Source organism: Arvicola amphibius, chromosome 10 (genome assembly GCF_903992535.2).
Source record: "Arvicola amphibius chromosome 10, mArvAmp1.2, whole genome shotgun sequence".
Lineage (NCBI taxonomy): Eukaryota > Metazoa > Chordata > Mammalia > Rodentia > Cricetidae > Arvicola > Arvicola amphibius.
Window position 1 is genome coordinate 92,705,624 of NC_052056.1, and position 69,705 is coordinate 92,775,328.

Sequence of the window (69,705 nt, forward strand, 5' to 3'; positions counted from 1 at the left end):
TTCTTTAGTCATTAGCCAATGAAAGCAACACATGAACAGAAGAACCTCCCACAGCAGGACCCAGCATCCTCTTCTGGTTTCCCAGAGCAGTGCGTGTTTGAAGAGCCTGGACATACATGTAGGCAAAATACACACATAAAATAAAAAGAAAAAGAAGTTGGGATATACTTAGTGGTAGAGGGCTGGCCTAGCACAAAGTCTGGGCCCCAATTCCTGGTATCACACACAGAGGAAAAGGTAGAATCAAAAACCAATTCCTGAACAGAAGTCTTCATGTTTCCAGTAACCTTTGAAATGGGCCAGGCAATAATTCTTGGTTAGCGGCTATGCTTGTTTAGCTTTAAGGCCAGCCATGACTGAATATGTTTGTGTTTTGTTGTTTTGGAAAACACCCCTCTGCTGAGCCCCTAGCTCCTCTCTGGGGGAGGCCAGGCAAGTGCTCTATCACAGAGCTAAATATCATTAGACTTTTTTTTTTATCATTAGACTTTTTCACCATGAATTTATTCCATTACATTTATTTATATGTATTTGTGCACACATGCACACACCAAAGCATGCCAGTGGGGTCACTTTTGCCCTTCCACCATGTGGGCCCCTGGGATCAAACTCTAGTCTTCAGGCTTAGTGGCAAGTGCCACTCACTGATCTGTTTTAGTTTTGAGATGGATCTGGCTGAGGTGACCCGGCTAGCTTTGAACTTGCCATATTCCTGTATTAGCCCCTTGAGTAGCTGGAACTTCAGTGTGGGTCACCACACTCTTGGCTGTAAGTCCTTTGTATTGTTATCCCTTTTTGAGCTCAGCCCTCAGCCTGTTTACTCCATCATGCACCCAATATGGTCACCTGAAACATAATCGGTTGTAGTGTAGCGATTCTGTGATAGATAGTATCACTCAGGAGACAGAGGCAGGAGGATCACAATTTTGAAGCCAACTTGGGCTACATAGTAAGACCTACTTGCAAAAACAAAAACAAACAAAAAACAGTAAGGCACTAAGATTGAAGTCTGGGATCTGTTTTATACATTTATACCCTGCACCTAACAAGCAAGGTATGAGGAAAACATTACTTCCTGTAAGAACAGCCTTCTTGGAATGCACACCCTCAGGGCAGCAAAAGGTGGTGAGCGTGTGTGCGTCCCTGTGTGCGCACACACACATGCCTCGGCAGGTCAGGATTCCTTGCCAAAGGCTCACTGTGGATTCTTCAGATAATGAAGCCCACACACAGAGATCTGAGATTAGGGAGTATACACAAGGTGTTGGTGGATCCCAGGGTTAGCCAAGGATATGTGACGCCCTGGGTTTGGTGCCCAGTGTGACTTTAAAAAGGGCTTGGAGGCTGTAGAGACAGCCTGGTGAGAAGAGGTATGTACCGCTCTTGCAGAGGTCTTGAGTTCTGTTGCCAACACATGTGTCAGCTCACAACCGTATGCAATTCCAGCTCCACGGATCCAATGCCTTTGGCCTCCACTGGCAACTGCATTCATATGCACATACCCTCTCTCTCTCTCTCTCTCACACACACACACACACACACACTCACACACGCACACTTTAAGATAACAATAAAATGAAAAAGAGAGAGCTGGAGAGCTGGTTCCGGGTTAAGGATACTTGCAGCTTTTGTAGAGGACCCTAGTTCAGTCTCAGACCCTGACTGTCTGCAACTCCAGCAGGATAGTATTTCCTCTTCTGGCATCTGAGGACACAGGTGCAAAGACCATATGCAGACATAGACATAAAAATAAATCTTAAAAGGGGTGTTACACACTTGTAATCCCAGCACGTGTGAGCAAAAGGCAAAAGGATCCAAAGTTCAAGGCTATCCTAAATTACATAGTGACTTTGAAAGCAGTCTGGAATTTTAGGCAAATGGTCTCCCCTTGAGCCACACCTCAGCCCCTCACTGGGGGATTCTAGGCAGGGTCTCTACCACTGAGCCACACCCCAGCCCCTCACTGGGGGATTCTAGGCAGGGGCTCTACCACTGAACCACACCCCAGCCCCTCACTGGGGGATTCTAGGCAGCGGCTCTACCACTGAGCCACACCCCAGCCCCTCACTGGGGGATTCTAGGCAGGTTCTGTAGCTCACAGCCACTCTCCTTGTCCCTCTGTGACTTTGTTTTTGGGAAGACACGGAGATCTTTCCCTGTCAGTACAGGTAGACAGACAAGTTCCAGTTTTTAGTGACTACGCATTACGAATATCTCATTGCTCTACTGATAGATGCTTATTTCATTTTCTTTTCCTCAGAAGGAAAGTCAACAGACCGAAAACAGAAGTGAAGACACTCAAGAGCTCAATGATCAGCCTGTGCAGCACAGGGGCCAACAGACCACCCACAGCTGAGGTCTTAAAGGTCACCCCACATCCTGGGACATAAAATCTGTCCTCTGCCCATCTGGGAAAGCTCTCTTTTTGCTTTCTTATTATTAAAGAGGAAGCAAGAAGGAAAAGCATAGCCAGGAGTGGTGGCTCAACCTTTAATCTCAGCACTCCAAAGGCAGGGGCAGGGGGAAGCTCTGTGAGTTCAAGTCCAGGCTGGTCTACATAGAGAGTCCAGGTCAGCCTGGTCTACATAGAGAGTCCAGGTCAGCCTGGTCTACATAGAGAATCCAGGTCAGCCTGGTCTACATAGAGAGTCCTGGTCTACATAGAGAGATTCTGTCTCAACAACAACAGAAAGCAAGGCAAGTAATTCAAAACTGTTAATGTTCAACTAAAGAGTTCAAATGAAAACCTTTGTGCTTACCAGAGGCGATTGGAGGAGGAGGGCGTCTAGACAGGCAGAGCAGTTCTTTAAACGAGCTCAATGCTGAGTTTGCTAACAATAGGGCAAGCCCACTTGGAAATCACCAGCTTCAATGCTCCAAAATGCCACCTTGGGGAAAAGGGCTTTTTATTTTTTTCTTTTTCTGTGACACTGGTGGTTGAACCCAGGGCTTGTGACTCGAGCCCTGTTATTTCTCTGTGTCTCTCAGGCTGGCCTCCATGGCCCAAGTGCTAAGGTGTGTGGTCTCCTGTCGGCTTTCGTTGTTTTCCTGAGGCAGAGTCCCCTGTGCAGTCTCAGGCTGCCCTAGAACGTACCATCCTCCTGCCTCCTCATTGTTAGGATGACAGGCTGCACCACCACGCCTAGCCAGGAAGGATCTTCAGTTTTCATTTTATTTTTCCGAATTTTTGTGATGGGATCTCACTATGTATGACACTGGCTGGCCTTGAACTCACAAAGACCAGCCCGGCGCCTCTGCCCCCGAGTGCTTTAACTAAAGGGCTGTGCCACCAAGAAGGTGTCTTTTTAAAAAATATATTTATAGCCGGGAGGTGGTGGTGCTACATGCCAAACTCAGGTCCTCTGCCAGAGCAGGGAGTGCTGCCAACCACTGAGCTGCTCTCCAGACCTGGAAAATATCTACTTGTTCAGTTTCTATTTATTTACTTAAAACTTAATTTGTATGTTATACGCACACACGTGTGCGCGGGTCCACTCACCTATGTAGGCTATTGTGGAAGCCAGAGGCTGATGTGAAGATGCATTCCTCAGTTTCTCTTCATTTTTTTAATTAAAAAAAATCATGGGGTTGGGCGGTGGTGGCGCACGCCTTTAATCCCAGCACTTGGGAGGCAGAGGCAGGCGGATCTCTATGAGTTTGAGGCCAGCCTGGTCTACATAAGCTGACCCTCTCTCAAAAAAATGAAAAAAATACGAGAAGGGGATGTGGTGGCTTTTCATTCTAGCATCAGGAGGCAGGACAATTGGATCAATGTGAGTTTACGGCCAGCTGGAGCTACACAGGTGAGCTCCTGGGCCCAAAATAAAAATTTATCATTATTGGGCTAAAGAGATGGCTCAGATGGCTCAGTGGTGAAGACGGTTGCTTTCCTTCCCGAGGACCTGAGCCCGGTCCCAGCACCTACACTGGCCAGCTCCCTGCTGCCTGGAACTCTAGCTGCAGGGCATCCAGTGCTCTCTTCTTGCCTCTGTGGACACCTGCACAGACACGTGCACATAAATAAAAGTTCTTTATTTAATATGAGTGTGAGTGTATGTTTACAAGGGTCTGGTTACCCACAGAGACAGAGGAACTAGTTCCAGGCAGTTGTTTTTGTTGTTTTTCGAGACAGGGTTTCTCTGTGTATCCTTGGCTGTCCTGGAACTAGCTCTGTAGACCAGGCTGGTCTCACAGAGATCTGCCTGTCTCTGCTTCCCAAGTACTGGGATTAAATGTGTGCCAGCACTGCCTGGCTCTTTTTTTTCTTTTAAATGATTTATTTATTTTTATTTTATGTGCATTGGTGTTCGGTCTGCATGTGTGTCTGTGTAAGGGTGTCGAATCCCCTGGAGCTGGAGCTACAGACAGTTGTGAGTTGCCATGTGGGTGCTGAGAATTGAACCCAGGTCCTTTGGAAGAGCAGCCAGTGCTTTTAACCATTGAGCCATCTCTCCAGCCATAAGCAATATATATTCTTAACCACTGATCCATCTCTGTAAGTAGCACAAATTCTAATTACTCTTAATAATAAGTAAGTCAGCTATCAGGGGCTGAAAGCTGAAGGATCAGAGAAGCAGAGCCACCAGTCACTAGAGTTCTTACCTCTACCAATGCTCAGACCAAAGGGGCGGTCCTGTCCTCAGACTGCGCTCTGCTTAGACTAGCCTGAGCTCCTGTCTCCTCCCGCCTTCTATTCCTCTCTCCGCCCAGCCATCACTCCTGTCTCCACCTCCTTAGTGCTGGGGTGAGAGGCATGTGATCCCAAGTGCTGGGATCACCTTTGTGTGAGCTCTGCTTCTCTTTTAGACTGGACCAATTTCGTGTTGCCCAGGGTGGCCTTGAAGTCACAGAGATCCATCTGCCTCTGTCTCCCGAGTCCTGGGATTAAAGGTGTGTGCCACCACTGCCTGGGCTCTCATGGCTTAGCTCTGTACTCTGATCTTTAGGCAAGCTTTATATGTTAAACGAAACAAAACATCGCTACATCTGTAGCTCCTCCACCTTATGTTTTATTTTGTTTGTTTGAGGCGGTGTAGCCTTGATTGGCTCTGAGCCTGCTGTGTGAACGAGGCTGACTCTGAGATCACAGAGTTCTACCCTCCCTTGCCACACCTGCCATCCACCTTACTCTTTGGAGAGAGGGTTTCTCACTGAACCTGGAGCTCACAAGTTCAGTCACACTGGCTGGCCAAGGAGCCTCATGAATCCCCCTGTCTCTGTTTCCTCAGCATTGGGGTTGAAGATGTGTACCACCATGCTTGGCTTTTACCTGCGGTGTGGGAAATCCTGAGTTGGGTCTGTGGTTGCATAGTGAGCACTTGAACCACTGAGCCATCTTCTAAGACCTTCAGTTCTTTTAATTTTTTGCTTTTTTCGAGACAGAGTTTCTCTGTATAACAGTCCTGGCTGTCCTAGAACTTGCTTCATAGACCAGGCTGGCCTCGAACTCACAGAGATCCACCTGCATCTGCCTCCTGAATGCTGGAATTAAAGGCATGTGCTACCACGGCCCGGCACAATTTTTCATTTTTTTTAAATTTACTTAGTGACAACAATGTCTTGAACCCAGGGCTTTGTGTGTACAGAGACAAGCACTCTGTAGCTTGAGCCCTAAGCCCTTCTGTTGTTTAGACATCTTATTTTATACCAGACTGGCCTGGCACTCGCCATCTAAAACCATTCTGCCCTCAAGCACCCATCCTCACTGCAGCCTTCTGAGTGAAGAATTCCAGGTGTGGGCCATCACGCCAGCCTCAGGCCTCTACGTGACTTTTATTTTGAAGCAGGCTTTTATGCACTACATTGACAATGCCAGTGTAGAGGCACAGGTCTTTAATCTCAGCACTGGGGAGGCTGAGGCAGGAGGATGGCTGAGAGTTCGAGGTCAGCCTGGACCACAGAGCAGACTTTTCCTCAGAAACCAAATAAATAAATAGGTGAATAAATAAAATATGTAATCTCGGCCCTGAGGAGGCCAGTCAAGGACAGTCCTGAACTATAGGACAAGAGCCTGTCTAGAAAACGCAAGAGAAATAAAATACAATGAAACATGCAATCCCATTCCCCCAAGAGAGGCAGTGCTAACGAGGTGACTGGCAGGCTATTAAAGGTTCTAGAAGCTCAACCCTGCAGGGGTGGAGCACGCCTTTAATCCCAGCACTGAGGAGACAGAGGCAGGTGGGGCTCTGAGAGTCCGAGGCCAGCCTGGTCTACCGGAGTACACAGAGAAACCGTGTATCAACAAAACAAAACAAAAAGAGAACTAGATTTTCTTGCAGTGGACCTGGATTTGATTCCCAGGACTTACATGACAACTCACAAGAGTCTAACTCCAGCTCCAGGGGACCCAACACCCTCCTCTGTACCCATACAAGGCATGCATGTGCTGCACATACGTGCATGCAAGCAAAACACTCGCATGTCTGAAATAATACTTAAAAAAGTAATCCTTCCACCAGGAGAGCTGAGGCAGGAGGAGGGCCGCTAATCAGATGTCAGGCTGGGCTGCAGAGCAATAATAATCAGTTTCAAAAAACCAAACAAGTGAAAATAAAGCGAAACAAAATGAAGTAGAATACAATTACATAAAATATGATAAGACGACACAAACGGCCTTTCCTAGAGACATCCCCCTTGATCTCGCCATTCTCTCCTTCCTCGCCCCTCAAACACGGTCTCCTGCAACCACAGCGGCCTCTAGCGGCCAGTGCGTGGCTACGCTGTACTCTGCGCAGGCGCGGGAAGAGACCGCCTCCCACGCCCACTTCCGCTCCCCTCCCAGTGTTGCCCGGAAACCGGGGCCGAGCCTTCCGTGAAAACGTCACGGGGCGGAGCCTCGGGTGGCGGGAAGAGCCGGCGTAGGAATGGAGGTGCAGGAGAGCTGTAGTGGTGCGGCCGAGAGTGGGGCGCCGGAGCCCTCGCCTGTCCCCAGCAAGACTGCGGGCGGCGCCGGCCACTACGAACTGCCGTGGTGAGCGCGCGGCCGTAGTAACGCACGCGGAGAGGTGATGGCGAGTGAGGGCGGGCCGAGCTCCCGGGACCCGGCTGCAGGCTGTGTTTGGGGGGGAACACCGAAGCTGCGACCCAGGGAGTCCAGATTTTCTTTTTCTTTCTCTTTTTGAAACTGGATTTCTTTCTTACTCTTTTTTTTCCCCCTTGTGTCAGGGTCTTGTGTGACTCAGGCTGTGCACTAACCTACTGTGTAGAGCGGGATGACTTTGAATTGCTGCTCCTTCTGCCCCCGTGGGATGACAGGCGTGCTGGGGATGGAACACAGGGCCTCGTGGATGCTAAACATGCACTCGGTCCCATTCTCAGCCCCGAGGTCCGCTGGCCTGCCTCAGTTTCCCAAGTGCTGGAATGACAGATGTGAGCTACCAGGCAAATGCAGAGGTTTTTAATTTATTGAAATTGAGGGATGTATGGCTCAGAGCTCACCTAAGTGATGAAGCTTGGACTTGACTAATAGCGCGCCATTGTGCAGTACTAATAATGGCCACGTATTTTTTTTATTGTTTGTTTAAAATATCACCTAAAAAATTTACCAACTCCACCTTATTTTTCTTAAGATAGGCCTCACTACCCTAAGCTAGTTTTGAATTTCATACATAGCCAAGAATGACCTTAAATTCTGAGCCGACCTTCTCTTCCACCTAAGTACCAAGGCTATAGGTGTGTGCTACCACCACTCCCAGTTTTTAGAGTTTGGTGTGTTTTTTTCTTGGATGAAAATTGATTGCAGACATTTGTACAAAAGCACATACTGTCATGGCCCCACCACTGCTACTTGCTTTTCTTTACCAAATGTAGGGTCTCTGGCACCAGACAGCAGAGTCATCCCTTAGCTCTCTGAAGTATCTGGACTATCTAGTGGTTCTTCACCTTCCCAATGCTGCGGCCTTTGAATACAGTCCCTCATGCTGTGGTGACCCCCCCCCCATCATAACATTATTTTCATTGCTACTTCATAACTGTAATTTTGCTGTTACGAATTGTAATGTAAATAATCTGTTTTCCAGTGGTCTTAGGTGGCCCCCGTGAAAGGGTCGTTTGACACTGCCCAAGAGGTCATGATCTACAGGTTGAGAACCATTGATCTAGAATAATACTAGGGAAAGTATTACAAAAGCTGAAAATGTGGCTTGGTGGCAGAATTCTTGCCTGGCATTCTCAGAGCCTAACGTTCTATCCCTAGCACTCAAAAGAAAAAGAAAAAAAAGGCGCACATTGCATGTAATTTAGCATTGTCTGGTCGCCACAGTAGTAAGTAAAAGGAAAATCGGTGTCCAAATGGAGTAGCATACACCTGTTAGGTCACTGTCAGCTACATGGTGAATATGAGGCCAGCCTGGGCTACAGGATAGTCCTTGTCTCCAGAAACAAGTCCTTATGAGATGGCTCGGGATGCGGGTGCTTGTAGCCAAGGCTGACAACCTGAGTTTAGTCCCTGGACTCTACAGGTTGGAAGGAGAGAACTGACTCCCAAGTTGCTCTCTGACCCCGACACCTGTGCTTTTGCACACACAACTTAAACATGTATGTATGTATGTGTGCTTAAAGAAAACAGAAAGCACTCGGGAGGCAGAAGTTGATGGATCTCTGAGTTCAAGGTCAGCCTGGTCTACAAAGGGAGTTCCAGTCTGGCAAGGACTACCTGGTGAAACCCTGTCTCTGAAAACAGAAACGAGATCAACAGAATATATTGAAGAGCACAGGAAATGTCGATGGTCAGATCATTGTAAATCTGCCATATCTGTGCCCAGAGCTGGAAAAGGTCATTTTTCTCTCTTAACATTGCTCATTTATTTAAAAGGCAGAACTTAGCGGTCAGGAGGCTGTGATAGGAGGGTCATGAGTTCCAGGCCATCTGGAGATGTGGCCCAGTTGATAGGATGCTTATCTGCAATTCGGAAAACCCACATTTCCATCCCCAGCACCTCATAAACTGGATGTGGTGAAGCCTGTAATCCTAGGACTAGGGAGGATTACAGTCAAGACTACAGGGAAGATTAAGGACTGAAGGATCAAGGTCATCCTTTGCTGTGTAGTGAGGTCCAGGCTAGCCTGGGCTTCATGAGACCCTGTCTATAAATAAAGAAATAGATTCCAAATGGGCACAAGTGGTTTTTGTTTCTTAATCTATTTTATGTCTGTGTGCGTATGCAGTGCTCTCAGAGGTTGAGGAGAGGGAGTTAGAACCCCGGGAACTGGAGTCACAGATGATTGTGAGCTGCATGTGGGGGCTAGGAATTGAACCTGGGTCCTCTGGAAGAGCAGCTGGTGCTTTAACCACTGAGCCATCTCCATCTCTAAAGGAACAATATTTTAATGAAGTGTCCAAGTGCCATTTCAGAATTGCTTAAGAACTGCTCACACATGGCCAGGCTGTGGTGGCGCACGCCTTTAATCCCAGTACTCCGGAAGCAGAGGCAGGTGGATCTCTGAGTTGGAGGCCAGCCTGGTCTACAGAGGGAGTTCCAGGACAGCCAAGGCTATGCAGAGAACAGAGAAACCCTATCTCGTGGGCGTGGGGGACAGACTAACTGCCCACTCAGACTTCCCAGTCACGGCCCTAAACCACCAGTGGCTGCTTGCGGGCCGCAAGAGTAGGCCGGCTGGGTCAGCACAGTCTGCCCGGGGCAGCAGGGACCTGGCATTGCAGTACTCACATCATTTGCTGTGACGGAAGTGGGTGTGCGTGGGTCCATCACAGTGCACTCGTAATGTCTGCAAATGGTGTGCAGCAGAGCTGGCTAGACGGAAACCACAGCTTACCGTGAGGTTCCACTGCTGTGTGGGGTGGACGGTCGAGGAGCCAGTTCATATCAGAGTTCTCTTGTTATCTTTGTTTTGTTTAAAGCTTTTTCTTATTGCATTTCTTTATTGAGAGGATGGGGGAGGAGTGGGGGCGGGTCTTGCACCTGCTATATCACCTGTGTGGAGGTCGGAGACCAACTTCTAGGATTCTCTTCTACTATGTGGGTCCCAGGGATTGAACTCAGGTGGTCAGATCCATCAGCAAGCACCTTTACCACTGAACCATCTTGTTGGCTTCTTTTTTGGTCTTGTTTTTGGGTTTTTTATTTTGTTTTGGTTTTTTGAGACAGGATTTCTCTGTATATCCCTGGCTCTCCTGAGCTCACTTTGTAAACCAGGCTGACCTCGAACTCACAGAGGTGTGCCACCATTGCCTGACTCCTCCCTCCCCTTTGGGATTCATTTTATTTTTTGTGTGTGAGTGTTGTCTGTGTGTCTGTCTGGGCATTGTGTGCATTGTGTGCGTGCAGTACGGGAAGACACCAGGAGAGGGCATTGCGTCCCTTATGATTACAGTTCCAGGAGGTTGTGAGCCACTGTGTGGATTCTAGAATTCAAACTTGGGTCTTCTGTGTCAGCAAGTGCCCCAACCACTGAGTCATTTCTCCAGCACATTCTTTTTTAACTTACTGAAAGTCTCTCTCTGCTTCCACCCCCTACATACCTGGGATTGCAGGTATCTGCCACCATGCCTGGAAGGTTTTTTAAATTTTTGTTGTTGTTGTTATACATTGGTGTTTTGCCTGCCTGTGTGTTTGTGTGAAGGTGTCAGATGCCCTGGAGCTGGAGTTATAGTTGTGAGCTGCCGTGTGGGTGCTGGGAGTTGAACCTGGGTCCTCTGGAAGAGCAGTCAGTGCTCTCATCCACTGAGCCATCTCTCCAGCCCATGGTTGTTTGTTTATTTCGTGACTGTATGTGCCATGCAACAGTCCCACAGTGCACCTGGGCCTCACTTCTCTTCCTCCACCAGGTTCTGGGGCTTAAACTAAGGCTGAGTAGCTTTCCTGTGACTGCCTTTATACGCTGAGCCATCTTGTTGGCTTCTTAGTTCTTCTTCTTCTTCTTCTTTTTTTTTTTTTTTTTTTTTTGGTTTTTTCGAGACAGGGTTTCCCTATAGTTTCTAGAGCCTGTCCTGGAACTAGCTCTTCTAGACCAGGCTGGCCTCAAACTCAGAGATCCGCCTGCCTCTGCCTCCCGAGTGCTGGGATTAAAGGCGTGCGCCACCACCGCCCGGCTTAGTTCTTCATTTTTGAGGCAGTTTGTGTATGTGGTAGAGGCTGGCCTGGAACTTGGAGGTCCTCCTGGCATGGCCTTCCTGTGTTGGCATGACAGGTAACACGGTCCCATCCTGCCAGAATTTGCAGGGTTGCCCTTTTCTGCCTGATCCTCTAGTTACTGAGAGGATAACCATGACAATATTTGCTTTTTCCTAAAACAGGGTTGAAAAATACAGACCAATAAAGCTGAATGAAATAGTCGGCAATGAAGACACAGTGAGCAGGCTGGAGGTAAGGACTCTGTAACCGCTTCCAACATCACATGTGGATCTGACTAGCTAGTGGCGAATGGAGAAAGATGGCCGAGATGGTGAAGGAGGGTGACATCACCTATTCCTTGCTGGGGTGACAAAGTACATGGTGAGCAGAACTTACATCAAGAAGGGTTAGATTAATTTGGCTTTAGCTCACAGTCTAAGGTCACAGTCCATCCTGGGGGAAGGCACGGCGGCAGAGATGTGAGGCAGGTGGTAACACTGCATCCACAGACCCGAAGCAGGGAGGTGGGTGATGCTTCTCACTTAGCCCGCTTCCTCCTTTTCACTGAGTCCAGGACCCCAGCCCATCGGAGGATGCCGCCCACATTTAGGGTGGATCTTCCTACCTCAGTGGAGGGCAGAGTTGATTCCCTCCTGTCACCCTGTGGGGCCTGATGAAGGATGACAGCTTGTCAGCCTTTGCAGGCACCTTATCTGCTGAGACAGTGTGCTTTCTTGTATTGTTGTTGGCTTTGGGGGTTTTGTTACTGTCTTTTGTTTGTTTGTTTGTTTGTTTTGAGCATACTACCCATTATGTAGCCCTGACTGTCCTGAAACTTTATGTAGACCAGGCTTGCTTCTAACTCACAGAGATCCGCCTGCCTCTGTCTCCCAAGTGCTGGGATTAAACGAGTGTGCCACCCACCACACCTGGGCTATTTATTTGTCTTCAAGACAGAGCTTTGATTTGTAGCTTAAAATGGCCTTAAATTCGCTCAACCTCCCTGGTGCTGAGATTAGAGGCATGTAGCCACACTTAACTTAATGAATCTCTTTTACCTAGGTCTTTGCAAAAGAAGGCAATGTGCCCAATATCATCATTGCTGTGAGTACCTGGGCCTGGTCCCCTGGGCATCTTGCATCCCATGTCCACGCCCTCCCTGGGGAGGCCCACGCGTCCCTGGTTGAGTTGTTGGAGAATCGGGGGAGCAAGTGCCAACAGTGGGAATTGTGGGTGCAGCAAGGTCTACATGGGAGCCCTTTGATTAATCAATTAATTTTTATGTGTATGGGTGTCCTGTCTGCATCTGTGTTTGTACACCATTGGCATGTCTGGTTCCCTGGGAGGTGGGGGTAGTGATAATATATCCCTTGGAACTGGAGTTACAGCCCGTTTGGGGCATTGGAAGTGGAAGCCAGTGCTCTTAACTGCTAAGGCGTCTCTCCAGCCTCTGGGTTTTTCCTGCATGAAGCAGAGAGCTCTCACCCACAGGGTCCCCCAGGAACCGGCAAAACAACCAGCATCCTCTGCTTGGCGAGAGCTCTGCTGGGCCCGGCGCTGAAGGATGCAGTTCTGGAGCTCAATGCATCAAATGACAGGTACAGTGGGAGTGGAGGCGGAGCCCTCCTGCTGTACGTGAGTCTAAAGGCTCCACTTGGTTCTAGCCTGTGCCTGGTGCTTGCTTCACTGGCTCCACGCTTAACAGGGGAATCATTGCCTTGTCTGAGTGTCTGAGGAGCACCTGCAGGGTTCCTCGTTTTGATGAAAATGTTAAAAAAAATACCCTTTAAAATTTGTTCTTATTGCTGCTTATTTATTGTGGGGAGAGGCATATGCCACGATGTACATGTGGAGGTCAGAGGACACCTTGCTGGGAGCTGGTTTTCTCCTTCCACAAAGTGGATCCTAAGGCTCAAACTCAGGTTGTAAGGGTTGGCTGTAAGAACCATCCCCCCCAACCCTGTCCTGTGTGTGTGTGTGTGTGTGTGTGGATCAGAGCATAATCATGTGGAATTTTTTTTCCTTCTACCTTTATGTGGGTTCTGGGGATTGAACTCAGGTTGTCAGTCTTGCCTGGTCTGCCAGCAGGTGGCTTTACCCATTGTGCCGTCTCACCAGCCCTGAAACCACTTTCAAATGTCAGCTTCAGTCATGTTAACATGTTCGTGTTATTGTGCAACAGCTTTCTGGCCCTGCAAAACTGAAACTGCCCTCATGCCCCTCCCCATTTCCCTTCTGCAGCCCCGGCAGCCACAGCCCACCTTCTGGTCTGTGTATTTGACTGTTAGCTCATGTTCCCAGGTTAGAATAAGGTCTTGTAGCCCTTGGGGCTACAAGGAGGATTTACAAACCCTTTGGGAGCTTGGGGTTGTCTGTGGGAAATTCCAGCACGGGGAAGGATAAGGCAGGTGGATTCTGAGTACCAGGTCTGCTCAGGTGCTATATAAAGAGCTTCTCAAAAAGTATGGGCTGGAGAGGTTGCTCAACAGTTAAGAACATGTGGTGCACCCTTTGATCCTAGCACTGGGGAGGCAGAGGCAGGCAAATCTCTTGAGTTTGAGGCCAGCCTGGTCTGCAGAGCAAGTCACAGGACAGCCAGGGTACACAGAGAAACCCTGACTCGAAAACCAAACAAAGAAAAGGAACATGCTGCCCTTACCCAGAGTTTCCTTGCACCCACGTCAGGCAGCTCGCAACTGCTCAGAACTCCAGCTCCAGGGCTTCTGACACCTGGTCTCTACAGGCACCTGCCTACATGTGCCCTGCATCTGCGCAGACACATTAAAAAAATAAAACAGGACCAGAGATGGCTCAGTGGATAAATGCACTTGCTGTGCCAGCTTGAGAGCACTGGTTCAGCCCATATAACTCAAAGTGAAGGCGAGAACTGGGTCTTTAAAGTTGTCTTCTGACCATATGCATGCACATGGGCACACACACATGTACACACGCACACGCAAACCCCTCCCCATGATAATAAAAAGTTCCTCCGTTTGTGACACATGCCTTCTTCCTGTTTTTCAGGGGCATCGATGTGGTGAGGAATAAAATCAAAATGTTCGCCCAGCAGAAGGTCACCCTTCCCAAGGGCCGGCACAAGATCATCATTTTGGATGAAGCAGACAGGTGCGGGCTGGAGATGGGGGTTCCCAAGTAGCCCAGGCTGGCCTCGGTTTTCCAGCCCTCCTGCTTCTGCCTCCCGAACAACAGGGATTGTGGGCCATGCCCCAGACCTGGCACCCACTGCCCTCTTATGCTTGCCTCAGCATGACGGACGGTGCTCAGCAGGCCCTCAGGAGGACCATGGAAATCTACTCCAAGACGACCCGCTTCGCTCTGGCTTGTAATGCTTCAGACAAAATCATAGGTGAGCATGCCACTTGGGTCACTATCCAGTGAGGCGTCTTTTTTTTTTTTTTTTTTTTTTTAAGATTTATTTATTTTGCCAGGTGGTGGCACATGCCTTTAATCCCACCACTCAGGAGGCAGAGGCAGGCGGTTCTCTGTGAGTTCAAGGCCAGCCTAGTCTACAGAGCTAGTGCCAGGACAGGCTCCAAAGCTACACAGAGAAACCCTGTCTCAAAAATAAAGAAAGGAAGGAAGGAAGGAAGGAAAGAAAAAGATTTATTTTATGTATGTGAGTGTTCTGAGGCATCAGATCCCACTATAGATGGTTGTGAGCCACCATGTGGTTGCTGGGAATTGAACTCAAGATCTCTGGAAGAGCAGCCAATGCTCTTAGCCTCTGAGCCATCTCTCCAGCCCGAGATTCCCTTTTTACTTATTTACTCTTTTTTTGTTTGTTTTTCGAGACAGGGTTTCTCTGTGGCTTTGGAGCCTGTCCTGGAACTAGCTCTTGTAGACCAGGCTGGCCTCAAACTCCCAGAGATCCTCTTGCCTCTGCCTCCCAAGTGCTGGGATTAAAGGCGTGCGCCACCACCGCCCGGCTTTATTTACTCTTTACTTTTGTTTTTGTTTTTGATTGTGTATATCTGTTTGACTGCGATATGTGCCCTGGAGTTGGGGTTACAGGCAGTTGTGAGCAACCTGATGTGGGTGCTGGAAACCAAACTTGGGTTCTCTGGGATTGAGCTCCCAGGGATTGAGCTCAGGTTGCCGCACTTGGCACATGCCTTCACCCGCGGAGCCCTCTTGCTGGCTCTGTTTTTATCCCTTATGGCACTGCAGATGCAGCTCAGGCATGTTAAGCAGGCTTCTAGCTGTGCTGCCCGCTTTACTTTTTATTCTCAGACCTGGTCTTCCCTTACCCAGGCTGGCCTTGAACTCACTTTGTAGGCAGGAATGCTTGACCTACAGTCCTCCTGCCTCGGCATCCCGAGTTGCTGGGATGACAGACCTGAGCCACTCAGCCCATCTTGAGCACACTGGTTGTTTCGTGTGCTGCAGCCCCTGGCATCGACTGCATCAGGCTTTGTGGCTGCCCGGTATGGCCAGGTCTCCCCCTCACCACAGTGCCTCCTTATGGGGCCCTTTGTCCTTTAGCCCAGCTACTGCCCACAGCACTGGTCTACCCTGTCAGGCTGGTGTCACATCCTCCCGTCACCTACTGCGTGAGTCATCCTGTCACCATATTGTGTGTTCTCTCTGTCTCATTTCTGTTTTGCTGATCTCCAGCAGTGGGGGCTTTTCTGTCCCACTTCTCCCTTCTGCACCCAAGTTTGTGTGTGTGTGTGTGGTCATACATAGGTTTGTTACCACACTCCTTTTCCGTATACCAACTCACGACTGCCTAGGTGAGCGAATTGCTTAATGCTGACAGGACCCCCCCCCCCACTAGATGTCAGATAATAATTTGTAAAGTCGGTTATTAACTAGATGGGTCCCAGAATTGAACTCAGGTTGTCAATCTTAGTGGTGAGCATCTTTATCCACTAAGTCATCTAGACCCCTGTCCTTTTTTATTGTTGATGTTGGTGTTCGTTGTGTTTTTGAGCCAGAGTCTCAAGTAGCACAGGCTAACCTTGAATTGACTGAGGTTGACCTTAAACTCTTGATCCCCTTGTCCCTACCTCCCTATGTAATCCCAAGTGTTGGGGTTATAGGCAGGCACCTTCGTCCCTTGTTCCCCTGTGGAGAGTCAAAGAGTTTGGGGTTCCCTTCCAGTCTGACAAAACTGATCTTCCCTGAATGGCCCGCCCATCACACTGTGACTCCAGAGACCCCTAACTCCTTGTGGGGAGGGGAGGCTTGTATGTGTGGTGGTGTCTGTCCTGAGGCCTACTTTCTGTCCAGAAGCAGGACCTGGGTGTTGCTAACTCAGGTCTCTTTCCTTTTTTTTTTCCCCCAGCAGTTAAAGGCAGGCGTTTGGCGGGGGGGGGGGGGGGGGGGGGGGGTTAAGGAAACACACACACAGCACAAGCACAGAGAAGAAGACCCCCTGCAGAGCAAGGGGGCAGGACCAGGAAAGCCAACAGTCCAGCCTCTTTGCTTCTTATCTGATAATTTGACACTTGGCTCTGGTCAGCTCTGTCTTGATAAGCAGCAGGCCTTGCCAGGGAGCACTCACTGTGCTGTCTCTGTCCAGAGCCCATCCAGTCACGCTGTGCAGTGCTCCGCTACACCAAGCTCACTGATGCTCAGGTCCTCACCAGGCTCATGAATGTCATCGAGAAGGAAAACGTGCCCTACACAGATGATGGCCTGGAAGCCATTATCTTCACAGCCCAAGGGGACATGCGCCAGGTTGGTGGGTGACTGTTGCTGCTGTCTTGGTTAGGGTTTCTATTGCTGTGACGAAACGCCATGACCAAAAAACAAGTTGGGAAGGAAAGGGTTTATTTGGCTTACACTTCCATGTTGCTGTTCCTCACTGAAGGAAGTCAGGGCAGGAACTCGAGCAGTGTAGGGGCTGATGCAGAGGCCATGGAGGGAGGCTGCTTACTGGCTTGTTCCCCATGGCTTCTCAGCCTGCTTTCTTACAGTACCCAGGACCACCAACTCAGGGATGTTGTCACTCAGCATGGGCTGGGCCCTCCCCCATCAAACACTAATTTAAAAAGTGCTTAACAGCTGGATTTCATGAAGGATCGCAGTTGAGGGTCCCTCCGTTCAGATAACTCTAGTTTGTGTGTCAAGTTGACGTAAGAACAGCCAGGACACTGACCTTTCAAGCTGAGGTTGAGGAGTGAGTGTTGTACGAGTCTCGGTGGGCGTCAGCTCTCTGAGAGGCAGGACTAGGAAAGACTTAGTCACCCTTGACGCGTGCCTTGCCCTCTCCAGGCACTGAACAACCTGCAGTCTACCTTCTCGGGATTCGGCTATATCAACAGCGAGAATGTATTCAAGGTACCAGGGCTGGGGCTGCTCTACAACAGTGGCCCACACAGCCATGCTCATTCTTCCCACCACAGCTTTGTCTCTTGTGTCCAAGGGACCAGTGGGAGGGTCTGGGCGGGGTCCATATGTGAGTGGTGTCAGATGGGCAGATCCACGCTAGCCTATGGCAGTTTTCCTAGATTCCCTCCCTCACCACCTCCCCTCAGAGCTCCCCTGTGCTGTAGGCCGGGCTCTGGTTTCTCCTCTTCCCTCCCCTCCCCTTCCCTCCCTTTTTCCTCTTTTCTGGACAGGGTCTGTGGCCCAGACTGTGTACCCAGGCTGGCCTTGAACCTCCACCTTCCACATCTGGATGGATGCACCACCATCCCCAACTTATTTGTTTTAGAGACGGGTCTCAATATATAGCCCAGACTGGCCTTGAATTGAGATCCTCCAGGGTGTTTTGGGTATTGTTTTGGTTTGGTTTAGTTTTTTTCTGAGCAGAGTTTGTTCCACCACCACTCGGCTCTTCCTGAGTTCGAGGATACAGGCATGTGTCACTATGCACAGCACCATGCCATTAATGCCACCCAAGAAGAGAGTCTTTGGGGCCTTTGCCTGCTTTGTGGTTCATTCATTTCGGATATGAGAAATGTAACCATGGCATCAGGAGCTGCCATATTTAGGGATGTCTGTGGAAGTGAGAAGGGTTCCCAAGTCCCATGCCAGTTGTTGGAGAGTTGGCGCCGACTAGTCCGTGGGGCCTCATGCAGCCTCTCCTGGTTGTTTGCGCAGGTCTGTGACGAGCCCCACCCCCTGCTGGTGAAGGAGATGATCCAGCACTGCGTGGATGCCAACATCGATGAAGCTTATAAGGTGGGCCTCTTGTTCCTCCCTGACTTCCATGGTGGCACCAGGACTCCGCATCACTGCCCTTGACCCCTAAAATCACTCTTGGCTTCGGGTGGACTTTCTTACTTTGCTTGTCACTCAGAACCTCACAGAAGCAGCTCAGCAGAGGCAGGCTTTACTTGGATCTCCTTGGAGAGCCTGCAGCCCATCATGGTGGGAGGCATGGCAGCTTGTGGTGCTGGGGGCGTGGGGCTAACACACTTTACATTTTTTTTAAATCTGTTTGGAGCTTCCAGTCCGGTTGACTAGGGGCAGGGCAGGGTTGGGCTTAACGAGAAACTGGAGTGCCAGGGAGGGAAACAGGTACAGCCAGAGGCTGGTTACCCAATGAAGAACAAAGCTAACCTGACACTAACCCTAACACTACCAGAATCCACCCCAAGCCGCCAAAGCTCAATGGACTATCTCTAGACACAGCCCCAGACTGGGGGAAGAGGACGGGGAGGGAGGGAGACACGGGGCTAATGGAATCCTGCCCTGCTTAGGTCCTCTGGTCCTTACTGAGCCTGGGAGAGCCAGCGGTGAGGAATTCCCCCTGGAAAGCTCTGGGTAGAGACACGATGTAGGCAGGATGTCAGACCATTGTGCCCGAGGTTGAGGACATGTGGCGCCTGCTGGGAAAGTGGGCTAACTTACCTGCGTGATCAGAGGGCTGGGTGACACAAGGCATCTGTGGGGCCACCAGCACCTCCATAAGGTTCAGGTGTTCCTCAGAGCCTCATGGGTCACCTGGGCCAAGCTGATGGTAATGGGCTAGGACCACTGTGGGACCAACTCCATCTCCCTCCCCTGGTCACAGTGTTCAGAGCCTGTTGGGTCTTTCATCTAGATTCTTGCTCACCTGTGGCACCTGGGCTACTCACCAGAGGACGTCATCGGGAACATTTTCCGAGTGTGTAAAACCTTTCCGATGGCCGAATACTTGAAACTGGAATTCATCAAGGTTAGTCAGAGCTCAGGAATACCTTGTGCGCTTTTGCCACCTTTTGAGTCTAGTGGCTTCTTGCTTTCTTCAGTGTGCGTAGTGCCCTCCAGCTCTGCTGTAACGTGCCCATTGCCTGGCCTTACCACTGAGCAGTGTTCTGCTGTGTGGCTGTGTCGTGGTCACTTGTTCTCTAGGAAAGGCATTTGTAACTAAAACGTCACTGCATGCTGGCACGCATGAGATAGATGGCTGCCAACCAAGTTCTTGTTCTGCATGGGTGGGACCACCAACTCAGACAAGTGTACATTTAACTTTGGTTAATGAATTTGACTGGAGCCGGGCAATGGTGACACACGCCTTGAATCCCAGCACTTGGGAGGTGGAGGCAGGTGGATCTCTGAGTTTGAGGCCATTCTGGTCTACAAAGAGAGTTTCAGGACAGCCAGGGCTACACAGAGAAACCCTGTCTCCAAAAACAAAACAACAAAAAAGAATTTGACTGGGGAGTGCACACCTTGAGTATGCAGAGTCCTGGGTTGGTCTTCAGCCCTGCATAAGATGGGTGCTGCTAGGTGTGGTGGTGCTCCCCTCAGTGCTCCACAGTGAGACTAGGTGTGGTGGTGCTCACCTTCAGTGCTCCACAGTGAGACTTTGTTTCAAAAGAACAATAACAAAAGTAACTGGGTGTTCTTTTGCCTGCCTATAGTTCCATACCTTGGAGGTAGAAGCAGGAGACTCAGAAGCTCGGGGCTATCCTCAGCTACATAGGGGCTTTAAAACTGCCCTGGCCTATGTGAGACCCTAGTAGACTGGGGCTGTAGCTCAGTGCTGGAAGCCCTGGGTTTGCTCCCTCTGCCTGGAACACCCTTTTCCAGCATGAGCTAAACTTGAGTAAAGCCAGGTTCGTCCTCTTACTGTGATGCATTTTGAGGTCATTGTCTGTTTTGAACCAATCACAGTTTAGATAGACAGGAGCCCACACTCCCGTCTAACCCACCAGTTCCTTTGGCTTGTGTTTCAGGAGATTGGATACACTCACATGAAAGTGGCAGAAGGTGTGAACTCCTTGCTGCAGATGGCTGGGCTCCTGGCCAGGCTGTGTCAGAAGACCATGGCTCCAGTGGCCAGTTGAGATGAAATGAGGAGGGTCCTTGTCACTGAGACACTGATGGTCCAGCTTTCCAGTCATGGGAGATGTGCCCAAGACATTATTAGAACATGCTCACTTCGCTTCTTGTTCTGGGGGAACAGGGTCTCTTGTAGCCCAGGCTGGCTTCGAACTCCTGCAGCTGTGCCCGACCTTGAACTGCTGATCCTCCTGCTTCTGCCTCCTGAGTGCTGGGGATGGGACCCAGGGCTTGTTCATGTCAGGTGAGCACGCTGGCAACTGTGTGACTAAGCTCTGAAGGGTTTCTACTTCTGCTTCTTTTAATCTGAATTCAGCTGCAGGCCTGATACGGGGCGTGGCGGGAAGGTCCCCAACCTCCTCAGTCTCAGGATTTTGTCCTGCAGTGCTTAACTGCTTGAGGCCTGTTGTGCCCTGCTAGTAGAAACAGTGCCCGCAGCCAGTGAGCGCAGCGGGTGAAGTGCTGGCCAGGCACCTGACTACCTGCATGCCATCTCCAGAGCCCATGAGAGGAGGAAGAGCTGACACCACAGAGACAGGCGTTCTCTGAGCACAGGGTGTGGTGGCGCACACCTTTAGCCCCAGCACTCGGAGACAGAGGCAGGAAGATCTCTGCGAGTTCAAGGACTACATAGAGAGACTTGTCTCAATAAAAGATGTCATCTGGGCCCTGCATACATGCACACACAATGATAAGTAAAATTATAAAAATAAAATTTAAGAAATGAAGCCAAGTACAGTAGCATACACCATAATATTTCAAATTATTTAATGTGTATGAGTGATTTTTTTTTATTTTTAAGGTTGATTTGTCTGTGTGTGTGTTGGTGCTTTACCTGTGCACCATGTGTATGCAGTACCCATGAAGGCCAGAAGAGGGCATTGAATCCCTTGGGACTGAAGTTGCAGATACTTGTAAACCTCCATATGGGTGCTCAGAATTAAACCCAGGGCCTCTGTAAGAATAACCAGAACTGCCTCCCCATCTCCCCAGTCCCACAAACCTATAATGCCAAGCACTTGGGCTAAGTTCAGACTAGCCTCTGTTAAAGTGAGTTCAGGCCCGCCTGAAAAACGTTAAGAGCCTCCTGTGTCAATGTCTTAATGATTGGGTTCTAGGTATTTCTTCTAATATACTAACTTAACGGCATTTTTCCTCTCAGAATGAATTTGTGGTGTCCTGGGGAAAGGGGCTGGACATGAAGTGCACAGCCCGTTCTTCTCCAGACCTCAGGGTCCTTTCTATTGAGTAAGAACCTTGATCATAAACCAGGTGGTAGTGGCAGCACACACCTTTAATCCCAGCACTTGGGAAGCAGAGACAGGCGGATCTCTGTGAGTTCGAGGCCAGCCTGGTCTACAGTGTGATTTCCAGGACAGCCAGGGCTACACAGAGAAACCTTGTCTCAAAAGGAAAAAGAAAAAGAAAACCTTGATCTTCATTTCTGGCAATGGTCTTTACCAGAGCCTGGTATGGTGGCACAGACCTAGAATCCCAGCACCCGTGATGCTGATGCAAAGGATTGCCATGAGTTCAGTGCCAATCCCAGCACCCGTGATGCTGATGCAGGTCTGGGCTACAGAGTGTGACATGACAAGAGTGCCAGTAAAGGTACCTGTCACGCAAACCTGCTGACCTGAGTTTTGTCCCTGGAGCCCTTCTGAAGGTGGAAGGAGCCCCAGTGTCAGAGCTGGCCTCTGACCATGCCTGTACACACTAAGAAAGAGATGGCTTTGTGGGTAAGTGATTGCTATGTTAGCATGAAAACCTAAGTTTGAATCCATAGCACCCAGGTAAAAGCCACCTGCAATGGTGAACGCCTACAATCCTCGTGCTGGCAAGTTGAAGATGGGGTACCTGGGGCTCCCAGTCAGCAAGCTACAAGTTCAATGACAGACACTTGTTCAGAAAACAGGAGCGATGTGGCTAGGGGTTGAGTCTGAACTAGGTTCCGGAGGACCCTAGCTGGGTTCCCAGCACTCAAGGGCAGCTGACAAAGGTTTGTATGAAGTTCCAAGTGCTCTGATTCCTTCAGAGTGCAACTGTCACCCACATGTGATATACCCACAGTGTTCTCAAACTGCAGGCTAGGCGTGCTGCTGCCTTTAGTTCCAGTACCCAGGAAGCGGAATCAGATGAATCTTAAGGCCAGCCTGATTTATATAGCAAGTTCCCGGCCAGCCATGACTACCCAGTGTGACTATCTTCAAAAAACAAAAACCAAGAATGGAGAGCTACAGAGGGAGCTGCTCGGCCCTGTGGACACGACAGACAAAGACAGGTGTGGCAGGGCCTGCTCTTGAACTCTGGGTTTATTGATGGTTGGTGAGGACCAGTTTTGTGTCCCTATCACTGACCCACAAGGTCCCTGCAGGAATGGGTGATAAATCTGAGCAAATTGGAGCCCACTAAGAGAACAAGAAGATCCAAGGTTACCCTACACCCCATTCATCTGTTAAAAGTTAGTTCATGTAATGCTTTCTGAAAGACAGGAAGTCCCCCTGACATTGACAATAGTAAGTATGGCTCCAACAATAGCAGTTAACCACAGAAACAGGTAACATGACCAGAAACCAACATTCATAAGCAATCTGAGGTTCAAACAAGGAAAAAAGATACAAGGTAGTGATAAACCCTGTGATCCCAGCACTAGGGCTGAGGCTGGAGGATTGCAAGCTTGAGACCAGCGTGAGTGATTTTGTTGTGCCAAGTTTTAGATGTACTGGGGACGCAGCTTGCCTCAGGTCCTGGCTTCCACTTAGCACAGCCAATGTCCCCAGGCACCTGCTTTGCCCCCAGAGAAGTCCAGGGCATTGCTTGGAGGTTGCAGCCCTGGTGAGTCCAAGTGTCTCCCAGGCTGTGGGTCAGGGTGTTCTGGAACGACTCCCAAGAAGAGCCACAGCCAGGTCTGAAGCTTGAGCATTCCTGGGAAACAGGCTTCAGCAGGCAATGAATGCTTCAAATCATGATTCCCTCGGGCCTTTCAAGAGAGAAGAGAGGAGGCAAAGGCTGGCACCTGGAGAGGTGTCTCAGTCAGTAAAGTACTTCTTACATAAGCGTGAGGACCTGAATTCAATTTCCAGAACCCATATAAAAAGACAGGCATGGCTGGGCAGTGATGGCTCACGCCTTTCATCCCAGCACTCGGGAGGCAGAGGCAGGCAGATCTTTGTGAGTTTGAGGCCAGCCTGGTCTACAAGAGCTAGTTCCAGGACAGGCTCCAAAGCTACAGAGAAACCCTGTCTTGGAAAAAAAAAAGAAAGAAGAAAAAAAGAAAAGAGCCTATCTCAACAAAATATAAAGGAAAGTTTGCCAGGGGGCTGGAGAGATGGCTCAGCGGTTAAGAGCACTGGCTGTTCTTCCTAAGGTCCTGAGTTCAATTCCCAGCAACTACACGGTGGCTCATAACTATCTATGATGAGAACTGGTGCCCTTTCCTGGCCCGCAGGCAGAACACTATTCTAAATAAATAAATCTTTAAGAGAGAGAGAGAGAGAGAGGGAGGGAGGGAGGGAGGGCGGGGAGGGGGGGAGGGAAGAAAGAAAGAAGAAAAGCAAGCAAGCAAGCAAGCTTGCCAAGTGTGGTGGAAGGTAGGAGGGAGAAGGGAGCAAGACCCAGATCCACTGTCTCTCTCGTCCGTCAATAAATCCAATGCCGGCGCTGGCTGACCTCCAACCTCTCCCATGCCCTCTGCTAAAGACGGCATCTTGCTTCTGCCACCTCCCTACGGCTGTTCCGGGATGTCCTTCCCAATGAGGAGGAAGAGAATCCTAGTCTCCACCACCCCATCTCAAATTACAACCCCGTTCCCCTAGTTGTTTATCACTAAGGCTTCTTATCAGGGAACATATTACATTTTTGGTTTTGGGATTTTTTGAGACAGGGTTTTACTCTGTAGACCAGGATGGCCTGGAACTCAAGAGATCTGCCTGCCTGTCTTCTGAGTGCTGGGATCAAAGGTGCATACCACCATGTCTGGTATACTGAATTTTCTTATCTGTTTTATTGTTTATCTGATTCCTATTTTCTTTCTTTTTTTTTTGTTGTTGTTTTTTGTTTTTCGAGACAGGGTTTCCCTATGTAACAGTCCTAGCTGTCCTGGAACTAGCTCTTGTAGACCAGGCTGGCCTCGAACTCACAGGGATTCCCCTTCCCCCGGCTTCCGAGTGCTGGGATTAAAGGCGTGTGCCACCACGGCCCGGCCTCCTATTTTCTTTTTGTGTCTTTCCTTTTATCTATTCGTGTGTGTGTGTGTGTGTGTGTATGTGTGTGCGCGTGTGTGGGTGTGATGCGTGTGCGTGTGATATGTGTACCTGTGTGTACAGGTGCATGTCCACAGGGAGGCCAGAAGTCAACTTTGAATATCTTCCTGTACCATTATCCCTCTAGAGCTCATTGTTTTTGCTGGGCTGGCTGGTCAGTGAGCCCTGAGATCTGCCTCCCCAGCACCAGGTGATGGGTGTGTGCTGGGGATCCGAACTCACATCCTATGCTTATACTGAGCCATCTCTCGTTTCCTTTCCATTATTTAAGACCAGATCTCTGAGCTGGGCAGTGGTGGTGCACGCCTTTAATTGGGAGGCAAAGGCAGATAGATCTCTGTGAGTTTGAGGCCAGCCTGGTCTACAGAGTTCCAGGACTGATTGCATAGCTACTGGAAAACCTTGTCTTGAAAACAAACAAACAAAAAAAATTTCTATGCTGAAGATAGAACCCAGGACTTCACATACCAGGCATTCACTCTGCTGCTGAGCCACGCCTCCATCCCCACGGGTGCACTGGAGGGCATGTGCTCTACCCCTGAGACAGCTCTGCTAGGCATCGCCAGTGCCCCGACCATGTGTGTGCTTCCTCCTATCACCTGAGTGACCCTAACTCTTCTGGGTCCCCCAGTCCCACAGGAAGTGGACGGGTGGACTTCAGTAAACATCTCCCTTCTGATCATAATAGCTGATGAGCACTCAGGGGGTTAGTCATGAGTTCGAGGCTCCTCCCAGCACAGGGCCCTCCTTGACTTGGGCCCTTCAGTCTCTGAGCAGCGAGAGGGTACGGTACCTTCCTTCTGATTGATTCTCCCCTAGATGTTCTCGGCAGCAGCCACATCCCCGTTCACGTAATCTGGCTCCTCATCTGGGCTCCCTGATAGGGACACCGGTGCACCTATGGACCAGGACCGGTGGTTGTTCACAGTTCACAGACACCAACCACTGCTGGTCCCCAGCCGGCGTGCTCAAGACCCCGCGAGGAGGTGTCATGTTGCACAGGACTCTTGCTATTGGCCTGTCCCTGCTGTGTTTTCAGAAATTCTCCTGCTTGAAGACTGGGTGACTAGCTCTGGAGGCCGAGCTGCTGCCAAGGGGAGTTCTGTGGCCTTGGGTACAATGGAGGCTCCACTGTGAAGCCAGCCTAATTGGCTGGAGGGGAGCCCACCCAGGCCAACCCTCTTGCTGCCTGCTGGAGTGGATCCCACCACCACCACCCCAGCCCGCACTTGTGGTGGCCTCTGCCCACGGGGGACAGACCCACTGTCCTCCTGGATTCTTTCCACTCTCGGATGGATAGCGAGTTCTGGTAATCCTCGGCGTCCTCGCCACCTGAGGGAAGGGATGGGGACACTGAGTAGGTCCAGGGAGCCAGGGGCCAGCTCCTCCTTTGGGTGGACTTGACCCAAAAGTAGCAGAGACAGTGGAGAATGCAGGCAAGGGCTGCATTCTTCTTATTCATGAGGGTGAGCCTAGGTCGGGCTGCCGGCCCCTGCCCTGCCTTTCTTGGGGTAGACCACCTTACCAGAGTCCGGGGCGCTGGGCTTGCAGATGAGCACATTCTCATAGGAGTTGGAGTCATCCTCTGTCAACAGAAGACAGCTGGCAGGGGTCTGCTGGTGGACCCTACCTACAAGCCCCATGTCCCTTCCGGCTTCTGCTGCCCCCACAGGCCCACCAAGCTCTCCCCCTGGGCTTCAGGGTCTTTTGCATTCTCTTAGACCAGATTTTGCGGTGTGTGTGGGGGTGTTGTTGTTTGTTCTGTGTGTCTGCTGGTGCAGATGTGTGTGTTGTTTGTTCTTGTTGGTCTTGTTGGTCTTGTTTTGTTTTGAGACAATGTCCCCCTGTGTAGCCCTGCTTGTCTTGGAACTTGCAGTGGAAACTGGGCTGCCCTCGAACTCACAGAGATCTGAGCGCTGGGATTAAAGGCCTGTGCCACCACTCCTGGCAGGAGACCTTTCTCACAGAATAAAGTTCAAGCAAAGGCACTTGCTGAGCTCCTTCCCCAGGACCCACATGGTTAAAGGTTAGCATCGATTCCCACAGGACGTCCTAAGACTGCCACATGTGTGTCCCCACACCCACGCAATAAACAAATTATTTTCTTAAAGATGTTTAAAAAATAGAAGAGGAAGAGGAGAAGAAAGTGGCAGAGAGTGGGGGGAAGAAGAGGACCCCTCCATAGACTGCCAGGACCCGCTACAGAGTCAGGTGAGGACCCCGCCCAGAGCCTGGCTCTTCTCCATAGGCTCTGTCCCCCATCCCCACCCCTGCCCTTGCTCTCTGAAAAGCAGAAGTGACCATGACCAAAGGCTCCGGCATCCTCCATGCCCGCCTGGGCTTATCTGTCATCAGTGCCCATCTGTGTCTGCCCAGCCCCAGCTGAGAAGTGAGCTCAGATACTCCCACCCACGGCTCCACTTCTGCTTCCTGTCCTGACCCTTGCTCTCTGCGCTCTGTCCCCATCCCCTGCATGTGCTGACCAGCTTCCTTCCGCCCTACCCACCTCGGCCGGCCTGTAGCATGTCCTCCTCCTCCCTTCACCTCTCCACAGCTCTGCAGACCCATCCTGACCTAGGAGCTGCCTCCTCCTCTGCATCCTCCCCACCCCAGCCTCCACCTTACCTTCTGGGGGCTTCTGCGAACATCCCCAGTTGTAGTAGTCTGTGGAGATGGGATCTCTGGACAAGAAAACAGAGTGCAGGTTGCTGAGCAGGCCTGTCAGGAGGGGGCCATCAGGAAGGGCCATGAGGGGGTCGCTCCTCCCATTCACTGTGGATGTTTCCCAGAGCCCCTGCCTACCCTGGGGCTAAGGGACTGTCAGCCTGGCTAGGACACCTTCAACAAGTCCCTATCCACCCATCCCGGGGTCAAAATTCTCCCCATTTATGACATGAGGAGACCCTATTAGGGGTCATTTCTTTTTGGGGGTGGCCTTGAATCAGATCCTTCTGCCTTAGCCCCCCAAGTACTGGGATGGCTGGGAGGATAGACCTGTACCCCACTATGCCCCCCTCCGTCTATCTATGCATCTATCTCTCTCCTCCCTTCCCCCTTTCTAAGTTTACATTTAGATCCAGTTCTCTCCTTTTACCATGTGGGTCCCCAGGGTGGTGGGGAGATGGGGGAGGCGGGTGGAAATCGGGTTGTCGGGCTTGTGAAGTAAATGCCTTCAGTGGTTGAGCTAGCTGGCTGCCACCTGTCCATCCCCCCCCCCCCACTATTGTCCCAGACTGATCTCAAACTCGTTTGACCAGGATGACCTCCTTCCCCTGTGCTGGGATTACAGCAAGAGCCACCACATCAGTTTTACACATCCATCGCAGTGCTGGCGATGGAACCCGGATGCTACAAACTGGACCCCACCCCTTTTTTGGAGGGAGGGAATCACATCTTGACAGGTAGCCCACCTTGACTGCTTTGTAACTCGCCTTTCGCCAGATGGCAGGACGGCTGCCCACCCTTACCAGATGCTCCTCCTTTGAGCGGCCATGGTCACTAGATTGAAAGGCTATTCCCAGAGATGTACCTTCACTAAATAACTCATAGATAGAGATGCTTGGGATGAGAAATTCGGGGGTGTACAGAGAGCAGGCTTGGATGAGGGCCACTTACACATAGGTCGCATCAGGCTCGTGGCTGCTGCCTGGAAAAGGCCAGATAGAAGAGTTAAAGACGGGCTAAGCTCCCGGGCTGTGGCCCATGCCCTCCCCGCAGAGCTACCCACCTTTGTAGAAGTTCTGGTACCTAAGGGACTCAGGACCTGGAAGAAAGGCTGAGCTGTCTTCCCTCCAGGTCCCGCCCCAGCCCAACCCAGGCTCTGCAGCCCAAGCAAGGGACTAGGGGTTTTGGATGGTCATAGCTTTGTGCGCAGTCTGTTATAAGCATGTGCCTTATCTATTCAGGCCCCTCCATCAACCCCAGGCTCAGCCCTCCCTAAAAGGCCAGTACTTGTCCCACTGTCCCATCCCCAACCAGGCTCAGCCCTGTCTGGTGTCACTCACTCACCTTCGAGGTGAGAGAACAGCAGCTTGTTCTTCCTGCAAGGATGGGGCAAGGGAGGGCTGAGGTGGCACCCTGGGGAGGTGACGGTCCCCTGGGCCCCCACAGGCCAGGACTGAGACAGTTCTGCAGCTTGGGGACAAGGCTTGGCTTGGGTTGGGCTTGGCTGTGCCAGGTGGGGGTCCCTGGGAGGACTATGCACTGCGGAATGTCTCCCTACCTTTCAGATGGCTTATCCAAAGCTGTGTCCCTCAGGGGTCCTGGCCACACTGGTCTGGCCACTTTAAGAGGGAAGCAGGAACAGGGTATAGGTAGGCACTCACCCAGCTGAGCCTTTGCCCACTACATCAGGCTGGCCTCAGGGCAAGGGACACAGAGGGACCTTGATTTGGGAAGTCCAAGCCCCAAACCAAACCCAGGAAGCAGCAGGGACTCACGGGAGTAGGTCTGAGCCAGGGTAAAGCTCTGTTCATTTTCTTGCCTGCAAATACACAAAGGTGTGCTGAGCGGGGCCTTGACATGCCCCAGCCCAGGAACACAGAGAGAGGACAGAGGACGAGGAACACAGAGAAGGGGGAGGAGCGGAGCCTGGGAAGGTGACTGGATGCCTGCCGCTGGATTCCCAGCACTAAAGTCAGGAAGATCAATGTGAATTTGAGGCCAGCCTGGGCTACAGAGCAAGTTCTATGCTAGCCAGTGCTACAGAGTAAGCCCCTGTCTCAAAGACAGAAAAATAAACACGTAAGCTTTACCATGGCCCATGGTGGTCAGAGATGGAAGATTTTGTTTTCAAATCTCTGCGGTTTTTCAGTTGCAAAAGGAAATGAGGAAGTGTGTGTGAGTGTGTGTGTGTGTGTGTGTGTGTGTGTGTGTGTGTGTGCGTGACAGTGCCTGTTGGGGTGTGCACGTGAAGCCTGTGCTGCGAGTATAGGAAGTGTATGTGCATGCAGCAGAGACCGGGAGAGTGTGGTCAGTCAGTTCCCCTCCCCTCTCGTCTTTTTTTCTGTTTTGCGATGTGGTCTCATTCTGTAGGCCTTACTGTCCTGGAACTCTGTGGACTATATAGACCAGATTAGCTCAGAACACAGAGATGTGCCTGCCTCTGCTTCCTGAGTGCTGAGATGAAAGGGATATACGACTGCGCCTGCCCCTTGCCTTTTTATTTTATGTTGGGCATTGAACTCAGGACCCTGAGCATACTCAGCAAGCACCACTGAGCCACTCAGCCCTTCTCTGGGGACTCTAGGTACATGCTCTACAGCTGAGTCACAATCTCTTCCCCACCCCCTACACACTTTAAAGTTCTTTTATTTTTTTTAATATGCATGGGTATTTTACTGGGTATTTTTTCCACGTGTTTGTCTGTCCACCACATGCATGCCTGGTGCCTGAGGAGGTTAGAAGAGGGCATTGGATCTCCTGGAGCCCAAGTTACAGACTGTGAGCCATTATGTGGGTGTTGGGGATCAAATCCACTGCTCTTAACCACTGAGCCATCTCTCCAGCCCTGCTTTTCAACTTTAAAAAAGTTTATTTGTATTTATTATTATTGGTGGTGGTGGTGGTGGTGGTGTGTGTGTGTGTGTGTATGTGTGTGTACATGTGTGTGTGCGTGCGTGTGTGTATGTGCGTGTGTGTGCATGTGTGTGTATGTGTGTGTGTGTGTGTGTGTGTGTGGTGTAGTAAGCAGATGGAGACCAGAGGACATTTTGGGGAATCCTTAGTCTTCTTCTACCATAGGTTCCAGGGATCAAACTCAAGTCACCAGACTTTGGCATCAGTCACTTTTACTTGCTGTCCCTACACAAATTTTGAGGCAAGGTTTTGTTGAGTTGCCAGGCTGGCCTTGAACTCCCTCTGTGGCCCAGGCAGGCTCTGGGGTATCTGGGGTGACAGGAGGTGCCTCTCAAGTGGTTTTTAGATTCTGCTCCCATTCTGCCTGGTGTCCAGGCTTCTTCCCTGCAACCACACCCTGTGCTGGCACATTCCCTCAGATAGCCCTGGATTCTTTCCTCCAATGAATGCTAAGCACCCACTGGAGCCTGCCATAGAACAGGCATGAGTGAGGGCAGAAACTGGGCCCCTGAGGGGATCCCCAAATACACCAAGCTGGGACAACTCACTGGTTCCTCTGCTCGTAGATTTTCTCATTTCTCTTCACCCCTGCAAGAACAGAAATGACATAGGAAGTGCCCCTGAACTTGGAATGTGTGGTGGGGGAAGCTGAGGGCTGACCCCCCCCTCTTTGTAATTCCACTAGGCCCTTGGCAAAGTCCCTTGTGGCTGCCTGTCATTGAGATGGTTCATATCAGTCGGGTGTGGTGACACATGCCTATGATCCCAACACTTAGGAAGCAGAGGCAGGAGGATAGAAACAATTTGAGGCTAGCTTGAGCTAACTGTGAAAGAGAAAGAATTAAGACGAAGGAAGGAGGGAAGGAAGGAAGGAAGGAAGGAAGGAAGGAAGGAAGGAAGGAAGGAAGAAAGGAAGGAAGGAAGGTTGGAGGAAGAAAAAACAGGGAAGACAGAAGAAAGGAGGGAGAGAGGGAGAGGAAGGAAGGAGGAAGAGAGGCAGGAAGAAGGTTGGAGCAGGGGGGTAGGAAGGAGGGAGGGAAGGAGAAGAAGGAAGAAGGGAGGGAGGGAAGGAAGGAAAAATACTTAATCCCTTTTGTGAGGGGAGGACAGTTTGAAATAGAGGGTGCCACAGGTAGCCAGCCTCCCTTCTCTTCTCCAGAGCAACTCCTGGCCTAAGTGACCGCCCTGGTCCAATAGAACCCGTCTTCACCCACACCCAGTGTCTTCAGGGGCTGGGTAGGGGCCAGCACCTGGTTCCTGGGTGCTCATCCTTCTGTCCCTTCCATGACAGCCAGGTCCAGCCCCAGAGGCCTCTGGGACAGACTCTCCATGGTACTCCCATCATTCCCTGCCCGTGTGACACTTACCTGGGCGGGAGCAGCGGGCACACAGCCAGGCTGTGGCCCCCAACAGCAGCAGCATTGGTACTGACAACGGCCACAGCAGCTCCAACTTGTCACTCATGTCGGCTTGGGGAGGGGGCTGCAAAGCTGCATTGGAGATCTGTGAGCCAGGGGTTCCCAGCTGCTGCCCTACCTACCCCATGGCCTCAGCTCCTGATCTCTCTGGTTCTTGGCTCCAACAACGTTATGGCCGTCCTTACTCCAGGATTGACCAACCATGTCTCTCTCCTATGTGACCCTAACCAACACACTGACTACCAGACCATGTGTACTAGAAGGTTCTGAGATCACTGGGCAGCACTAAGAAACTGTGGACAAGCCTAAGCACTCATTCCCAATCCTCTGGCCCTGAGAGACAGGCTCCGTAATTCACAGCTGGAGAAGCCGAGACTGGGACCCGGCCCCAGGGGCTGTATGGAGGGAGGAGTTGAACATAAGGCTCAGTCCTGGACCTGGCACAAGGGCTCGCACCTGCCATCCCAGCAATGCTGGAAGCCGAAGCAGGAGGATTGCCTGTAGCCTCAAGCCAGCCTGATACAACGTAGTGCGTTTCTGGTTAGCCTGGGCTAAAGACTAAAACCCTGTGTCAGAAACAAAACAAAAATAAGGCGGTGGGGCGGGAGAGATGGCTCAGCACTTAAGAGTGCACGCACGGACGCACGCACGCCTTTAATCCCAGCACTCGGGAGGCAGAGGCGGGCGGAGCTCTGAGTTGGAGGCCAGCCTGGTCTATGGAGTGAGTTCCAGGACAGTTGGGGCTACACAGAGAAACCCTGTTTCAGAAAAACGAACCAACCCAGATTCTGCCTGTAGTGTGGGAGCTAGAGGATGCCTCTCAGAGGAGGGTACCCTGAGACAGTATAGTTCAGGGATGGGTGCTCAGCTGAGGGACAGGATTTGAGGACCTGTAGAGTGAGAGAAAGGGGGAGGTGGGGCTGTGGGGGAGATGTCTGCAGTAAGGAGGCTGTGAACTCCCAGTCAGCCCAGGGCCACGCGAAGGCAGTGGCTGTCCCAGCCTTGGTGAAGCCCTACATGGTCTGGGGAGTGGGTAGAATACAGCCATCCCTAATGGGCTTATGAAACCAGCTAACACAAGTACGGAAGAGACTCAGCTCCGAGCATGGGCAAGGGACCCAATTGAGGGAGCCAGTCAGGGGCATGTGGAGCAATGGTAAAAAAGTGGCTGCTCTGTCTGCACTCGGTCCTACTTCCAGCTAGAGAAGATGTGGCTCAGTGGTAGAGCCCCTGCCTAGAATCCCCCAGTGAGGGTCTGGGTGTGGCCTTTGGTTAGAACATTGACTTTGTCTACCAAAGAGACATAAACTGAGCATATGGCAAATCCCAGTAATTTTATCACTACAGGAAACAGAACCAGGGGAGTTAGAGAAATGGCTCAGTGATTGGTTAAGAACACTGGTTGTTTTTCCAGAGGACCTGAGTTCAATTCCCAGCAATCACGTGGTAGCTCACAACCATCTCTAGTGGGATATGATACCTCTTCTGGCATAAGGGCGTCCATGTAGATAGAGCACTCATATATAAATCTTAAAAAAAAATCTGGGTGGTTAGTGGCACATGCCTTTAATCCCAGCACTCGGGAGGAAGAAGCAGACGGATCTCTGTGAGTTCAAGGCCAGCCTGGCTTACAGAGAGTTCCAGGACAGTCATACAAGCTCCAAAGCTACACAGAGAAACCCTATCTTAAAAAACAAAATAAACAAGGAAGGAAGGAAGGAAGAGAAAGAAAGAAAGAAAGAAAGAAAGAAAGAAAGAAAGAAAGAAAGAAAGAGAGCCAGGAGGACTGGGAGATCAAGGCTAATTCTGGGTACAAAGCACAACCCTATCTACAATTTTTTTATAAAAAAGGAGAGATGTACACACACACGCGCGCGGACTGGGGAGACAGAGAGGAGGCAGAGGGGGGAAAATATGAAAGAATAGCGGGAGGGTGGGGAGAATAGAGAATTGGAGCATGGTGTCTTGCTCCTATATGCCTGTAACCCAGCACTTGGGAAGCAGAGGCAGAAGCTCAGGAGTTCAAGGTCATCCTTGGCTACTAGTGGCCAGCTTGGGCTACAAGACACTGTCTCAAGGAAAAAAAAAGAGGATGAGGAGACTTGGACATAGCACAAGCAAGGCTCCCTATAACTCAGCAGTTGCTCACCTCGGTCCACTTGGGACCCCAAGAGCAAGCCCGTATTTTTGGCTTGGCATTCACGGTCCCAGGAGCTGGCCTGCTGGCTTCTGTTTCCTCCTTTGGAAGGAGGACCATCCTCTGTCCAAGAAGCTTTGGCTACCAGAGAGCCAACTGGCTTCTAGGCCTGTTGTCCAGGGATGAGCAAGACTCCAGAAGTCCTCAGCCCTGGGGTGGTGTGGCTCAGGTCACCTCTATGCTAAAGCCACCCAGGGAAATGACGTGTGGCCTCTGCACATGTCACATGAGGCCTGTCATGGAGATGATGACTGTAGAGCAGGGTCAGTCATGTGGGTTGTTTCCACCTAGATTCTTGTCATAGTCACAGTTGTGGCCATGTGTCATGAGAAGGGACTGTCAGTGCAAAGACTGAGGGGATGTAGTATCCTAGCTGGTGATGTTGAGAGGCACAGACCTGGATGCCCTCCACTGACCCCATTGAGGTCTTAGGGACTAGACCTTGTGAGGGTCTAATGAAGCAGATATGCCAGGCCTAGAGGAACAGGCTAGCTCTCCTAGATGCTGAGGAGGCCATGGCAGGAGTATTGCAAAATCTAAGGTCAACTTGGGCCATATTGCAAGTTCAAGTCCACTTGAGGGCTGGGGGCATGGTAGGACATTTGCTTAGAATGTCCAGGTGATGGCCTAGGGGTGTGGCTTAGTGGTACAACAACTGCCTAGAATCTACTAGCATGAGGTTGGGGGTGTGGCTCAACAGTAGAGTACCTGTCTAGAACCACCCAGTGAGGGATATGCCCATGTTTAAATAGCATGGGCAAGGCTTGAGGGTCCACTCCCAGTATTGGGGGAAAAAAACAAAACAAAAAGCGCAGGGCCAGGGTATTCAAGAGGTAACTTCAGGGTATTCAGAGGCCAAGAGCATAACAGACCTGGGTTTCATTCTCAACATCCAAATGGCAGCTCGCAACCATCTATAACTCCAGTTCCAGGGGTACCCAACCCTCACCCTGTCTTTGTGGGCACCAGGCATGTGGTATATACATGTACGTGCAAGCAAAACACTCACACACATACATTTTGTCTTTGAGACAGGAAGTCACTGTATGAAGCCCTGGCTGGTCTGAAACTCACTGTGTATAGTCCAGGCTGGCCTGGAACTCAAAGAGACTGGCCTGCCTCTGCCTCCCAAGGGCTGAGATTATAGCGGGCACCATCATGTGCCAACTTACATGAATGTTTTAAATTTTAACTAAAAAGGTTGCTGGAGGAGAGAAGTTCCTCACGGTAATGTGCCCACGCTCCTGTAGGTTAACCCCTCACATCCTGAAAGCAAACCTAATGGAACTCACTGGGCTACCACCAGACCCCACCACGCTGGAAGACCATGATATCAGAAGGGGGTTGGTTGGGAAGAGGGCAAGCAACCAATGGGAATGGGGTGGACAAGAGAGGTGACCGGCGGTGAATATAGTCAAGATGCATCCTTTACATGTATGGAAATGCCATAAGCCTATTATTATGCATAATTAGTACATGGTAAGGAAAATGCGGAGTGGAGGCTGGTGAGCTAGCTTGGGTAAAACGGTGCTTTCCTCCGAGTCCGAGCTTGATTTCTAGGACCCACATGGTGATGAGACCTCATTCCTGCAAGCTGTTCTCTGACCTACACCGTAGCACGCGTCTATCCATCCACCCATCCAGTAATTAAAAATGCATTAAAATGAGAAACAAAACAAAAAGAACAGGTGTGAGCGCGTGGGGCACTTCCTGAACAGGGTCTGGGACCTGCTTCTCAGTTGGGAATTGGTCTGAGCCCAACTGTTTTCTTCCTAGGGAGCAAACGGGAGGCTCAGAGAGGTACATGCTGTGCCACAAAGAAACAGTAAAAGAGGCACAGTGACGGAAATCCAGAGTGGGCCCTGTGAGTTCCCTCCATTCCATGCGCTCATGCGCACTCTCTACCCGGGATGTCAGCAGGGTGGAGGGGACAACAGTTTGGGGCTGCAGGAGGGGCACTGCAGTCACACAAGGCCCCAAGGGGCCAAGCAGAGCTGGCTGTGGGTGTGTTGGGGACTGCCACAGCCCTGTGGCTCTGTGGGCCAAAATAGCTCAAAGGGAAGTGGGCAGTTTTCATATGAACAAGGTTTGCACAGGGCTGGTCTCTGTAACCTCGGAGCCTCCAGGCTCAACGGTCCTTAGTGATAGCTCTGCCCATGGCTCACCCTTCAGGGAACAGAGGCCACAAGGGTTGGCTTAGCTGAGGATTGCAACCAATCACACAGACCTGGGATGGCTGTAGCTGTATTCATGAGCTACTCTGGGGCCTGTAGTCTTGGCTGAATGTCTGTGGTTTGTTCCTCTGAGACAAGGTCTCACTAGAGTACTGGCTGGCCTTGAACTCACCGTCCTCCCTCCTTAGCATCCCTAGGGCTGTGATTACAGGAGTGTACCACAATCCCCACCCAGCTGGACCAAGTATCTGGGGCTTCAATAGCTGGAGAGAGGGCTCTGAAAAAGCTATTGAAGGCCAGATGGCCAGGTGAGTTGTACATGTGTGTTTGTGGGTATGGCCATGTGCAGAGGTCTGGCGGGCCCTTTTCCAGGTCAGTGGTAGTGGTGGAGACTGGCTGGAAGAACTTGGCCAACCCGGGCTACCTATTCACAGAGCCGGACAAAGAGCGCGCCAGCTCTACAGGGGCTATCCATCAACAGGTACGAAGTTGGGTCAGGACTGGGTGGATTTTGAGGGACAGCAACTTCCTCCTGGCTGAGACAGGGCCTGGGCACAGTTCCCCAGAGCATCCCAGATTCACCCACAGGCCTGGGGCATTAGCTAACCCTTTACAGATGGGAGAAACCAAGTTTATCTCTTGGTTTTTGGCGCTGGCCTTCCCCAGTCACTGGTAATACCAGAACCACCCTGGGGGCCTCCTGGGGTCTCACAGGCTGGGGGTTTGGGAAGAAAATAATCGGTAGGTAGATATCTGGAGCCCCTGAAACAGGCTGTCCCTAAGGGGCCACAGCACCAGGCCAGGGCAGAAGCTATCAGGTGTCTCAGCCACCGCTCAGTCCATAGCTACTAAGGGTCTTTAGTATAGTGCAGAAAACAACTGCTCAGCTGGGCACCCCTGGGAAATGCTTACCTGAGAGTGGGGGTTCCTCACCATGGCCACCCCATCCTGTGCCGGCACACCTGCCCAAGCTGATGCCAACACCACAGACTCTGGCGGGCAGCAGGCAAGGCGGTTGGCTTCCTGTCACTACTGAATCATCCGCGCACATCCGCCTCAGCCGGACTGCTCAACTGGCTAGTGACAGAGTGGGCGGGGCAGAGACAGAGAAAGATACAGAGATAGAAAGCGAGGAGTGGGGCATGGTGGTGTGTGCCTTCAAATGCCTGTTCCTGGGAGGCAGAAGCAGGCAGATCTCTGAGAGTATGAGGCGTCTGTTCTACATAGTGAGTCCCAGCCAGGGCTGCTACATGGTGAGACCTTGTCTTAAAAAACAAAACCAAAAAGAAACATAAAGGCAGGCCAGCAAGGTGGCTCACTGGGTAACTGCACTTGCCACCAAGCCTGACATTGAGTTCTAGCACCAGGAACTACATGGTGGGAGAGGACAGACGGACACCTGCTAGTTGTCCTCTGACACACACACACACGGGTGGGGGACTGATACCTGCTAGCTGTCCTCTGATATACATGTACACAAAAGCACACACATGGGACGGGGGTTTAAAAAAGAAACAGAAACAGACACAGGAGAAATGGGAAGTGAGAGACAGGCACAGAAAGACAGAAAGCCCAGGACTCACACAAGTCCCAAGAAACATGGAGAAGAGAAGCAATGTCAACCTCAGAGTTCACATACACACAGAAGTGGGGAGGACAGGAGAGCCATGCAGGAGGGACCCACAGCGCGCGCTCGCGCACACACACACACACACAGGGGGAGGGAGGGAGGGAGAGAGAGAGAGAGAGAGAGAGAGAGAGAGAGAGAGAGAGAGAGAGAGAGAGAGAGAGAGAGAGAGAGAGAGAGAGAGAGCGAGCGCCACACAGATCAGGAGAGGCCCAAAAGACAGACCCAGATAGATATGCAGAGCCCCTTCAGCACCCTCCAGCGTCCCAGAGTGGGGATCAGGCAGACAAGGAGACTAGAGCAGCAGAATCCCATAGGACAAATAAGATAAGGGACATGGTGAATGGCACAAAGACAGCAGATGGAATGAAAGAATAGTGTCAGAAACAGCTGGATAGACACCCATCCTGCCTCTGTATGTCTGCTGGGAGGGGGATGGGGGTGCATGTGAGGGTGGAGGCCAGTGAGGGAGGTGGGGGTGCGTGTGAATGTGGAAGCCAGGAGTCAGTCTTGGTAACATCCACTTCTTTTTTTTTCCCTCCAGAGACAGGTTTCTTTGCGTAGCCCTGGCTGCCATGGAACTCACTCTGTAGACCAGGCTGGCCTCCAATTCAGAGATGCACCTGCCTCAGCCTCCTAAGTGCTGGGATCAGAGTGTGCCATCACCGCCAACCATGGAATTGGTTATTTTACCAAATGGGCCCCAGGGATAGAACTCAGATAGTCTTGGTAGAAAGCACCTTTACCCACTGAGCCACCTTGCCAGACTACCTAGTGGTTTATTTCTCTGTATTTATGTCTATGTAGTCCTGACTGGCCTGGGAACTCACTCGGAGACCTACCTGCTTCTTCCCGAGTGTCGGGACCACACCCAGTTTCCGCCTTGCTTTCCTCTCACGGACCTGGGTCTTATTGAGTAGTCCAGGCTGACTGGTCCTGCAAACCCCAGAGAGCCTGTTTCCATGTCCTCAGTGCTGAGACCAGTGTGTGTTCCCAGAGACGCTATGAGTGTTTGGGGCCAAGTTCGGATTCTCTGGCTTTTGAGAGCTTTATGGACTATGCCATATGGAGTGTCATTGCCTGTGGCTCAGGGAGGGAGTTGAGTAGGAGGCCAAGCACCACTGCCCCAAAGGACAACAACCTGCCTAGCTCTGCACCCTGCAACTTGAAAAAGGCTAACATGATGTTCCACCTGCTGGTCACATCAAGGCTTGAGGCAGGACAGTCCCACCCTGAAATCTGCTTGATGAGTTTAGTGTTTCAGAACCAAGGTCTGCCCTAGCGGTCTGGGTCTTTTTTTTCCTCCAGTCTTTGCACCGAGCCTACTGCTGCCACCACGTGGTGAAGTAAAGTAACAGGACCCATTAGCTGGAGACCCACAGGCAGCTCAGGAGTTGGCTCCATCTCCAACACCCTAGGACCACTGGGAATGTGTGTCAGTCAGATAGTGCCTGGCACACACAGTTCAAAATGCTTCCTTTCCCATGGGGTCAGGTGGGGAAGCAGAGACTCAGGAAGAGCTAGTGATTACGGCTGGCCTCTTCCCCACACTTTGGTAACAATTCAGCATTTATCCCATGTCCAGTGGCATGTCTTCTAGCCTCTGAGGGCACCCATACACACAACTAAGGATAATTAGCCAGAGGGTGGTGGCAGACCCCTTTAATCCTAGCACCTAGAGGCAGGCAGATCTGAGTTCAAGGCCAGCCTGTTCTACAAAGTTAACACTCCTCCCCCACAAAGATGAAAACACCACAAACTGGAACAGAGAGGGCTAGGAACGTTGCTCAGCTGGCAAATGTTTGCCTAGGTTCCGTACCCAACAATGCACAGGTTAGGTATGAAGGCACACTCCTATAATGTCTAAGCCCTTTCTAACTTTTCATTTTTCTTTTTTGGAGCCTTGCCTAGAACTCTCTGTAGATGAGGCTGGTCTCAGTGCTAGGATTAAAGGCATGTGCGACCACTGCCCAGGCCTAATTTTCCAATTTTGGTTTTTTGAGACACAGTTTCTCTATGCAGATTTGGAGCCTGTCCTGGGACTCTCTCTGTAGACCAGGCAGGCCTCAAATTTAAGAGACCCACCTGCCTCTGCCTCCCAAGTGCTGGGATTAAAGAAAGGTGTGTGCAACCACTGCCTAGCCCTGATTTTTCATTTTTGTTTTTTTGAGACAGGCTTTCTCTGTAGCTTTGGAGCCTGTCCTGAAAGGACAGTGGTTAACTCTTGTAAACCAGGATGGTCTTGAACTTACAGAGAACCGCCTGTTGCTGCCTCCTGAGTGCTGGATTTAAAAGCATAAATCCATCCTTAATTTCACTAGTACAATATATGAGAAGGCCCTTGGTGGTATTCTGGGTGTCTCCTTCTCCCTCCTTCCAGAAGGACAAGCTGGGACAGTCACTGCTCTGCTAATCACTCATTATAGCATCTCCCAGGAAATCCAGACTCTGTAAGGTCCAAAAGAACACAAAGCAATTTTACAGAGCAGTTGCTTTTGAGTATGACATTTTATAGAGCTTTGGATGCAGTGAGAGATAAAGCAGGGACTGAGTTGGCTATAGTCATTTTTTTTAATTTCCCAAGTTAAGTTTACATTTGTGTGTGTAGACACCATAGGAAGTCAGAGGACACTTGTGAAAGTCAGTTTCTTTCAACCACACGGGTGCTGGGGATTGAACTCAGGTTGCCAGGCATACAGCAGTATCCTTATCTGCTAAGCCATCTCACTGTCCCGTCTTCAATATTGTGGATCACCTCTGCAAAAAAGTAAAACAAAACCCTGCTGCTCTTTAAAGGAGAGCTCACAACCAGCTGTGACTCCGGCTCCAAGAGATTCAGCACTCTTCTGACTACTCCACAGGCACATAGCGCACATTCAGGCAAAATGCTCATGCTCAAACTAAATCTTAGGGCCAGAGAGGTGACTCAGTGCAGAGCACTGGCTGCTTTTCTACGGGGTGGTTTGATAATCCCAAGCACCCACAACTCCAGTTCCAGGGAAGCTGGCTCCTCTCTTTGGCTTCTGCCAGCCCTGAGTGCACGTGATGCGCACGCGCGTGTACACACACACAAAAACCCAACACCCTCTTCTAGCCACTGCAGGCACACCCACCCACATACATAAGTAGACAAAAAGTCACAAAGTATTGTAAAGCACCACAAAGCTGGGCGGTGGTGGCACGCACCTTTAATCCCAGCACTTGGGAGGCAGAGGCAGGCAGATATCTGTGAGTTAGAGGCCAACCTGCTCTACAAGAGCTAGTTCCAGGACAGGCTCCAAAGCTAGAGAAACCCTGTCTCAAAAAAACAAACAAAAAACAAAACACCACTACCACAAAATCCTCAAAGTCACCAAGACTCAGACTCTGGAGAGACAATATGGCTCAACAGAATGAACCCAAAGGAAGAGCATTTTAGCATGCTGTTGTTCTGTGAATCCAGTCTAAGAACCCTGCAGAGGTTGAAGTGTGGCTCAGCTGTAGTGTTTTCATGTAGCATATAGGCCTTGCCTTCAATTCCCAAGACTAAACAACAAAGACAAACAAAACAGTCGGGCAGTGGTGGCGCACGCCTTTAATCCCAGCAGGGGCAGGTAGATCTCTGGGAGTTTGAGGCAAGCCTAGTCCAGGGTTCCAGGAAAGCCACGGCTGTTACACAGAAAGTCTTGAAAAACCAAAATAAATAAATGAATTAAAAAAAAAAAGCAGAGAAATCAATAACCACTTGTCTGAATTCACCTCAGGACCACCACTATGTATCAACAATGCTCAACACATATTTTATGTGTAAGGGTGTTCACCTGCACATGTATTCATGCCTGATGGTGGTCGGAAGGACACCAGACTTTGTGGGACTGGAGTTATAGATGGTTGTGAGCTACCACGTAGATGCTGGGACCTGAACATGAGAACTCTGGAAGAGCAGTCAGTACCCTTAACTCCTGAGCCATCTCTAGCCCTCAAAGGCCATTTTAAAACACAGGGTGTTATCACAGACCCAGCTCACGTAACTGATAGCACGCCCCAGGCTTTTATCTTCCCATCTCTGCATCTCCAGCACTGGGACCACGGGGTGCACTGCTGTTTTACATGGATGCTGGAGATGCTTATACAATAAACACTTGTCCTTTAAGCACTGAGATGACTGGCCTGTGCTACCAGGCTGCACCCCACTCTCTTCTTTTGAGGGTCTAAGGATCAGGCCTCAAGCAAGGCCATCCAACACTGGGAATTGAGAGGGATGGAGAGAGCACACTTAGTACCACAGTGCTTGCCTAATAAGACCAAAGACGACAGCATAACTCTTTGAATGGCTGAAAAGCTGCACTGAACCTGCCACCTAAATTACTTCTAATGCCCTCAAAAGCACACAAAATTCAACTTCACAAGTGGCCAGAAAGACACAGTAGATGTTACGTAAGGTTCTCTTTTATTTAAAAGATCATTCACAAAATACCATATCCATAGACTCACTTTCTGTCATAGAACTGAATGTGTTAAGTGTTTGGAATTCCATTCTTACAGTCAGCTGGGCGCCCAGCAGTGTGATGGACGTGCCTGTTCTGTCTTTTCCGCATTGGAGATGGATTAGATCATCTGAAAGCATCAGCTTTGATTACAACCACGCAATGCATGTCTGTCTTAAGTTAGGTATTGGTGTTACACAAATGGTTCTTATCTCAGAAGCAGAGAAGATGGCAGGCGAAGGAAGGAGTGAGAGTTCTGTAAATTGCCGAGACCTTGCGACAAAGACAATCATAAGCCAAGGGGTAGGCTGGCAGGAAACTGCTAGCTAATAAGCAAGCTGCGCACCTCTCAGCCCCTCTCCTTAAGGCTCTAGTGGCTGGCTGACCCCTAACTGCTCCAATCAGAACAGATGGGGACTCGGTGCCAATCATTTTCCATTTGTTCACCCACAGCTGTTCAAGCTAAAAGCAAAGCCTGATCCCCCTTGCTCCCACGTCAGTGTTCAACACTGTCTGTGGGAGCAGGGGTCTGCCCCACGGAGAAGGCAGCATACCTAGAGGTTTCTAGACCCAGGTACCGAGGGTCTTAACAGCTGTGTATCTATCAGATAAAGTGCCAGACTCTAGGCCTTGAGCTGTGGTGGGGAGCAGCCTCTGTGCTAAGCACCCCGAAGCAGACAGACACAAGGGAAAGAAAGAGCGCACAGACTCAGTGCAAGCACAGCTGCCCAGTGCAGCTCCAGCACCACCCCTGCTTCCCATGGCCTCAGCTGTAGGAAGCGGATTGAGCTGCAGTGGGCTGCACCCCCAAGGGGCCTCGATGGCCCAGGAAGAGCAGGGAATGAGCTTGCACTTGGTCTTAAGAGCGAGCAGGAGCAAAGTCACATGGCCACTGGCACTCAGGTCACCACCAGTGCAGAATGTCTGGATTCCCCTGTATCCTTCTGGCCTCACTGTTTGACAGGAGCCCGATGTGCCTGAACAGGCTGCTGGGGCAGGTGATAGGCCCCCAACACAGTGGCCTGTCAGGACTGGCAGGCATGTTTCCTCGTTTTAAAAGCAAGGTGCCTCCATTCTGCACGCTCATCCCAGCTGGATACCAACAAGTCATCACCAGCCACGTAGCCAGTGGCTCTAGTTCTTTCCCAGAAGCCACAGCAACACAGAACTCGACATGCAGGTTGGAAAGAAGCTCCAAGAAAAAGCAGAGGACAGCACGCCCAGAGTGTGGCTAGGGCGTGTAAAGGAAAGAAAGAAAGCAAAGAAGGATGAAGCAGCACCTCAGCCTACCTTCCACACACAACCACCACACCCACACCGTGTGGGAAGGAGCAGGGAGAGGGCAAGAGAGAGAGGGCAGAGAGAGAAAACAGAAAGAAAGCACAAAACAGGCACTAGATATAGCAAAGCCAAGAATGTACTAGAAACCACTTGTTAACAGCTGACATGCACTCACAAGCTCTGTGTTTCCGCTGTAAGGAGGACAGTGCCAGGTGGGAATGGGGCCTGCAGGGCGACCGGCCGCCACCAGGCTGGGCTGTGGTCTTGCTCCAGCTCCCCCATGCCCCATTCCCTCCCAATCTAAGCTCATTCTTGCTCCTTCTGAACCACTTCCTCTCTGGGCCTGGCTCCCCCGAAGATGGCTGAGTTGGGGTTGGCTACTTGGTTGAGGGGTGTTGCCACTGTCCGAGGTTTAAGCTGCAGCCGTGGTCTCTGTGCTCGTTCCTCTGGAGGACAGAAAACAAGGTAGCTTATATAGAATGGGCTCCATGCCATACACCCAGGCAGCTAACCAAACTACAGGAACTTCAATGACCCCAATCCTTTGTGACAGGGCCTCACGTAGCCCAGGCTGGCCTCACACTTTTTATACAGCTGAGAATGACACTGAGATCTGGATCCTTCATCCTCAACCCACCCCTCCCCAAGTGCCAGGACTATAGGCCATTAAAACAAACCTATCCAATTTTCAAAATGGACTCTTAAAAGTGTGATGATGGACATTCAAGGCCAGCCTACTATTCAGACTAAAATTAACGCAGGGTTAAGACAGATTTTACAGGGGGTAGACAGTAAGTCCTAACTAAGGATGTCTGCCATACCTTCTGTGGGTTCTCTGAAGTCCATGTTGGAGCCGCGCAGGGGAGGGCCATCTCGAAAGCGACTCCCCATTGGAGGGCCTGCTCGCCGGTCTCCAGGGCGACTGCCCCCTCTACCCCCTAAGAAGTCATCCCTGTAGCCTAAGGAAGAAGATACTGAGTTAGCAATTGTTTACACTATTACAAAGAGACAGACAATATTCTGGGAACCAACTCTCAAATTTAATGTTTAGTTTGTCTAGTATGAGTTTTCCAAAATAAGTGCATAAAAATGTGCACCTGCTGGGTAATCACACATCTGGGGATGGAACCCAGACCGTGTGTGTGCTAGGGAAGCATTCTGTTGTTAAGCCATGACCCTAATCACTTCAGTGATGCTAGGGAAGCAGCACCCCCATGACATGGGGTGTCAACTAGTAGTAGCCCTGGCTGGTTTCCGACTCAGACCCTTTGCCCCTGCTTTCCTAGTGCGGAGATAAAGGCCAGCACTACATACAGGAGCTAGTCAAGCACTCCGCCTCCAAGTCACACCCTACCCCTCACTGGGGAGCGCTAGGCAACCGCTCTATTCCAATGTCTCTGCTGCTGTGTGGAACACTCAGAGGGAACCTCACATTGCCACAACTCTGTACGTGCTGAGAGTCCACAGTATAAACTGCAGCTCATGTAAGAGATGCTGAATTCTCAGCTACAGACAGTGTTTCTCAGAGACAGGACTATTCCCAGGTTTGAGGCCAGCCAAGGTCACACTGGAAACCTCCGTATCAGAAACAAAAAGACCCCACCATCCAAAGAGCTCGCTGTTCTCATTCTCAGCACTTGAGTTCAGTTCCTTGCATTCACATCCGGTGGCCTGTTATGATAACTAACTACTTGTCAACTACAGCTCCTGGGAATCTGGAGCTAAAGACTGGTCTTCCATGAGTTCTCATGTGGTGTCATGGATTTGTAATCCCACCACTGGGGAGACAGAGACAGTGGATCCCTGGGGCTCACTGTTGGCCGGCCAGCCTTAACAGGTGAGCTCTGGCCAATGAGAGATGCTGTCTCAAAAATAAACCAAGAGGGGGCTGGAGAGATGGCTCAGAGGTTAAGAGCATTGCCTGCTCTTCCAAAGGTCCTGAGTTCAATTCCCAGCAACCACATGGTGGCTCACAACCATCTGTAATGGGGTCTGGTGCCCTCTTCTGGCCTGCAGACATACATGGAAGAAATGCTGTATACATAATAAATATTTAAAAAAAAAAAAAAAAAAAAAACAAGAGAGGACTTAGCAAGCGAAGGTGCTTGCTGCCCTGACTTCCTTCAGTGCCCGGTTCCCAGTGTAAGAAGACATGTCTTCTGAAAACTACCCTCTCTGACCTGCATATACATACACAGAGAAACAAAAATTAAAAATATCTTCTTTAAAGCCAGGGGAAGTGGTACATGCCTTAAATTCCAGTGCTTAAAAGGAAGATGGATCTGAATTTGAGGCCAGCCTGGGCTACAGTGTTCCAGGCAAGCAAAAGTTACATGGTGGGTTCTTGTCTAAACAATCCCCAGAATAGCACAAACAGAGCACAAGAGAGTATTCAGACAAACATGCCCGCCTCCTTTATTTGAATTCCCTTTGCAAAGTAGAATTTTCACTCCTTGCAACTTACTATTCTTCATGGTTTTCTGAGTCAGGGTCTTAACTATGACTCAAACTTGAGCCCTTCCTACCTCAGTCCCCTGGGCACTGGTTTTATAGATAGGCCACACAACTTACATTTGTGGGAACCAAACACACAAATGGTACACATATACAAACACTAATACACATAAATCTTAAACAAAACCCCAACCACAATGGGAAGGTTAGGCAGGAGACAAGCCTACCCATGGACTTCTACCATGGAAACCCTCAGTTCTCTTTACAAAGTCAAGGTTAGCACACTGGCTGTCAGTTCTGGTGATAGAGGCATGTGTGCATGTATGGTGCAGAGCTTAAATCTGGGGCCTCTCTCCACATGTTTAGCCACCTACACCCAGTTCCTGTGGGGTTTTCATCTACTTTCCTGCTGCATTCACGATGGAGTCAAAGTGAGGCAGGAAGGTTCTGGTCACTAGTAAGTCGCTCATTTTATGGCTCAGTCACCCTGCTTTTCTCTAGGACCTAAGGCTCTAACATTGTAGACTAGGGGCCACCACCCCAGGACCTGCTTTCCTTGTATGGGCTGGCTCTGACACATGCTGCACACTTCAGTCAGACACCAGCTTATACATAAAATTACAGACTTACTGCATGCTACTGTACTTTTATGAATAAGCTCATTTCTGACTGGCTACAAGACTTTGCATTTGCCTGCCTGCACCCCACACCTACTGACAGAGACATCCTCTCATCAACCTGGATTGGCTGAGGAGGATGCTGAAGCAGAGCCTATCCAGAGCTCCATGTTCTTTAAGAAAAATATTGGCCATCAGGATCTATAGCACTGAGGTTTCCCGGACACCCCTGGAACCTTTATGCTATGTCATTTCTAGAAACGCTGCTAGTTCTTTTTGTACCACATATGAAACCACAGGAGCTGTCCTGACTCTAGCCCAAGCAGCATGCTCAGGGGAGTCTATCTACCCAGTTCTGAGAGGTTTAGTGCATGCCTAGAGACCTTTGGGAGTCTCACTGGAGAAAGAGTTAAATCTGTCTAGGCTGAACACTTCCAAGAAACAAAGGACAACAAGGGACCGGGGGAAGAGTGGAATGTTTAAATACTGATACCAGAGTTGAAGTCATCCCGGGAATCCCATCCACCTCTAGATTCTCGAGAGCCACCCATTCCTGAGGACATACACACAAAAAGATAAAGTTGAGGTCTGTGTTGGTTAGCTGGTTGCCATGACACAATCATTTAAAATGGGGAACCTTAATTGAGAAACTGTCTATATCAGATTGACATGGGTGGACTCAGCCCATTTGGGGCAATGCCACCTGTGGGTAGGTGAGTCTGGATTGTATACGTAAGGAAGCAAGCTGAGCAAGCCAGTAAGCAGCATTCCTTACATGGTTTCTGCTTCAGCTCCTGCCTTGGCTTCCCTAGACCGATGGACTGTAGCCAAATAAACGCTTTCTTCCCCAAGTTGCCCTCGTCACAGTGATTTTGCAGAGAAACCTGACTAAGATAAGGCAATGTTGCTGCATGTGTTGGGTCGTTTTATGCCAACTTGACACAAACTAGAGTCATGAGAAGAGGGAACCTCAATTAAGAAAACGCCTCTATAAGTCTGGGCTATACAGAAGCTTGTAGGCATTTTCTTAATTAGTGATTAATGTAGGCGGTGCCACGCCTGGGCTGGAGGTCCTGAGTGCTAGAAGAAAGCAGGCTGAGCAAGCCATTGGTAGCAATACAGTAAGCAGCATCCCTCCATGGCCCCTGTCAACTTCCTTCAGCGATGAACAGAAGTTTAAGCCAAATAAACCCTTTTCTCCAAGCTGCTTTCCATGACATCGTTTCATCCCAGCAATAGAAACCCTAAGTCACTGCGGAAGTATTCTAAAACCTAAGCTCTCAGCAGTGCTCAGTAAACGAGGCACAGGTGGCAAGCAGTGCGTGCACACAGCAAGCTGTGTCCACTTTTAAAATAGTCAATCACCTCTGTCATCGGGTCCACCTTTCCTGAATCCAAAGCCACCTTTATCTTGTTTTCTGCCTTCTGCAATGTCCACACGGAGTGACCGGTCACCCAAGAGCTGAGGACAAGGGGAAAAATACTTTATGTATTAACACGAACACATACCTCAGGCTCCTGCCTGGGCAAGGGGAAGTTGAGGATACTTACTGCACCGTCGTATGTCAGAGCCTCCTTCAAGGAATCCACCTCATCAAATTCTACATAGCAAAACCCTGGAAGAGAACAGAAGCTACCTTATACACACATTCTGGACTCCAGGCCTGCTGGAGTCTCATCAACATCACTAGACACCACAGCCCATAGTGTTGTACCATTTGGGTGATCACAGAACATACTAGTATACCCACCTTTCAAGATGAGGTTTCATGTAGCCCAGAATGGCCTCAAACTTGCTATATATAACTAACTAAAAGATAGCTAGAATTTGATTCTCCTGTCTCGATCTCCCAAGTACTGGGATTATAGGCATATACAACCATGTCTGGTTTATGTAATGCTAGGCATAAAACCAGGGCTATACACATGCTAGGCAAGCACTCTACCAGCTAAGCCACATTCCAAGCCCTTAATTATATTCCATCAGGTAGAAAATGCTAACCCAATAGGCACTGAAACAGCCACAGTGTTTTTACAATGCTTCCCCTCCATTCATATATATAGTTGTTTTCAGGGATGTACAGGCACACAGCTAAAAAAATGTTTTTTGCTTTGTTTTAAAGTTGTCTTTAGTTTTATTGCCTCCTTTTCCTCTGAGACAGCTCCTGTGCCTGTAGAGACAGGATATGTACTACAAACTACAAGCATAAAACACTATTCTCTCAAGGGGACTGCGTTAAAGGGAGCAGTACAGTGATTTCTGCTGTGGACTAGGCTAACATGGGACACACACACCAGAGCAGTCCTCTGGCTCACTCAACTTATTTTCATTCACATATCCTACCTCTTAACCCTCCACACCCACCCACAATAAATTCCTCAAAACTTACCTTTAAATTTGTCCGTGTCTTTGTCTCTGACTAGCCGCACACTCCGTATGCTGAGATCCTTAAAGATAGCATCTATGTCACCCTGAACTGTGTTAAAAGGGAGATTTCCTACATAAGCTGTGTAGGGGGGCTCTGTGGGCAGCTCCTTCTGGCTTCGGGATCCATGGCCACCAGCACTGCCACGGGACCTAGGAAGAGAGATGCATAAGAGTTTAAGGCTCCTGACCCACAATCCTCCTCACATTCATTAAAAAAGGGACTGATTTTGATGACAGAAATAGCCATAGAAACACAGAATCTAAGCAAGCACTGTACTAGACGCCCCAAACATACCACATCTATGACAACTAGCTCCCTCGCTGGGCTGGATTCTGTATCTGCAATGTTTATATGGTAAAACCTAAGTCAATACCCTCCATACATAACTCAAGAGCCTGAAGGCAGGATGACCACAAATTCAAGACTAGCTTATGTTATGTAAGACCCTGCCCTTTGGGATTGGGGGAAGATGGGCTGAATGACTCAGTCTAGATCTCTGGGGCTTACTGGCCATCTAGTCTACCTGAGTTCTAGGTTCAGAAAGAACCAGTCTCAAAACTAAGCTGAAAAGTGACTAAAGAAGGCACTTGCTATTGACCCCCTGGACTAAATATGCAAACAAATAAACCAGAGAACAGGGCATGGTGGTACATGCCAGTAACTAGGAGGTTGAGGCAGGAGCAAAGCCACCCTGAGCCACAAAACAAAACAAAACAAAAAACCAGAACAGACCAGCCAGAAGAGATGTGAGCAATTTCTTTTCCTAGGAGGGACTACTCCATAGCCCTGGCTGTCCAGGAACACATTATGTAGACCAGGCCTCAAACTTAGATATCCTTCCATCTCTGCCTCCCCAGGATGGGACTAAAGCCATATACATGCCCATCTGGGTTTTGTTCTTATTTCTTTTTAGTTTGATTTTTTGAGACAGGGCTTCTCTGTTTAACAGCTCTGGATGTCCTTGGAACTTACTTGCTTTGTAGACCAGGCTGGCCTTGAACTCAAGATCTGCCTGCCTCTGCTTCCCAAGTGTTGGCATTAAAGACATGTGCCATCATGTATCTTTAATAAAGCCTAGTTTGCTTTTATTTTAGATGTATTTATGTGTAGGAATGTTCAGCCTGCATGTATATATACATACTACGTGCATGGTGCCCACAGAAGTCAGAAAGGCACTGGGGTCCCTGGAGTTACAGATGGTTTTGAGCCATTCATTATGTGGGCACTGGGATTCAAACCCAGACCCCCTCTCTCCAAGCATTCTAAAAGCTCAGAGGCAGCTATCCAGACGCTGAGGTTAACACATTGGTGCTACAATCATTTTTCTCTACTGCTGACTAGTGACCACAGAATGCCCTAACAAATGTCAGGCATGGTGGCCCAAGCCTTTAATTTAATCCCCGTACTACTGTATGGGAGACAGAAGAAAAGAATCTCTGGGTTCCAGGGCAGCCAGAGCTACAGAGAAACCCACCTTAAAACCAAATCCTAAGGGAGTTAGGGGGGTGGGGGAGGGAGAGGAAGAAAAAAAAAAAAAAAAAGAGGGATGGCGGCTGGAGGGAGGGAGGCCCCAGGAGAGATGGCTCAGAGGTTGAGAATACCGGCTGTTCTTCCAGAGATCCTGAGTTCAATTCCCAGCAACCACATGTTGACTTTACAACTATCTGTAATGAGATATGATGTCCTCTTCTGGGAGACAGAACACTATACATAATAAATAAATCATAAAAAGCTGTGGGTGCATGTCTGTAATCCTAGTCCTTGAGACAGAGGGCCATGTCACATTCACAGCCAGTAGTCTATCTCAAGATCCCACCTCAAACAACACAAACACCCCACTGGTGTGTCACTCCCCAACGGAAGCCCTGTAGCCACTTCTCCCACCTCCCCAGCTTATGTAGCGTGTAATAGCCCAACTGATTCAACCCTTTGACACTACTCTCATGCTTCTACCTCCCAAAGTATCTTCTGAATATTCTCAGTAAGCTACTTTAGAACTGGGCTGTGGACACGTAAGCTATCACCTGAGCATCTGAAAACTGCACATTTACTAGCCAGCCCTTTAATCAAGGCTCAGGAGATGAGCAGCATTAACATAGTCAAGTGGAGCACTGCTGGCACTGCTGTAGCCAATGGCTGGACACCACACTGCATTTGACTCACCCTTGGTATCCCGACTGACCTTCTAAGGACCTGACAGGAGATTCACCTAGCTGTGATGCTGTGTGGGTGGCACACACAGTAAGGATATGCTAGACACAGGGATGTGACTCACCCCCACTAGGGCAGAACAGCGCAAGCTCTCATCACACCACTCCCAAGCACTGTTTATTTCTGGAAGCGAGCTCATGAGTGTATGGGTATTTATGAATAAGGGTTAGTAATAGTGAACACTTGTGTAGGAGCAAGGCCAGGTCCAGGAGTAAGGTAGCCAGGGTGGTGATCTCTGCCTGGCATGGTGGCCCACACCTTTAACACCAGGTGGATCTGAGTTCAAGAACTGCCTGTTCTACAGAGTTCTAGGATAGACAGGCTACACAGAGAAACTATCTCAAAAAGCAAAATCAGTGGGATTCACTTCAAAGCCGTTAAGTAAAGGGCAACTCACTCGTTGGGGAAGGCAGAAAGAAAGCTGGTAGCTTTTAGGCAAGTAGCACTATGAAGAGTAAAACATCTAGTTTCCAAAACATCATGTACCAAAGAATTGGCTTGAGACAGGATTTAAAAGTCCAGACAAGCAAGCCAGCACCTTGTGCAGGGGTTAGCATGTGTAAATCATTCTACAAACAAGTCCTTAGTATGAGCCTGGGCTACATGTTCAGAGCCTGTCTAGGAAAGCAGATTTATTGTTGACGTTGGTAGCTTGGAGTAGGACCTCCAATCACTTCTCTGTACCTCAGTTGTTTTTGTTTTCCCCTATGAAGTACAAACCGCACAACCTTCCCAGCGCTGGGATGAAGACACACAGCATGCTTCTGTTTTGCCTGTTACTTCATAAATGCTTAAAATTTGTTTCATAAACGAATTTTATTGACCATAAACTACTTAATAAATACCAAGTGCCATATAAAATTTAATAACAATCATAGAGCACTCAAGGTTAGGCCGCCACACCTGAGGTTATGATCTGAGCCTGGCACTTGGTGATGGTAGAGGAACGGAAACTGGTAATCAGGTAGTCAAAGAGCAGATTCTAGCCCTGTACCCCAAAACCCAAGCCAGATCTGACAGTCACAAACTCCCAGGCTCTTATCACATGGCGCCACCAAGCCACAGCTGTTTAACAATCATTAGGAATAGACTAGATCTATGACACAAAGGGTATGTTTCAAAGGAGCAATAATAATTCAAGAAATTCATCTTTCATCTGCCAATTCAAGAAATACACTTTCATCTGCCCAGTGTAACCCAAATCCTTTAGGCTGCCATTTTTCTTCACTCCAGTCAACCAAATAGTGAATGCCTGAAAAGCAGAGCAAGGAAGCTCAAGGCCCAGCCCTGCCCTCTAGGCAGGATTCTGGAAAAGGACAATAGTGTACTTGGTGATGAATCCTGGGGCAGGACAGCTGGGAGTATCTTCTACTGCACCAGGAACTCACTTTTGCAGACGGCAGACTGGGGAAGCAAACTAAAATGGCTGGTAAAGACAGAGGTGACTACAGAGAAAAATCAGGTCCAGCACTAAGTAAAAGGTCTACTTAGCAAGCCTGAAGCCATGGGTACCACCCTGAGCACAACATACATCCAAAGAAACCAATAAAGGAATAGATATTATTAGAGGCTGAATCCGGTTAAGTAAATGAAGCAGAAAATTAAATTGGTCTGACTGGCCTGGTGGCACACTTCCCAGCTACACACATAAGAGATGTGAATTTCAAATTAGAGGCCAGCCTGGCAACTTAACAAGACTATCTCAAACAAACAAAAGCCTCTAAAGTTAAAAAAAAAAAAAAAAAAAAAAGGAGGTAGGGGTGGGCTAAGAATATAGTTCAGCAGTAGAGTGTCTGTCTAGTATGGTCAAATCCCAAGGCTCTATCCACACCAATGCATAAAAATTAAACATGATGGTGCAAGCCTGTAACCCCAGAGTTAAAAGCAGGAGGTAGAGCGTCGGAGTTCAAGGTCATTCTTGGTTATGTACCAAATTCTATGCAAGGCTGGGTATATATGGAGACTCAGCCTCAGAAGTAAATAAATATGCCAGGTATGGTAGCACACCCATTTGATCCAGCACTCAGGAGGCAGAAATGAATTGACACTGGTCTATCTCAATAGAGTTCTTTGTCCAAATCTTTCTTCTTTCGTCTTGCTGTTTCATATATTCCCCCCCCCCACAAGACTGCATGTGTTAAGCCAGGCAGCGATAGTACACGCCTTTAATCCTAGCACTCAGGTGGCAAGCACAGGCAGATCTGAGTTTGAGGCCAGCCAAGACTCCATGGGAAGACCCTGTCACAAAACAAACATACAACTCCTCAAAGACAAGCCTCCCATCATCACTATTACTGCATAGGTTCTGATGATCCACAACATTCCAGATTTATCAGCTTATAGTCTACACTCAGCTTGCAGTTGGGCTTTGCACAAACCTAGACAGTGTCCAAACCAGATAATGCCACTTCACCTCGCAACTATGGGGAAAGAACGAAAGAAAAAGATACATACATACATATGTCTGTCTGTCTCTCTATCGAAAGAAAGGAAGGAAGGAAGAAAGAAAGGAAGGAAGGAAAGGAAAGAAAAGAAAGAGGCGAGGCAGGTCTGTGATACACCCCTGCAATCAGAGCACTTGGGAGGCTGGGGCAGAAGATCAGAAGTTCAAGATGTCAAGTTCATGCCTAGACTACATACTAGTCTGAAACAAATCTTTTTTTTTTTGAGACAAACCATTTTAAAATTGTGTGGGGAGGAGAAAGAAGACCTGTTCCTATCAACAAGAGCTTGACCACCTCCCTCTGTTTGAAGGGTTGGAAACCCTACTACTAATGTCTGCAGTTTCTGATTCTATATGCACTTTGGGATACTTATAAGGAAGGTGCCAATATCTCCAACTATGAAATGTTGCTGAGTTTCTAAATCCAAAATGCACCTGGCATGGTGGCCCAAGCCTTTATAATCCCAGCATTAGGGAGACAAAGGCAGAATCGCTGTGAATTCGAGGCCTATCTGTTCTACATAGTGCATTTCAGGGCAGCCAGGACCACCCAGAGAGATCCTATCTGAAAAAGCAAAAATGTATGCTCCACCAGTGCGTATGGGTTGCCTAAGATAGTTTCGTGTATCCTAGGCTGCCTTCAAGTTATTAGTTATGCAGACGACCTTAAACTTCTGATACTTCTGCCTCTCTCCAATGCTGGGGTTACAGACATATCCACCAGGTGATTTACCTGGTGCTGGGATGGAACCTAGAGCACACACATGCTGGTGCACACTCCTAAATGAGCTGTATCTCCAGCACCCACACATAAATTCCTTATCAGTTATTTCCAAGTACTCAATTATGCTACTAATTATTAAAGAAAATTCAAGGCTGGAGATGGAGTGGATGGTTAAGAGAATTTGGTACACTTACAGAGAACCCAGGCTCCATTTCCAGTACCCACATCTATCCCAACTGAAGTTCTAGGGAATTGGATACCTTCTTCTGACCTCTGACAACAGGTAGACAAAACATTCCTAACACACACACACACACCCACCCCTATCTCAATCTAGTAGGGATAGCAGCCTTTAATCCCAGCACTTGGAAGACGGAGACAGTCTCTGAACTGAGGCCATTCTTATCTGGTCTACATTCTCAAGCTAGGCAGGACTACAGAGTGAGACCTCTTCTCTACAAAGCAATAAATACAAAAAAATTTATTTTAAGGGTATTGGTATTTTGCCTGTGTGTATGTCAGATGTTGGAGTTCTTAGTTGTCATCTGGGTGCTGGGAATTGAACCTGGGACCTCTGGAAGAGCAGTCAGTGCTCTTAACTGCTGAGCCATCTCTCCAGTCCCATCTAAAAATATTTTTAAAAAGAAAATGCATTGTGCCTTTAAAATTGATTTTTAAAACACACTTTTAGAGAAATACTACTTAGAAATTTTCCTTTTTTTCCCCCAACAGGGTTTCTCTATGCAGGCTGTCCTATAGACCAGGTTGGCTTTAAACTTAAGAAATTCACCTGTCTCTGCCTCCAAGTACTAGGATTAAAGGCATATACCACCATGCCCAGCAAGACCAATAAGATATTTGAAAAACAAGGGAAGCTCATGCCTGTAATCCCAGCACTTGGGGGCTAAGGTAGTTGAGTCTGAGGCCAGCTTGGACTACACAATAAGTTTCATGCCGTCTAACCTTGTCTCAAAAAGAAACCCAAAAATATAATAAAGAAATGGGCAGGCTCCAAGTTTAAGCACTAAAACAGGGAAATGCGGGGGAAAAAAAATAAAAGAAGACGTTAAGGTTTCTTTTCCTGTATTTTTTTTGAGGGAAGGTCTTGTTACATAGCTCCTATATATTCTATACATATGTACCATGTTTGTCCCTTCATTGATCCCCTTCTACTTACATGTCATGTATGCATTCAGACACATACTTCTAGACTCTGCATGAGACAGATTGTCTTGTCTTTTTCATGTTCCTATTAGGCCTCCCCTGCTTCCTTCAACTTGGTTCAGCTGCCCCTCTCCTCTCCCTTCAATGTGGCTTCAATTCAAAGGTTTAGAGGCTACCAGGGAAGACAAGAATGTGAAAATTCTAATCTTCAGGTGACATACTGGGGTGGTAGTGGTAATTAAACAGATGAATAAAGAAAACAGTTGTGGCTGAGTGCTAATCATTCAATAAACACTATCGTCTATGTTTTGGGCAGTGGGACAGCCTTGCAGCCAAAGTTTCTGGACTCTGTAACATACTAGCCAGTGAGGTAAAAAATAAAGCAATCACAGCATCAGTGGAAAAAGCAATTTCCACACACGGCTCAGTATTTTTCTCTTCAAGACAAGGTTTTTCTGTGTAGTTCTGGCATGTGCTTAGTAGACCAGGATGCCCTTGAACTCAGAGATCCACCTGCCTCTTGCTCCCTGCTTCCACTTCTCAGTTTTAAACACACAAGGGACGTCACACAGATAAAAAAGCACTAACTCTGAAGTTATGTGAAGTTTACTACAAAAAGCACTGGCTGTTTAAGCACTTCAGCTGAGGCTGAAAGATTGATGTGAGGGCAGGCCAGCCTGGGCTATACATTGAAATTTTATCCCAAAAAGTCAGAGGGGATGTTAAGAGAAAGAACAGAGCCCTACAAGGCTCTAAGGTCAGAATTCTAAGTTCCTTAACTGGAATCTGACAGCGATCTTTGTTGTTTTTTGTACAGGGCCTATTGTAGACTAAGCAGACCTTGAAAACCTCTTGGCTCAGCCAAGAGGGGAGTGGGTAAGACTACTGGAGTAGGGCTGGAGAGATGATTCGGTGGTTATTAGCACTGACTACTCTTCCAGAGGACCCGGGTTCAATTTCCAGCACCCACACGACAGCTCATAAGTGTGTGTGAATCCAGTCCCTGGGTGATCTAACACCTTCACACCATTGCACACAAAATAAAGATTTAAAACAAACAAAAAACAAAAACACAAAGACTACTGTGAGTGCCACCATGCTTTTTTTTTTTTTGGTCTGTTTTGGAGCCAGAATATAACTATGCAGTTTCACATGTTCTAGCAGGCACACTCCAACAATCTCAGCCCCCATTGTCTGAAATCCCCACCTAATTCTCATGCTTGCCAGCTTTTAATTAAGTACACAGAAGCTTTTGTAATTGTCATTAAAAATGTAAAATCTGTATTTTATGGTTAATTACCAACAAAACAACTGGAATCACTGGGCTGGAGCTGGCTCAAAGGGTTATGATTACTTGCTGCTCTTCCAGAGGACCTGGATTTGGTTCCAAGCACCCACATTTGTCTGCATCAGATCCCCTCCTTCCAGCCTCTGTACACATGATACATGACATACATGACACCCTGGCAAACTACCCATACATGCAAAATGAAAAAAGCAGAAACACCTAGACCTTCAGAAATACAATTTAGGAGCAAGTTTCTGGCTAGTCAACATGATCTCCAGGTTAGCCAGGGATACATAGGTAATCTTTGCCTTAAAACCAAACCAAACAGCTGGGTGTACTGGTGCCCACCTTTATCTTAGCACCAAGGAGGCAGAAGCTGTTATGTGAGTTCTAGGATAGTCAAGCTAGAAATGCTGTCTCAGAAATACCAAATCAAACCAAACAGAAAAAAATACTGAAATGCAAAGCAAAATCCATTCAAGACTAAGTAGAATCAACTCTTGAGGATCTGACGTTGTGGTTTGATTTGCTGGAGAACAATGCAGTCCCTAGCCCTTAGTCCATGCTGAGACTGGATCTATGCATGCTCAAGCTTGAGGGGAAAGCCATGCTTTTAGTCTTCACTCCTTGACAACTGCAGGGTCATACAACATGTCTACGAAAGAGGCCTGTGTCCTTAGGAGGAGGTCCATGACTAGACTCCCAGAACTTGGTAAGGATAGACTGAGGCAAGAGGCAAGATTGCTAATAATTTGAAGCCAACTGGGCCACATAATGAGACCCTGCTTCAAGGCTCTAACAAAAGCTTTTGGAGAATGTGTAACTCTGAAAACCAGACTTGGGCCATAGTGTAATCATCACGTTCTAGACTAGGAAAAAATACGTCACACAAGCAAAATACAAGATGGGTTTTCCAATATATGCCGAAGTGTCTATAAGGTTAAAGTTCTGCACAACGTAAGAGATAACGGCTGATACAAACATTACTAAAATAGCAACGAAAAGATCAATCATTAAAGATATCTGGTTAATTCTACCATAACACTAAATTTCAGATTCAGATGGCTGAGAACTGGGTTGGGGGTTCAGCTCTGTGATAGAACACTCCCTTGCCTAGAAAGTTCCAGGCCTGGGGTTTAATATTCAGCTGAGTGGTCAGGTAAGAAAACAAAATTACAAAACAAAAACCACATCCCAAACAAGGCAGCCAATAGCTGAGAACAGACATGTTCTTCTACAAGACATAAACAGACTCACAATATTTTTTCACTTGGAATCCTCCTGCCTCAGGCTCCTGAGATACTGATGCTAGTGCAACCAGGCCTTATTTTAGCAGATTTTAAGAGGCAGAGGCAGGTGGATCTGTGAGTTTGAAGCCACAGCTTCAGAGAGACCCCGTCTCAAAAATAAAACCCCACAAAAAGACCCAAAAAAACCCAAAAAGACCTGCCAATCACGATTACATACAAAGACACCCCCCTCCACCTGGCACAACACTTAAGAGCATTAGCTGTTCTTCCAAAGCATCAGGGTTTGATTCTCAGCACCTACATGGTAGCTCCTAACTCATCCTCAGGGACGGCTCTTTGAACACTAAGAACACCAGGCAAGCAGACATATGCACACAAAACACTCATGTACAAGTAAGATTATTAATAAATAAGTAATCAGAAAGAAATTGAACAATGCACTTTCACACAAATAAGCACCAGCTGAAATGCCTGCGGTGGTGTTGCAGGTCTTTAATCCCAGTGCTTGAAGGGAGGCAGGCAGATCTGCATCTGAGGGCAGCCAGAGTTACATAGTGAGATCCTGTCTCAAAAAGAGAAAACAGAGCCGGGCGGTGGTGGCGCACGCCTTTAATCCCAGCACTCAGGAGGCAGAGGCAGGCGGATCTCTGTGAGTTCGAGACCAGCCTGGTCTACAAGAGCTAGTTCCAGGACAGGCTCTAAAGCTGCAGAGAAACCCTGTCTCGAAAAAACAAAAACAAAAAAAAACAAAACAAAAAAAAACAACAACAACAACAACAACAACAAAAGAGAAAACAGAATGAAGCCAGCTCGAAGATTTCAGGTCAGAGGGGTTTCTAAGTGAAGGGACTTTTGCATGAATCAGCTCTGAGAGAACATGGCAAATGGCCATCGTTTTCACCCACCTGTTAAAATTTCAAAGGAGTTGTACCTTAAGAGAATTTGTTTACGTTCTAATTTTTCACCAAGTTGGTAAATTTGTTTAAAGGCAGTTTTCTTTTCCCTTTGAGACTGGATTCACTATGTAGTCCAGGCTGGTCTCAAACTTGGGTTTCTCCTGACTTAACCTCTATAGTCTAGGGTTTGAGTAGGAAAAGAGCCCCTGAGCACTTTTAAACTAGTAAACAAACAAACTGAGCACTAGTAAACAAACAAACAAAAACCAACTCAAATCTCTAAATTTAAACAGGACTGCTAAGTGAGGTGGCTTTAATCCCACCACGGGGAAGGCAGAGGTGGGCTGAGTTCCAGGACAGTGTGTCTACATAGCCAGAACCGCACACACACACACACCAGGATTTTAGTACAAATCTGTACCCAGAAAGCTACCCCCCAGGGCATTCATGTTAACATTTCATCCAACACCTACTTATATTTTTATTAGCAAATAAAACTCTTTGAAATACATATGGCTCCACCTTACCCCCAATTTCCTCCTTATGGTAGCGTGAATGCTAGCCAGTACACTCCTGCCCCTAAACAAGCCTGGAACTCAGTTCCAACCCTGGGTATTTAAAGGTGATCATTCTTCACCTAACAAAAGAGACTTTGGGGGAGCCACCTGGGAAACCTAACACCACAGTAGAACTACTGTGATATTGTCCCGGGAAAGTCACCTTTTCTGTAAAAAGCATAAAGGCCAAGTGTGTCCTTGGCAAATAAGCAGGATGCTTAAACAGACTGCCCTATAAAATTCCTGAAACCGGTAATGGTTATTTTATCTGTCAAAGCAAGTGGCTTAAGCTTGTGTATTTCTATTGTTTGGGAGGAGGCTGAGCCTAGGACCTCGGGCATGCTAGACAATCGCTCTACTACTGCCGAGCTACATACAACCCCAGCTGCTAATGTGTATTTAAAAGCCAACAAAATACCCGGTGCTGATTTTTGGAATTAAGCACCGGAGCTATTTTCATCGGTTAACGATGGGGTGGGGGGGCGGTGATTCTAATCGTCTGCATTTTGACTACAATCAGAACAAGGCGAAAGCGATTCTTCTCCAGGGCAGGGAGAAACAACCAATTTCCGCCAGCAGACACGTAAGAGCTGTCAATAAGGCATCCTAGACGCGAGGGAGGCAAAGAGAAACAGACACGCACACAATCCCCACCACGGTCTATTTGTTTTGGTTGCTGTCCGCGCTCCCTGCCTCCCTCGGTGGATCCGACTGTCCCAGGATCCAGACGCCAAGCGGGAAGGGAATCGGCCCTCCCGTGGCCCGCGACCCCATCCGGTCCGCGGGGACCCTGGAGAGGGGCAGGCCTCCGCCCGCTTCCGTGCTGCAGCCCAGTCTGCCGCCGCGCCAGAGCGCGATGGGGAGGAAGCTGGACGCCGGAGCCGGTTTCCCCGGGAAACCCTCCGGCGTCGCTGCGGTCTAACTTCGAGACCCAGGCGGCGCGAATCCGGAGGAGGGATATGCGCCGCGAGCAAGAGCCCGGCAGCCTAACCGTCGCCGGCCGCTCCCGGAGCGCGCCATTTCCAGGCTTCTCCTCGGGCCTGGTCAGGCCGCTTCACGCCGCCCGTCTCGAGTGAGCGCGGCAAGGCCGTCCCCTCCGCACCTCCACGCACTCGGCCCGGCCGACCCACCCGCCCGCCAAACCGCGCCCCCCGCCCGCCTCACCCTCTGCCGCCGCCGAAGCTGCTGTAGGCCCGATCGTCGTAGGTATCGAAGTCCGCCATTTGCCGTCTCCGCTCCTTGAGGAACCAGCGGGCCAGCGAGGAAGGACCCCGCAATATAACTCCTCCTCCCCCCTCCCGCCCCGCTACCGGGGCTGTCCGCCGCGCTGCCTGATCGCAAATCGCACGCACGCATGCGCGCGCCGCCGCGCCCGGCCTTGGGCCGACGGGGCCCGCTGCTGGCCCCGGCGCGCTCTGCGGCCCACGTGGTGCGGCGACCAGCCCCCCCCTCCCGGAGCGCCGCGCGCATGCTCTGCCCGCCGAGGCCCATTGTGTGCTAGCCTGCTGGGTTTCACGCGTGGTTGTCTCTCACCGTCCCTGCCCCGCCCTGCCCTGTGGTCACCTCCCCTCTGGCGGTGTCTGCACGCTGGTTTCTGTTACCTCTTGATTCATTCTGGGTTTTGAGACGTGACCTCGTGGAGCCCGCCCTGGGCCTTGCTCTGTAGCCAGGGACGACCTTGAATCCCTGGGTTGTTTGTTTTTTGTCTCCACCTCTCAAGGACTGAGCTGACAGGTGTGTGCCGCTACGGCTCTCTGGTATCACCTTAAGATTTACTAAGGTATTCTACGACTACTCCACTTGGTCCGGCTTGTGCACACTTCAGGACAAGTAGTCATTGGGTAAAACTCACATGATGGCAACCTATTCTAAGTGAAGAACCTCAGATGCCCAGGGGCCAAAGGCTTGGAAGTGGGAATGGTGTATGGATGAACAAGGTGAGAAGACACATCCTCGACTTTGACAGCTGCTACAAACTGCTACAAACAGCAATCCTAATCTAGGAAGACTGAGGTCACTGGTAGATTGGATTATAACTTCGAGGTCATCTGGGCAAAGTAGTGAGTGACTATCTCAAAGTAGAGCTGGGCGCGGCGGCACAAACCTTTAATTTTAGCACTCAGGAGATAGGGACAGGTGGGTCTGAGAGTTCAAGGCCATCCTGGTCTCCGTAGTGAATACCAAACCAACCAGGCCTCTACAGAAAGAGCCTGTCTCGTAAAAATAAAATTAATCTTCAAAACAAAACATTGTAGGCCGGGCGTTGATGGCACACGCCTTTAATCCCAGCACTCGAGAGGCAGAGGCAGGAGGATCTCTGTGAGTTCGAGACCAGCCTGGTCTACAGAGCTAGTTCCAGGACAGGCTCCAAAGCCACAGAGAAACCCTGTCTCGAAAAACCAAAAAAAAAAAAAAAAAAAAAAATTGTATTTGCTGTTTGGCTATTGGAGAGGGGTGTGGAAGATGAGAGACCAGGTCATTTGTAGCTGCATTTTTAAGGGTGGGTAGGTTGACTCAGCGGATAAGGGTAAGGGTGTTTGCCACCAAGCCTGACCTGAGCTTGATCCCCACGACTCACATGGTAGACCGAGCGAACTGGCGCCATAAGTTGTCCTCTGCCCACCCACAAGAACTGTGGTGTGAGCTCTCCTCTTTTTATGTTTTGAGTGCACACATGCACACGCACACACACACACACACACGCTAGCAAGGACTACATACATAGACCCTGTCTCAAAACAAAATCAGCCAAGATGGACAGTTCCTAAGAAGGGACACAGCTTGTGAACGTTTTGTACCTTTGACACATTTTATTTTTAATAAGATAAATCCAGGGGCTGGAGTGGCTAAGAGCATCACATACTGTTCCAGAGGACTTCATTTTGATCCCTAGAACCCATATGACTGCTCCAAACTGTAACTCAGCTTCAAGGGATCCAACAACCTAGCCCCCTAGAGTATACACATATGGTACACAGACATACATGCAGGGAAGACATCCATCACATAAAATTAAACAACCATAAAAATCCCAACCAGAATCCTGATCTGCATTGCATCTTCTCAAAATAGCAGGGAATGGCTACGTGGTGAGAATTAATGATCCTGGGACTCTTTCTAGGGCTTTGATGGAGGCTGCAGTCAGTATTCTTGGATGCTCCAAGGTATCATTGGTAAAATTGAAAAGAACTCTGTAGAAACCTCAAGCCTGAGAAAGGCTGCTATGGGGTCATCAGTAAGGATGTTCGAGGGGCAATTGCTTCAGGTTTGAGGCCAGCCTGGGCTACAGAGGGGAGCTCTGTAAACAAAATGATTATAAAAGCAGCGTGGACTTAATGTTTTGCATATATTTGCTTGTTGTATTGGGGGAGGGTGTTGGAGGTGTTCCTCTGCCCCTGAGTAGAACATCTTGTAGGAGTGGGTTTTCTCCTCCCTCCATTCGGGTCCCTGCGATCCAACTCAAGTCCCTTTATACACTGAGCCATCTTGCCTGCCCTCATAGTTTTATTTCTCTTTGGGTATTGAATCAAGAACCTTACACACAGGGGGACACTCTTCCCCAGAACTGCATCTTCAGCCTTTTATCACTACCTTTTCTGCTTAGTTGTTATTTTTGTTTGTTTTGAGATAGGGCTGCAATCCAGGCTGGGCTAGAACTCCCTCTGTAATGGAAGAAAACCTTGACTTGTTTGCTATTTTGAGACAGGGTTTCACCCGTACAGCCTGGATGTCCAGGAACTCATTCTGTAGACCAGGCTCAGACTCAGAGATCTGTTGGCCTCTACCTGCTGAGTGCTGGGATTAAAAGCCTGGACTACTGTTGTGGAATATTTGTGTATACTGTAAAGCTGTGTCCTTGCCTAAGGCGCCTTCCAATTGGTTTAATAAAGAGCTAAATGGCTAATAGCTAGGCAGGAGAGAATAGGCAGGGTTTCAGGAGAAGGAGAGAACTCTGGGAAGAGTTCCAGGACATCCAGGGAGAGGTGGAACAAGTCAGATATACTGTAAAGAGAAGAGGTAGCCAAGTCACATGGCAGAATATAGATTAATAAAAGCAGGTTAACTTGAGTTATAAGAGCTACCTGGGAAAAAGCCTAAGTTAAGGCCAAGCTTTCATAAGAAGTCATTATTCACGGGCTGGCGATCCAAGAAAGTTGACAAGAAAGTACTACTACACACTACCATACCTGTTTATTTATTTATTACATTTATCTACTTATTGTGTGTGGCAGGGTGTTGTGCAAATGCCAAAGTGCATGTGTGGTCAGAGGACAATTTTCAGAACTCGGGTTTCTTCCCCTTATGGTGTGGACTCTGGGGACGGAACCCAGGTCAGGCTTGATGGCAAGTGCCTTTTCCTGCTGAGTCATCTTACTGGTTCTCGCTGCTTTTCTTTTTTTCTTTTTTCCTTAAACAGGATTTCTCCATATAGTCCTGGCTGTCCTGGAATTCACTCTGTAGACCAGGCTGGCCTCAACTCACAGAAACGCATCTGCCTCTAGAGTGCTGGGATTAAAGGTGTGCACCACCAGTGCCTGGCTTATTTTTTTTAATTAAAAAAAATCAATGTAATTTTTAAAAATTTACTGGTACATACATATGTACGTATGTGTGTGTGTGTGCTCATTCATTCCCGTGTGACAGTATGTACACAGGACATGAACGGCGGGCAGAGCGTATGTGTGTGTGCTCATTCATTCCCGTGTGACAGTGTGTACACAGGACATGAACGGCGGGCAGAGCGTATGTGTGTGTGCTCATTCATTCCCGTGTGACAGTATGTACACAGGACATGAACGGCGGGCAGAGCGCAGCTTTCAGGGATCATTCAGTCCTTTCACATTATTGAGGCAGGATCTCCTTTGGTTTTGTTGGTTTTAGTACTCTCCAGGCTAGCTGGTTTTCTCTACCTCCCGTCTCACCACAGCGATGCTGGGACACAGATGCATGCCACCACACCTGCCCTTTTACATGGATTCCAGGGGACACAGATGCATGCCACCACACCTGCCCTTTTACATGGATTCCAGGGGACACAGATGCATGCCACCACACCTGCCCTTTTACATGGATTCCAGGGATGGAACACGGGCCACCCATCAAATTTGGTGGAAGCCACTTTCTCCCACTGGGTCATCTCACTGTCCCTCAAGTTTAGTTTGCTTGTCAGTTGTGGTTTGATAGCAGTTACTGGAATCATTTGCTGCACAGTGATATGTCTGTTCCCCTGAACTGTGGAGTTAATTCTCTATGGTGCTATAGGTTTAGAATGGGAGCCGGGAAAACTATCACCCGAGGATGCTGCCTCTGTGGTAACCAGACTCACGCCTCGTGCTCGTGAAGATGCTAGAGTAAGTGCATCCACTGTGCTTGAAAAACCTTTCGGGAAAGTGCTATGCAAGGGTGGGATGTGGCAACGTGGAGGGCTAGCCTGCATGGTGTGTGTGTGTGTGTGTGTGTGTGTGCGCGCGCGCGTGTCCTGGATTAGCCTGTGCCCCAGTGCCCAGGAGGTGAAGTAGGAGGATCAGAAGCTGAAGACCAGCCTAGGCCACCTGAGACCCTGTCTCAAGGGAAAAAGTGTAAGGAAATACTGTGGGTACATAGTAACTCACAGGTGCTCCCAAACTCCTGGTGTGGGGCACTGTGTAACTGTTTCCTCTGAACTGAGGGAAGAAGGGAGGGCAGGAAGCCCATGAAAAGTCCTAGGAAGCTCCTAAAATTTAGAAGCTCTGCAATCCTGGTCCCCAAGGCTATGCTCAGTTACAACAGCAGCCACAATCTCTGGGGAGAGAAGAGTGGATGAGGCAAGCCGTCTGTGTGTTTTGCAGGGAGCTCCAGGGATGCAGGGTTTGTGAGTCATCCATGTTGTGGAATATTACTTTAACAATGTAAAGGTGTGTTACCTTTGTCTATGTTGTGGAATCTTACTTTAACAATGTAAAGATGTGTTACATTTGTCTGTTATGGAATATTACTTTAACTATGTAAAGGTGTGTTACATTTGTCTATGTTGTGAAATATCACTTTAACTATGTAAAGGTGTGTTACCTTTGTCTATGTTGCGAAATATTACTTTAACAATGTAAAGGTGTGTTACATTTGTCTATGTTGTGGAATATTACTTTAACTATGTAAAGGTGTGTTACATTTGTCTATGTTGTGGAATCCTTAACTATGTAAAGGTGTGTGCTACTTGTTCCTGCTGCATTTGTTTAGCTATGTAAAGATGTGTTGCTGTTTTACACTCCCTGCCTAAAGCACCTGATTGGTCTAATAAGCTGACAGGTCAATAGTAGATGGTAGGCGGGGCTGGTGGACAGAGAGAATAAGTAGGAGGACGAATCTAGGCTGGAGAGAAATGGAAAGAGAACAAGGAGAGGGAGAAAAAGGGAGACACCTGGGGCCAGGCAGTTGCCAGTTAGCTAGATATGGAGTAGGACATACAGAAGGAAAGAAAGGTAAAAAGTACAGAGGCAAAACATAGATGAAGGGCTGGAGAGAAGGCTCAGAGGTTGAGCTTTGCCTGCTCTTCCAAAGGTCCTGAGTTCAATTCCCAGCAACCACATGGTGGTTCACAACCATCTGTTCACAACCATCTGTAATGGGGTCTGGTGCCCTCTTCTGGCCTGCAGAATATTGTATACATAATAAATTTTAAAAAACATAGATGAAGAGAAACAGGGTAAGTTATAAGAGCCAGCAAGAAAGGAACATAAGGCTAAGCATTCATAACTAATAAGTCTCCATGCCATGATTTTAAAAAATAATTTATTTAGCTTTATTTTGTGTGTACTGGTATGAAGATGTCAGATACCCTGGATCTGGAGTGAATTGCCATATGAGTGCTGGGAATTGAACCCAAGTCCTCTGGAAGAGCAGTCAGTGTTCTTAACCACTGAGTCATCGCTCCAGCCTCCCCCACATGTTGTGATTTGGAAGCTGGTTGGTGACCCAAAATAAAGCCTGTTACACATCCATGCTGGGGAGGGATTGGCTTTTTTGGTGGTGCAAGCTGCTTTTGAGTTACCCTTGAGCCATTAAGTAAGTCCTCCCTGTAACCAATATACCTTGTTAACTTCATTCAGTTGTTCGTGTATGGGTGTTTTGCCTGCATACCAGGCTGTGTACCATGTGTGTGCAGTGCCCTCAGAGGCCAGAAGAGGGTGTCAGATCCCCTGAGGATGGTTGTGCGCCTCCATGGGGTCCTCTGGAAGAGCAGCCAGTGACGTTAACTGCTGAACCATCTCGCCAGCCCCCTTATTCAGTATTTTAAATAGTTTTAATAAAATTGAGGGTGTGCGTATGGTGGGGGAGGAGTGTGGTAGAGGTCAGAGGTCAGACAAGGACTCTGGGCATCTGTCCTGCTCTGTCACTCTCCTCCTCATTTCTTCATTTAAACCGGAGTTAGGCTATCAACAAGTCTCAGAGATCCCTTTGTCTCTGCTGCCCACCAGTCACTGCTAGGGGTTACAGGCATGCTCTGATATACCTGACTTTTCCTCTGGATGCAGGAGATTTGAACACAGGTCCTCCTGACTGGGCAGCAGTGTGCTCACTGGGACAGTTCTCTAGCCCATTCCCGTGAAACAAGCCTTGGTGTTCAGCCAACAGCAATCTCATGCACCTTGTTTGCCAAGTCTCTCGATTGCTGTAGTGATTAGCTGTGGGCTGGCTTCCCGCCACCCTATGCCCCAAAATAATTACATGGAAACTGTATTCTTTTAAACACTGCCTGGCCCATTATTTTCAGCCTCTTACTCACATCTTGACTAACCCATATCTAACAATCTGTGTAGCACCACAAAGTGGTGTCTTACCGGGGAAGGATTCTAGTGTACATCCATCTTGGGCTGGAGCTTCGTTGCATCTCTCTCTCTGAGCAGAGGCATGGCAGTCTGCTTCAGAGAGGAGAGGTGTGGCATCTGTCTGATCCTTCTACCTCACTTCCTCTTCCTGTTCTGTCTACTCCACCCACCTAAGGGGCGGTCTATCAAATGGGCCAGGCAGTTTCTTTATTAGCCAATGAAATCAACTCAAACAGAAGACTCTCCCACATCAGATTGCGTCAAGAGAATGACCAACACACACTATTCAGTGTGTGCAAGAGCTCTTCGTGCTGTTTGCTTGATGATGACATTAACTACTGATTTGTTTTACTCAGAATGCATCATCCTTGTCATTGAACATCGCATGACCATACCAGCTAGGTGATCTCAGCAAGTTCAGTTTCTCAGCTCCTTGTAAAATGGCAGTAACTGTCATTATGACATTACTTTTTAGTATTCCTGCTGTTTTTTTAAAGTTACATTGTGTGTGTGAGAGAGAGAGAGAGAGAGAGAGAGAGAGAGAGAGAGAGAGAGAGAGAGAGCGCTATAACATGCATATGAAGGACAGCTTATTGGTTCCTTCCTTCCACCATGTGGGTCCCAGGGATCAAACTCAGGTCTTTAGGCTTGATATCAAGCATCTTTATCTGCTTAGCCTTTCATTAGCCCTTCAAATTTCCAGTTCTGAAACGTTGGCATTTTGTTGGTACAACGCTATTAATTTGTTACCTAAAATAATCTGAAATATGATTTATTTTATCTTCAAGACAGCCCATTTTAGCTGGGCTGTAGTGGTGAATGCCTTTAATCCCAGCACTCAGGAGGCAGAGGCAGGTGGACCTCTGTGAGTTCAAGGCCAGCCTGGTCTACAGAGTAAGTTCTAAGACAGCCAAGGATACACAGAGAAACCCTGTCTGGAAAAACAAAACAAACGGAAGAGAATCTAGCGGTTCTTGCCAGTAATCCTAACAGTCCTGAGGTAGAATGTAGAATTGGGAGGATCAAAAGTTCAAGATCATCCTGCTTACATGATGAGTTTGAGGCCAGCATGGACTATATGAGACCTGACTTAAAAGACAAGCCAGATGTGATGGCACATGCCTTTGTTCCCAGCACTCGGGAGGCAGAGGCAGGCAGATCACTGAGACCTGGCTGGGAAATCTCAATAAGTCATCCAGTCTAACCTCGAACTCTGTCAGTAGCCCAGGCTGGCTTCAGAAGTCCTCCCCTTTCAACCTCCCCGGTTCTGGAATGACAGGTGTGTACAACCAGATGTGACTGGCCCTTGGCCTTCCAGAGGTTACTGGGCCACTGTATGCAATGATGGTGACCTCAGAGGCAATATTAAGTTCAGGCTCCACCCTCTGGATGATTCTGTGTGGTGGGTGTGGACCAAGAGAACCACCCACATGCCTGAGCTGAAGAGCTCTGACTACACATACCACCTGTAACAAACAACCCCCCAAAACAACAACCCCCATCCTAAACACCCCCAAAACATTAAAGGATCAAAGGTCTATCAAACCTGACAATTTGAGTTTGATCCCTAGAACCCACTGGGTAGGAGGACGGATATAGCTTTCATAGTTTCTCCTCTGACTGTCACATGCACTCTGGCTCATACACCAATACCCCATAAAAAAAAGAGAGAAAATGTAATTTAAAACTTTTTTTTTTTTTTGGAGACAAGTTATCTCTCTCTTATACAGCCCTGGCTGCCCTGGGATGCACTATGTAGATTGTACTTGTTATGGTTTTGGTTCCTGGTCCCTTTAAGAGACAAGCCACGCCCACTCCCCCATCCGCTGAGGCAGGCTGATCTTCAGCTTCCGGCCTGAGCTCGCTCCTTTTTCCATCTTCCTCTCGGAAAGGCAGCTTCGCTTCTGCCTCTCTCCCCACTTCTCCGCTTCCCCCCTTCTCCCTTCCCCCTTCAGAACCCCCTAAATAAATATTCAACCTCACTCTGCAAGTCGTGTCTATCCATATCTCTGTCTTCTGCCCACCCGCCATGTGTCTCCCTGCCTGAGACCAGCCACCGCTCTGGGACCGGCAGCCTTCTCTGCCTGGGACTGGCCGCTCCCAGGGCCCCCGTCTGCCGCCACATGGCTCGCTACCACCATTTGGGACCTACAGCATTTCTGCCTGCCTACAGCTGCCGCCTGGGACTTTAAAGCATTTTTTAAAAGAACAACAGTACTGGCCTCAAACTCAGAGATCTGTCTGCCTCAACCTCCTGAGGAGGGCTTCAATATTTAAAAACCTTAAAAATTTTTTTTTTTTGCTGTATATGTTTTTTGGCTGGCTGTGGTGGTGCATACCCTTAGTCTCAGAACTTAGAGGGCAGAAGCAGGTAGATCTACATGAGTTTGAGGGCAGCACGGTCTACAAAGCGAGTTCCAGGACAGCCAAGGCTACACAGAGAAACCACATCCTTGAAGCACCTGCTACCCATCCCCCATTTTTCCCCAGACCACACAGACAGACACACAGGGACAGATGACACACAGGGACAGACTCATAGTACAGCCTGGA

General features: G+C 49.0%; 3 protein-coding genes across 4 annotated transcripts; 1 reads left to right on the top strand and 2 right to left on the bottom strand.

Moving 5' to 3' along the window:
• The first annotated feature begins 6,829 nt into the window (after positions 1–6,829).
• On the top strand, positions 6,830–21,045 carry Rfc2 (replication factor C subunit 2). Its single transcript, XM_038345649.2, has 11 exons — positions 6,830–6,970; positions 11,255–11,324; positions 12,135–12,176; positions 12,564–12,670; positions 14,097–14,198; positions 14,339–14,439; positions 16,618–16,775; positions 17,313–17,378; positions 18,144–18,224; positions 19,090–19,203; positions 20,207–21,045. Exons 1-11 carry the CDS (start codon positions 6,864–6,866, stop codon positions 20,315–20,317), a joined length of 1,059 nt encoding a protein of 352 aa, XP_038201577.1. The 5' UTR covers positions 6,830–6,863; the 3' UTR covers positions 20,318–21,045.
• Positions 21,046–22,605: 1,560 nt separating this feature from the next.
• Positions 22,606–36,969, bottom strand: Lat2 (linker for activation of T cells family member 2). Of its 2 annotated transcripts, none has more exons than XR_005287166.1 (13): positions 36,853–36,969; positions 31,519–31,641; positions 30,700–30,739; positions 29,014–29,057; positions 28,797–28,857; positions 28,583–28,614; positions 28,302–28,337; positions 28,190–28,220; positions 27,200–27,255; positions 26,100–26,159; positions 25,839–25,906; positions 25,368–25,472; positions 22,606–23,292 (listed from the first exon to the last, which is right to left on the bottom strand). XR_005287166.1 is itself a non-coding variant. In XM_038345749.1 (13 exons), exons 2-12 carry the CDS (start codon positions 31,613–31,615, stop codon positions 25,390–25,392), a joined length of 612 nt encoding a protein of 203 aa, XP_038201677.1. In that variant the 5' UTR covers positions 31,616–31,641; positions 36,853–36,969; the 3' UTR covers positions 22,606–23,292; positions 25,368–25,389. The 2 variants fall into 2 exon arrangements, 1 of the variants encoding a protein (XP_038201677.1); XM_038345749.1 differs by having other exon boundaries at positions 25,835–25,906.
• Positions 36,970–41,979: 5,010 nt separating this feature from the next.
• Positions 41,980–60,633, bottom strand: Eif4h (eukaryotic translation initiation factor 4H). Its single transcript, XM_038346514.2, has 7 exons — positions 60,512–60,633; positions 48,776–48,963; positions 47,937–48,001; positions 47,751–47,847; positions 46,879–46,938; positions 44,136–44,273; positions 41,980–43,760 (listed from the first exon to the last, which is right to left on the bottom strand). The coding sequence occupies exons 1-7, from the start codon at positions 60,568–60,570 to the stop codon at positions 43,621–43,623; spliced, it is 747 nt and encodes a 248-aa protein (XP_038202442.1). The 5' UTR covers positions 60,571–60,633; the 3' UTR covers positions 41,980–43,620.
• Between the last annotated feature and the right edge of the window lie 9,072 nt (positions 60,634–69,705).

Coding starts and splice junctions, on each gene's coding strand:
- Rfc2 (XM_038345649.2), top strand. CDS start 6,864: ATGGAGGTGCAGGAGAGCTGTAGTGGTGCGGCCGAGAGTGGGGCGCCG. Junction 18,225..19,089: donor ACATCGATGAAGCTTATAAG/GTGGGCCTCTTG, acceptor TCTTTCATCTAG/ATTCTTGCTCACCTGTGGCA. Junction 19,204..20,206: donor TGAAACTGGAATTCATCAAG/GTTAGTCAGAGC, acceptor CTTGTGTTTCAG/GAGATTGGATACACTCACAT.
- Lat2 (XM_038345749.1), bottom strand. CDS start 31,615: ATGAGTGACAAGTTGGAGCTGCTGTGGCCGTTGTCAGTACCAATGCTG. Junction 28,858..29,013: donor CCTGGCTCAGACCTACTCCC/GTGAGTCCCTGC, acceptor TCCCTCTTAAAG/TGGCCAGACCAGTGTGGCCA. Junction 27,256..28,189: donor GAGCCTGATGCGACCTATGT/GTAAGTGGCCCT, acceptor TTTCTTGTCCAG/AGATCCCATCTCCACAGACT.
- Eif4h (XM_038346514.2), bottom strand. CDS start 60,570: ATGGCGGACTTCGATACCTACGACGATCGGGCCTACAGCAGCTTCGGC. Junction 48,002..48,775: donor AGACACGGACAAATTTAAAG/GTAAGTTTTGAG, acceptor GTTCTCTTCCAG/GGTTTTGCTATGTAGAATTT. Junction 43,761..44,135: donor CTTCAGAGAACCCACAGAAG/GTATGGCAGACA, acceptor TCTGTCCTCCAG/AGGAACGAGCACAGAGACCA.